Source organism: Protomyctophum bolini (assembly GCF_963924005.1).
Source record: "Protomyctophum bolini genome assembly, chromosome: 10".
In the NCBI taxonomy this organism is placed as follows: Eukaryota; Metazoa; Chordata; class Actinopteri; order Myctophiformes; family Myctophidae; genus Protomyctophum; species Protomyctophum bolini.
In genome coordinates, this window is record NC_137871.1 from 33,130,046 (window position 1) to 33,202,134 (window position 72,089).

The 72,089-nt window shown below is 41.7% G+C and overlaps 2 protein-coding genes across 2 annotated transcripts; one reads left to right on the top strand and one right to left on the bottom strand.

Annotated features, from left to right (window-relative positions):
- Positions 1 to 22,452: 22,452 nt before the first annotated feature.
- On the bottom strand, positions 22,453 to 50,549 carry ergic1 (endoplasmic reticulum-golgi intermediate compartment 1). The gene is made up of 10 exons (XM_080774827.1): positions 50,422 to 50,549; positions 41,943 to 42,004; positions 37,941 to 38,013; positions 37,038 to 37,132; positions 32,887 to 33,011; positions 30,746 to 30,850; positions 29,731 to 29,794; positions 27,826 to 27,926; positions 25,535 to 25,657; positions 22,453 to 24,005 (listed from the first exon to the last, which is right to left on the bottom strand). Exons 1-10 carry the CDS (start codon positions 50,439 to 50,441, stop codon positions 23,898 to 23,900), a joined length of 876 nt encoding a protein of 291 aa, XP_080630953.1. The 5' UTR covers positions 50,442 to 50,549; the 3' UTR covers positions 22,453 to 23,897.
- A 5,660-nt stretch (positions 50,550 to 56,209) lies between these two features.
- Positions 56,210 to 60,613, top strand: dusp1 (dual specificity phosphatase 1). The gene is made up of 4 exons (XM_080773910.1): positions 56,210 to 56,942; positions 57,728 to 57,867; positions 57,995 to 58,214; positions 59,252 to 60,613. The coding sequence occupies exons 1-4, from the start codon at positions 56,495 to 56,497 to the stop codon at positions 59,605 to 59,607; spliced, it is 1,164 nt and encodes a 387-aa protein (XP_080630036.1). The 5' UTR covers positions 56,210 to 56,494; the 3' UTR covers positions 59,608 to 60,613.
- The last annotated feature ends 11,476 nt before the right edge of the window (positions 60,614 to 72,089 follow it).

The following is a 72,089-nucleotide window of genomic DNA, read 5'->3' on the forward strand; positions in this document are numbered from 1 at the left end:
GCATCACCCAAAGAACAAAGAACTAACTCAACTAATGCCCAGATTTAGATCAACTAATGGAGGATGTCTACTACATCCCCCCCCCCCCCCCCCCCCAAGACACAGAGATTTGGTGCGTCCTCCACACAGACCAGCTCTTGGAAACCATTGGTCCGATCAAATTCCCCAGACACTGCACGCACCCTGCCCTGGGCCATCTGGGACACACATGCCTTTGTTTGAAGTCGTTTGGTTGGACGGTGCCTGGACGCACGCACGCACACACACACACACACACACACACACACACACACACACACACACACACACACACACACACACACACACACACACACACACACACACACACACACACACACACACACACACACACACACACACACACACACACACACACACACACACACACACACACACACACACTTTAGTGTGCTTATAACCACGCCCCGCTTCTGTGGCCAATGTGGAAGTGCCTCTCGCCTACAACAACTGCGGACTAGACCTTAAATATATTACTCTATGGACTAGACCGTGACGGAGGCCCGCCATCTCAAGAGAACTTGAGCCACGTGAGACACAATGTTGCGAAATTCGCTTAGCGCCGACTCAGGGCCGTTCGAGTTGCGATCCGAGCAGAGAATAGTCAATAATTTTCTGGTGAGAGCGTTTGGCCCGACTGCCACTCGAGGTGGCTAGTGGCCAATCACAGCACGTCCTTGCACAACCCATGTAGGCTTTCGAAGGACACGGCTGAGATGTCTCTATAGCAGTGGTTTTCAACCAGTGGTCCGGGGACCACCAGTGGTGGGTCCTTGAGCGGGTTCCCAAAATGACGGAGAGTAGGTAAACAAATGGATCAGTATAGGTCTTTAACTCTTGAGAGCGTAAAATGAAATGGGCCCATCATTTTACGCTCTCAAGAGTAAAATTATTGTTTAACATCTACATTACTTCATTTAAAAGAAGTCTACACAATTAGAGAACGTAGAAGATATGATATTTTGATCAACGTTTGCCTGTTATCTCTCCGTATGTTACCAACATCAATACAAAATATTCTTTAGTTTGGGGTCTGAGAGGCTAAATCTCATCAAATGGTGGTCCGGGGCTCAAATTCCCAATACATAATGTGCAGGGTTGAAAACCACTGCTCTATAGGGGCGAGGTGCATGCTGAGCACCACACACACATCCTCAGTAATCCCATAAGCAAGATGTGCGAGGGATATGTTCACGGCCGATGACAGGCATCCAGTTTGAACGACAATCTCTGCTGAGAGCTGCTGCCCCGCCATAGACAGTGGTGGATAAAGTACTCACATGTTTTACTTAAGTAAAAGTAGCAATACTGCAATATATAAATGCTCTGTTACAAGTAAAAGTTTTCAAATAAATGTAGTGGAGTAAAAGTACAATATTTGGATCCAAGATGGAAGTGGAGAGAAGTAAAAAAGTACTGGACATTGCAAATACTCAAGTAAAGCAGAAACCAGCCACACACCTGGACCCACTGGGTTCCAGCCTGAATCGCTGCATTCCATGATTCTGAATTGTCACTCGCTACAAAGTGACATTTTCAGCAAATCAGGCTGGAGGCTAATAGAACCCAGGGAGGTGTGACGGCCGTCTCCCTGGAGATCTGGAAGCTGCTCTCTGATTACCTACACCCCCGACTCTCCCAAATGAGCAGCAACAGGTACTGCATGGAGGCCGGGAGAGAGAGAGAGAGAGAGAGAGAGCCTCACACAATGTCTGTCAGCACAGGAACAAGCCCTTCTCTCTGTAATTGTCGATGGCACAGAGGTGAGCTCCTTTGTGCCAAAAGAAGCAGCACAGAGGCTACCTGGATGGAGGACAGTGGAGGAACAGCTGCCAAGGACATGATGGACGCATGGGAAGGAAGGGAGCGGTGTTGGAATACAACAGTGCTGCTGCTGCTGTTGGCACCATCCACTCACTGTGGTCAGAGGTAAAACCAACGGCCCCAAGCCCCCCCCCAAGAACCAAGGGAGATTGTTGAAGACACCACATGTGATACAGTATATTGTTGCAAGACTTCTGCACTTAGGACGCAACTGCCATTCTATTGTCTGAAACACTATGTCTGCTCCAGAGTGTACTTCCGGGTGCTTCATGCGATTGTATTAATTGTAATTGTGAGCAACTTTCATTGAAAGGACTAGTGGGGGGCGTGTCAATTCTTCTCGATTGTGTCCGAGAAAATTGGAAGGTTTAAGATTGGATCTTTGAACCCAGGCTAGAGGAACACAGGCTAGAGGATTTTTTCCCCCGGTAGGACGTAGCGTGTGGAAGGAACACGATATTCCAACCAGTTCCTTTCCCCTCCATCAGTCGCCCAGGCTGGCCAGGGGGAGGCAGTAGAGACCAGGATTACTGTATGTTTTTGTGAGGGTACCTACCCTAGTGGACACGGGGGAGAACATGCAAACTCCACACAGAAAGGCCCTTTCGCCAACCCCGCCTAGGGTATGGGCACTGATGATCGAACCCGGGACCTTCTACAGGAGCTGTGAGGCGAGAGCGCTACAGACACCGTGGCCCCAACATCAGGTATTCCTGTATGTGCATATTGTCGATCAGTCATATGGCAGTCGCTAACGCACCGGGTACTCTAGGTCCAGGAACGAGTACAACGGGTACTCTGAGTACAACTGGTGGGACATGCATTCCCAAATTGCATTGTTCCCGACTTGCGTGTTCCCCGAGTAGGCCGGTGCCCAACAGTCTCTTTCTAGAGACTTGAAACACACAATGTGTCTCTCAATGTTCTTGAATGTTGCAGCAGGTCAATGTGGACCGGCCAGTTTATTTTAAGGGCAATGCACAGCCTACAACACGTCTCGCATCTGCGTTTGCGCACCATTAAACTGGCTTTAACATGGTTCGTGAATATTTTACGAAGTCGTCCTATTATTGAATTCGCTCAAATTATACGCGGTCCCTCTGTCCACTTTTATGAGAGCTGTTCAAATATTAATTAGCCCAATAGCTGTTGGCTGCATGGGCCTCAACAACTCCCTGGGCACTGGCTGGGCTCTCCATGCACACTTTATGATCTTGTAAAACGTGAGAAAATACTCCTGCTCCTAATCTGGTCATCACAGCGCTGTCTGCCAGACGGACAGTATATCTGCAGACTAGTGAGGCGTTAAGATAAAACCATGAGGGATGTGAGGATAAGGGCTAAAGATAAAGACTGTATTGTCCATTAAACCTTGCACTGGCCGTCAGTATACAACAATAAAAGCAACATTACATAAAATACACAAATACATTCATAAAATGCATTCCAATAACGCAGCAACAGTGATCATGGGCTGAGGGGATTAGGTGTAGAACTATTTAAAGCTTTACTGCTAACTTACAGGCTGAACTGTGTGAGGAAGACTGGGGAAGAAGTAGGCTACTCCAATTTCTGCTCTTTTTTGAAGGGCACTAACTAGCAATGTGTGGCTTTTAAAATCACGTCATATGGCATCCAAGTCTATGCATTTTTTTATGTTCGTTTAGAACTAGTTAAAGTCTATGGACTTTTAATGTTTGTTCAGAGCTAGTTAAAGTAGCAATACCAGTTAAATACCACAATGCATAAAAACAAGTTAAAGTTCTGTATTCAAAATGTTTGAGTAAGCATTGGCTTCAAAATTTACTTTAGACAACATTTTCTTTTTTCTTAAAATATCTTTCAAAAATAGCCAACCTATAATGTCACAGGAAGCATAGACTACTGTAGATCGTCGGCTGTTTTTGAACAGTCAAAGTATATAATAATAGAGCCTATTTGGTTTATTACGTTTTGTAATAATAATCTAAATCCACGAGGTAAATTGCAACTAAAGTTTTCAAATAACTGTAGCTGAGTAAAAAGTGCAATATTTGCCTCTGAGATGTAGTGCAGTGGTTCCCAAACCTTTTCATGTCAAGGACCCCCAAATTGACACTAATCAGCCCGCAGACCCCCATTTGAAAAGGTAAGCCAGGGACCCCCATAGGAGAAGGTTTTTACGGCTCTAGCAGTGATTCTCAACCCGTTTAATTGCACGGACCCGTAGTTTGATATGCATTAGGCTACGGACCCCCATTTAATGGCATTGCTATCTCTGAGACCCCAATTTATAGTAAAATCAAAGTTAATTTATCTCCGAGTGTACACATTTATTTTTACAAATTTGTACACTCTCAGATAAGGGTCCATTTGGTTCCAAACTATCATTTAGCTGGGGACCCCTGGAACTCCCTCAAGGACCCCTGGGAGTCCCCGGACCCCACTTTGGGAACCACTGATGTAGTGGTGTAGAAATACCTGGCAAAAGGCACAATACTCAGGTAATATAAAACTACCTCAAAGTTGTACATAAGTACAGTACTGGAGTATTAATGTACTTAGTTACTGTCCAAGCACTGTGTGAGGAAGCAGAGATCTGTGTGCGAGCAGCAGCAGCGAGGCCGTAAGGCTACGCTCCCTCTGTTTTCCGATGATTCAAATCTGCTTGTTTTGGCTGCCCCACACCGAGCCCAATCCCAACATAAACATTAGTATGAAAGCCTTTTCTATTTAAAAAAAATAAAGCGCCAGAAAAGATTTCTTTCTTTTGTGTCTTTCTTAGGATGTGCCTGCTTATTGTTTTTTTCTTAATATAGGCTGGGGAGTTTTAAACTGCCCTCCTCGTGATGGAATGCTGGTCTCATGATGTCAGACCGGAATTGATCCGATACAGGACAAGGCCATATTAATAAACTGTTGAAGGGGATTATGCTACATTCACAGTGGCGTTCACAACCCTTTTCACATCAAGGTCCATTATTTATTCGGCATCTGAGCCGCAGACTACCATTTGACCCTAATTGTCAATTAACACAACCCATGCCAGTACACTACAATAGAAACGCAGACCAGTGGCCAGCGTTTCTATTGTAAAAAAAGAGTTACAAAAAAAAAGAAAAAAAGAACACACATCAAACACATGTAAAATCGGCCTCAGATCTTAATGTAATCGACATGGGGTCTCTCAGGGCTCTATACTAGGTCTGCTCCTTTTTCCCCCTCTCTACGTTGTAGCCCAGAGTCGGACGCCAGGGTTCATGTGATTACAAAAACAACTAAATGACAGCCACTGCTGTGTTCTGGCTACAGTTCCCTAAACATGGTCCCGTCCCAACGTGATGGATTTTGTTAACACGTTTAACTGGAGGGCTCTTTACGGGATGTGATGGTGATGAAGACTGTGGAATGTGGCGGATTGTATCGTTGCCGTCGGGCACAAAAACCTCGTATCTCCGTATGTAAATGTTTCCGTAAATGAATGCCCTACTTCGTCATACTACGACATGACACACAACAAAATGACGTGAAAGTGGTTAGAAAAGTAGTAACAAGAGCTTGTGACAAAAAAATATTTTTTTTTTCCATTTCCAGTTTTGGACATACAAGGTTTGGCCAGACAGCGACGGTATGTATGCACTGCAGTCCCCTATCTTACGTGTCTCTCTCTCTCTCTCTCTCTGCGTTGAGGTACTGCATACCAGACATCAAAGACAAACTGTCATGATGGGAAACGACACCAGGCAGTCGGAGGGGTGTAAGATGAGCTCATACTCGGGGGCGGGTGTGGTGGTGGTGGGGGGGAGGAGGGGGGGGGTAGACCTGGCGGATGTTACAATGTACACTATGCTCTTAACGACTTTACCCCCCTGGTTCACACATGTAAACAACAGGGTCCAAGATCTGGGCACGGCAATTATTCTACATAATCAATTGATTATTTAAAAAACATATATTATTAAAAAATATATATTATAAAAACAGATGAATTATCAATGATAACTGATCACTTAAAATAATAATCGATTAATAATCGATCCTTATTTGAGTTGTGTAGGTGAAACGTATAAATACATTTCACTGCGGGATCGGCAGTTTCCAGCTGCGTCAAAAGAAATCACGAAATCACGAAGACGTACAAAATAGGGCTTAAGTGGTCAATGGATTGGTTGAAAATGTTTTAAAATATAAAGTATTGGTAGAAAAATAATCAATGGAATAATCGCCAAGAACGAATCAATAAGTAAAGCCCTATTTCAAACGGATAAACACAACAGCGTCCAGGGTGAAAAGGTGACATCATGGAGAACGGTGTGTGACTCTAAACTTGACCACAGCTCGTCCTCCCGGACCCGTGGGGTCAGTGAACAGTTACATAACACACGAGGCCTTTGATTTGACTGGGCTGGGGAAACACCGCAGCCACCTTTAACACGGCTGACCCGCTGTGTGCTTCCGTCCATCTGTGAAGCGCTTCCGTCTGCCCGTCCGTCCGTCCGTCCTGCCTGTTTGTCCGTCCAGTCAAGACGACCTCTGTGATCTTCGTCTCAAATTAGAGCCTGTCACTAAACGGCACGCGCAAGCAAGAGCGTCTTCTTTGCTGGTTTAACAGCGGCTAAGAAGATGCTTGCCATGCGGTGGAAATCTCCTCATACTTTAACATTAAGAAAATGTTAACGTATGGTCTAACATTGCAGATAAACTTGAAGGAGTGCCTTGATTTTTAATTTTTGTACTTTTAGAGTTTTGTATGTGTCTATGACGTTAACATTACTCTAATAGACCGTCAGGCGTGGTTAAAATTATGTATATATTTTGGTTTCTTCCTGAAAGCCATAGAGTCAAAAGGCCCAATCGTAATATACCACGTTTTGTGGCATCATAACCCTAACCCCTCCCCAAACTCCTCCCCCGTTATCACACAACAGCTGTGGGCGAGGCTTAAGTTCTGCTGGGTGGTGCTAAGGTGAAAACCAACCAGGTGTACTTAATGAACTGGTGGGTGTGGCCACATCATTTTAACACTTTCTGTACACTTTTTTGAAGTTTAATAGTATAATCATAGACAGTACCTGATGACTGATGTTCATGTTTTAGGGGGGGGGGGGGGGGGGGGATCACGGCACTCTCGAAATTGTGACCGTTTTGGTTGCAAATGCGCCTGAATTTTAATCTGTGAAATCTAAAAATATAATTAGGAGCACCAGTGCCACTTCAACTCATTGCTACAGAGCGTCAAAAACGATCGCGACCGAAACGGTCGCGGGCCGGTTCCGTCCCACGAGATGATTTAATCTGACATGTAGAGCATACATTTCTGAGCAAAAAAAAGTAAGTTTCTAGTGCATTCCTGTCAGAAGTTATGATTTTTTAAATAAATATCTCTGTGTTCTGCTCTCCCTCTCCAAAATCTCCTGTGGACATTAATTGGCTGATTGGCCTGCAGCTGAGGTGATTGACCTCTCTCACCTCTCTTTTGTGAGAACAAAAAAGTTCCATTGAATGGAATGTCTGACGTGACACACGTTAGACATGCAAATGAATGATGTTATGAAAATAACTTGTCAGAAACTGGTCCCTGCATCTGGAAGCGGCAAGTGAAAACAAGACAGAGATGAAATTCCATGCTGCCCATGGCTACCCATTTAAAAACGCTCTCATATATATATATATATATATATATATATATATATATATATATATATATATATATAGAGAGAGAGAGAGAGAGAGAGAGAGAGAGAGAGAGAGAGAGAGAGACAGACAGTATTTAGAATTGAATTACCGTATTCTATTTTCAAATGGTTTATTGGCGCTTCTTAAACAAATATAGCATCTCTCATACCAACTGGCCCCTAAGGGTCCTTGAGGGAGTAACAGCGGGTCCTCAACTAAATGATAGTTAGGAACCAAATGGTGTACATATCATCATCGGCCAATCATTCATCTCAATCAACAGCTCGGACGTCCCGTCTCCGTCTAAGGTGGCCAAACGATCCCACGTTTGAAAGTTTTATCTAAACCAGTGGTTCCCAAACTTTTCAGGTCGAGAGACGTTTTCCCAAACCAGTGGAAATAGCAGATCTACAAGGGCACAGTGTGTCGCTTGTAAATGGGCTATATTTCACTTTCACTTAAATATTAGTTTTGTAATTAATGGCATTTCTTAGATTTTCCTTTGATTTATTCATGAAATGTATCAATAGTTTTTTTTATTCATGGAATATTTTGCTCTTTTCGGAAACCTTTAGTTTGAAAATGTTTTGAAATAATAATAATAATGAAAAACTAAACGTAGGAAACAAAAACAAATAAAGGGAGCCATACAAAATGTGTCCGCGAGCCACAAACGGGTCCCGACCCAGTGTTTGGGGAAACAGTGATCTAAACATCCTTCCTCTCTAACCTCTCGGTCCCCTGGCGGGCCCCAATCTTGCTCGTCCCTCCTCGCTCTCCCGCGGTGAGGCCACGGTGGCCTGTGACACGTGTGGGGGGCCCCCAGCTCCCCCCCCCCCCCCCCCCCGTCGGCCCCCGGGCCTGCTCGAGACGGGACGGGACACTGATACACTGAGAGAGTGCCGGGTGACACGCCGGCTATTTTTAGGAACGAGTCGTAAATATGGGAACTTCCTTTCCTGAAGTGTTTCTAATGTCTCAGAGGATCCTTTTACATTATTAACAACAACATCAGCTGCTCCACGGAGGAGGCAGCACTGGCATTAGGACTTTACTACAACAGCTTTATTCACAGTTCTCCCCCCTCCTTCTCTTTGTCTCTCTCCCTCTCCCTCTCCCTCTCTCTCTCTCTCTCTCCATGACATTTGACGAAGTGTTGCCAAAGCACAATTCGCCTTTAGCTAAGCCCCGCCCTCTCCCACTTAGACACTTTCCAGCTGGGCTCATTCATTCCAATGTAAATATCATGCATTAAATACTGGTTCCTTTTTGGAACCAGACCTTCAAAATCTCTTCCAAATCCATCAACAAGGCCTTCTGTATGCACTGGAAAAATATGTGCATGACATTTCTGTTTTAAAACAATCTTCTATCATATAGGAAAACTATTGGTGGAGAGGTTTGGCTAACGGTTCGACAAACCTCAACATATAACATGGGTTAGATTCTCTCTAACCTGTTATGCTCAGCTGTGATTGGACCATAGCAATTACAATTATGACATGAACAATAATCTGTCTCACTCTCTCTCGTAAATGGTGCATTTACATAGCACCTTATTCCAAAGCACTTGACGATGTGCATTACATTCACACACTGATGGCAGCGGGGGAGCCAATGCAAGGCACCAAACTGCTCATCAGGAGCTACAAGAAAGATACAGTCTAGTGAGACTACGATTCAATTTCAATGGCGTCAGAGACGTGAGGCTACAAAGAAAATCCGACGTTTGTAGCTTGTACAGTAGCTACGAAAGATACAAAATATACAAAGCTATGAATAAGCTGAACTGGCTTCAACTTCAGATACAAAGTGACAAATCTGCTGTGAATCTTTGTATCTTTGCATCTGCCCGTGTGAAGTTTGTGAACGCGGCTTCAGGGGTTCAGACTCAGAGCCTTGCTCAAGGGCACTTGGACAGGTCACTAACTGAGCAGGAGCCAGGGATTGAGCCGGGAGATCGAACCGGGAGCCATCCGTTTCTCAAGTGGCTGCTCTACTGCCGCTCTCTCTCGGTCTCCATTTAGATATCTCTGTGTTTGGATGAAAATAGAACATATGACATATGAAGCACCGTGCTTCAAGACAGCTGCTACACATCTCATAGAATAGGCTATATTTGGCCCGATTTGAAGGCTTACACACGGACGACGTTGCTTTTGTCCAAGCAGACTGGACGTGCAGGCCGGGAGGACGGGCCAGGGGTTGTGCATCTCGCTTACACACTTGGCAGACGTCCCCGACACCCACCAATTGTTCTCCTGTCTGTGATCACATTCTCAGGTGCTTCCATACACTACTAAAGGGCCAGCGGGACGTCCGCTCCACAATGAACCTTGTCAGTGGTGGAAAGTAACTAAGTACATTTACTTAGTTACTGTGCTTGAGTAAAATGTTGTACTTGACTTGAGTATTTCCAATACTTTTACTTCTACTCCACTACATCTCAGAGGCAAATATTGTACTTTTACGCCACTACAATTATTTGACAACTTAAGTTACTATATACGTTGTAGATTTTGATTATTATTACAAAACATACAGCAACCGCTTCAGCCCTATATACATTTCAGCCATTTGAAAATAGCTGATCTACAAGCTCACAATACGTCGTAATGTGACGCATTGTGAGCTTGTAGATCTTCCAAAAGATTTTTATACATTTGAAAACTTGAAATGGGACATTCTTCATAATGACCACTTTACTACTACTACTTTAAGTGCATTTTGATGCCAAACTTGCCAATACTTTTGTACTTCTAGTATTTCTATATTGCAGTATTGATACTTTTACTTAAGTAAAACATGCGAGTACTTTTTTCCACCACTGCACCTCGCATTGTGAATGTGATCTTGATCTTGGGCCCCGCTGCCCCCCTATAGCTCTGGGAGCCGTACAGAAAGCAGCATGCTGGAATGTGACAAGAGGAAGTTCACCTCAGGATGAGGTGGAAGCTGGATGGAAGGAGCTTCCTCGGACAGAGGCGCGGGGCGGCACGCCGTGCCGTGCGCGCAGGGATTTAATGAGTGCATACTGTACGCTGCCGTTTTCCACGTTAGACGGAAAAAGTGAAAAAAAAAGTGCTGTACTGTAATCCATTGGGCAGAATTTGCAGAAAGCTGCACTCTGTCTCTCTACGCAACTACGTGGACTATTAGATCCTTTGAGAATACTGAAGTAGTATATACAGTATTGTTATTGTGCTTTCACTAGAGCCGTTTTCTAAATCCTCAATAGGAGACACTCGCTCTCTCTCTCTCTCTCTTGCTCACACATGCATGCAGACAGGCACGCATACATTGCCAAACAGCTGCAGACTTCAATAATTCAGAAGGTGCTGAATGTTTTAACTGTATGCGCGTGCGCGCACGTGCGTGCGTGTGTGTGTGTGTGCGTGCCACTTCAAGAATTTCACATGTGACAGAGAACCAAGATGACACGAAACACACATGCACACACGCACACAGAGAAAGCGATGATGACACGAACCGCTCAAAGATCATGTTCTCGCTTCACGTTTAGAGACCCCCCCCCCCCCCCCTAAACTAAAGTAAAGTAACACTACTACGAAATGGGACATTTGGTACTTTAACTACATTTTGATACCAACCAGTATTTTACTCAATTTTGATTACCGTACTTGTAAGTTGTAACGGAGTAGTTTTACATTGCAGTATTGATACTTAATTAACAAATGTGAGTACTTTTTCCATCACTGACCTCAGAAACAAGACCAGAACTCACTTAAAAAACAACTTCAACAAGCCATGTCAGACCAAAACATAGCCCCTCTCGGGACCCCCGTAAAGGTTTCTGACATTTGGATGTTTACGTCTTTACGGAGGGTCCCTTCCCATCTCTCCCACGCTAAATGGTATACAGACATAAATGTCATCCAGTGGTGGACAGTACATTTACTCAATTACTCTAATTACAAATGTAAAGTACTTTTACTTTAATTGAGTCTTCTATTTTTCGATCATACTCCACTACATTTGAGAGGCAAATTTTTTTCACTAGTTGTCTAGTTACTTTGCAGATAGATCTGCTATTTTTGAAAGAGCTTGAAATGGGCCATTCGTAATTCCTACTTTTTACATTGGGAATGTGGGCAAGCTATAGAGCTTGTAGATCAGCTATATTTTCAAATGGCTAAAGTGGTTAATGTATTTTGTAACAGAGAGTGAGAGACAGTGCTGCACTGTTGCCTGCTAATGAGAGAGAGAGAGAGAGGGGGGGGGGGGGGGGCAGGGGGAGAGGGGAGTTTCACCACTCGGTTCACACGGGTGTGATTTTTTAAGATATTTTTAAGTGGTGCAACCACTTAATTAAGTGAAAATAGCATTTAGTTTTCAAAATCAAGTGTCACTGTTGTGCAGCCTAACATACACATACATATTAACTGTATATATGATTACAGGTGTACAGTACAGTACAGTACAGTACAGTACAGTACAGTGACCCCCTGGGGACCCCCACACGGTCATTTCTCAAACGTTTCGGATGCGGGGTGGCTCTCCGGAACCGGGCTGGCACCCTGGGCACGTTCTTGGGGGTCTGGAAGTTCAGGGGACCCCCCGGGGACCCCCACACGGAGTTGCACCACTTACTTCACGCGGGTGTGATTTTGGGGGCTTTTTATGCCTTTATTGATAGGTACACACTACAGTAGTCTGATGGGACATGGGGAGAGAGATGGGGAGAGACACGCATATTCTACTATACATACGTGAGGACATTTGGTTCTCAAAAGTAAAAATAATAAGTAACATACAAGCATGCACACGTGCGCGTGCACGTGCACACACACACACACACAGCTGTTGTAGCCTACTTAAGCAGTCGGATGTCATAATAACTACACTTTAGCAGCCAAGTGACCTTCCTGTACTGTTCAGATGGCAAATATAGACATGGACCTTAGTGGCCACTGGACACACACACACACACACACACACACACACACACACACACAGTTACACAACCACACCTGTTGCTAAAGTCAACAGCGCGTCCCTGTGCTTTCAACTACTAACCACTGAGTCCACATGTCTTAATAGCAACACGTTTACAGTAGCCCCCTACATGTTTACATTGGACCAGAGGTCTCCAACAGGGGGTCCGGGAAGCCCAGGGGGGTCCTCAGCTTAGCTAGAAATGGGCCACCAATTATTTAATGTTAATAAGAAAAGAACAGATTTTACTAGCGCACATCATTATCAAGAATGATGTGTAAACTAGTGGGTCTGGGGACACCCAGGGGTCCTTGGAGCAGGGGTATACTATACCAGGGGGTCCCCAGCTAAATGTGTTAATACAGCATCACAATCATTTTAACCACTTATTTTATACTTTTATACAAAATCTTGAATAAATTTGAATTTCTTTGAACACAAATCTTCTCTTCTGGGGGTCTCTCTGGCACAAAATATATATAAAAATGATGTACCAATTTGGGGGTCCACAACATGAAAGAGTGAATACTGGTATAAACAAACAAACGAAAATCATGTCAACACTGATGATAGTGATGTCAGAATGATCTACAGTATTTTAAGACATCACTTGGAGGCCACCCTGCCCGGGTCACTTCAAAGAAAAAACAGTGGAATACTTCCAGTCTCTTAAAAGGTCAACAGACATTGACGAGACAATCAGCTAAATGTGGTGAGCAGCTTTGAAAGCCTCTTATCAAGTTGCATGGAACGACGGAAGGCTTTCCAAAATAAAAAAGGGGGGGTGGGAGGGTCGGACTGTACTAACAGTCCGACAGACATTATAGTCCGGCACCCAACCCAAAACCAGACCCTAACCTCACAGTTTTAACCTGCCACACATGTTGAGAGCCACAGGTTAGTTTTAACCTGCCACTGGTTAGTTTTCATCTGCCACGGGTTAGTTTAAACCTGCCACACATGTCGGGAGCCACGGGTTAGTTTAAACCTGCCATGCATGTCAGGAGCCACGGGTGAGTTTTAACCCGGAAACAGGTTAGTTGTAACCGGCCACACATGTCGGGAGCAACGGTGCTGTCGTACTAATGCCTGGCGTTATATGTCTAAATAACGCATGCACCCCCCTGCTTCACCTAACTCCCAGCTAATGGGGTCCTTGGCCTGAAACATGTTGAAGACCCCTGCACTTGACCATAATATGGTGGTCGACTTATGAAGTTTTGATACCGCTAGGTGTGGTAGTCTAATGAAAAATACATGTAGTTAAGTATACTATACCTATATCACTCAGCATAGGGTCCTCATAAGCCTGTAACTCTGAGTGACATGACCTTGACATGAAAAAGGTTGAGAATCACTGCTGTATATTACTATTAACAGGACAGAGCACAACGTTTAATTTGCCTACTATAGGCTACTACTGACAGAAATCACATGAACAAGCATGCCATTGATGGCCAGTCCAGGTGTGCTTCAAATGTCATCTGACAAACAGTCAGATGACCCCCCCTCCCAACTGACTAGTGAGAGGTGCAAGAAAAGAACAGCAACAGTGCCATCTAGTGGTTAAAGTCATATTTAGAAAGCGGATGGCTTTTGGGAGTTAGATAACAACAGCAGGGTGTCATTTTGTCATCATGAAAAAAAGTGCTTGGACTGATTGTAAATTAGATATCATGGCTGTTATTCATAAGTGAATTTTACTTTCTTTAAATTTGTTTCTGCTCTTGTTTGGTGGACTGCATATCAGATTCTGAGTTGGTCAAATAAATATAAATAAAAAGTTTTCTTCAAATTTCTGCATCAGACAACCAAAGGACGCTAAGACGCTAAGATATTCTACCAATTTCACCAACTTCCTGGTGTTTTAAAACAGTGATTCTCAAACTTATACATTTAACAGACCCCCCCATCCCCCTTCTATTTGTACACTCTCAGAGTAAAAGACCTGGAAAGGTCCATTTGGTTCTTAAGTCTTAACAATGAATCACTCAGCTCCACCTCAAAGACCCCTGGGGGTCCCCGCCCACCTCCACGGTGTGTGTGTGTGTATATGTGTGTGTGTGTGTGTGTGTGTGTGTGTGGGGGGGGGGGGGGACTTTCCCACCAATCCCAGGGGGATATGAGAATTCTATGATGTCACCACCACCACCAGGCTCTTTTGACCACAGATCTGGCCAGTGGCGAATCAGGGAACAGGCATTTCCTGTCAATCTAAAAATATTTCATACACATACAACAAACTTTAATTACAATGGGCTGGATGGGTTTCTGAAACATTTTCCTCATCAAGGACCCCCAAATTATTTTGGCCGTGGACCCTCATTTGAAATTATTTTGTTCCAGGGACCCCCCCAAAGCCCCCATACAAGATTTGTATTGTTAAAATGTTTCAAAAATAAAATATTCAGACATAATTATTCATAATTATTATTCATGATTAGGCTATTGCCTGCGTGACATGCGCACAATCCGCACATATATAGGCTATATGCTTGCATGTGGTTAATGAATACAATTATTAGCTTTTTTTGTTTTGTTTTTTCAAAAACGTCAGCCGATCTACAAGCTTACAACGCATCGCATGCCATCCCATTGTGAGCTTGTAATTTGGTAAACATGTAAAATTGTTGTTAGTAGGAATAAACACAGAAGCACTGCCAGGAGGAAGTGGTGTTACATAAAACAGGCAGTGGAGATGTTTTTATAGAATGGGTTCCCACTTCCCAGATTGATGCTATCAATTCGATCAACCCCAGGAACCCCCACAAGGAACCCCACAAGGAACCCACAAGGAACCCCCCCCCAGGAACCCCCACAAGGAACCCTGGAACCCCCACATGGACCCCTGGGGAAACAATGGCACTGAGCTTTCTCATGCTATAGGGGAGGAATTCATAACAGAGATGCCCTTTATTTATTTCACAAACATAAGTGAAAATTCTTGAAATTAATCTATTTATTCACGTTAAAATCAAATAAACAGACGTGCTTTGGGGGGGGGGATTATGTGGTAAAAGTAGAAATACCACAGTGTCGAAATACTATAGTTAGCATACAAGTAGCCTAGTAGTTGTGTATTAGAATTGATAATATACTAGTATAGACTTAGTACTCTTTTCCATTTCACAAAATGTTTTGAAAATACCCAATCTACAAGCTATATTTTTGAATACAGTATACAATAGGGCTGTGATTAATTTGTGTTTTGTAATAGCCATACTAGTCTCAATCTACAAAGTAAATTAATAGTCAAATTGTCAAATGATTGTAGAGGGGTAAAAAGTAGCTACAATATTTGCCTCTGAGATATATGAACTGTCTCTACCCCAAAATGGTACTTAAGCACAGTAGCCTACTTGAGTAAATGTAGGCGTACTTGGTTGTACATTCACACTGCACAAAGTAGGCCTACAAGCCAGTTGTTCAATCATACACATTAAAAAGTTTTGAATGTGTATGACATAATGCAGCTAGTCTGATCTATTGATTATTATGAATCAGGCCAACTGTTTAATATTAGCATGACTGATAATAATAGCTCTAATGCCTTCATAGATATTGAGCTATGGACCAGAACTAATAATAATAATAAGCTTAAGAATATCTGAACCTAGCTGGTTTACAGTCCAGCCTGGCGAATACAAGCGGGGCAAAATTGTATATAGCCAGCCAAAGCCAAAATATAAAGTGTTTGGAAATACATCCTATGCCAAGAATCCAAGATAGTATACTAAGAAAAGAAGTGTTAAAGATAAACACATTGCCATCTAACTATTGAACTTAACAGGGTTAAACAGGACCAAAGATCATTTTGAACAGGAGCACCAGGAGCAGGTGTAATAATAAATTATATTAATGAGACTCACCTGCCCGGCATGTCTCTCTCTTGATGGAGGAAGCAGTCACATCATTGTCCAAAGTGAATGGGTTGAATAGACTGCTGGAAGACTCGCTGTTCCCCATCTTGTTAAACGTCTTTCTGAAGTGCTGAGCTGACCGTGTAGTGTAGTTCTGTGCTCCTGCAGTCCTATGCATGCGGGGTCTAGTAGTCTGCCTGTGTGCGTGTGTCTTCTATTGTGCTCCTGCTGCAATTTGAGACACTGTTTTGAAACAAAAACAAATAAAAGAATCCCGCCTGAAATTTGAAGGTAATGAAAACAAGAACTCGTGGATGTTTGTTATCTCCTCCGGTGGCCAATAGGAGCACAGCTGTGAAGGGCCGGTCTTGGCACATGGCACACGTGCGCTGTGCGCAGTGGCTGCCAACAAGCTGCCGCCATCCTTATCACCTTACACTTTGAACGCGGACATGACATTGGATAGCAACCACACAGCAACGGTCCCATAGCCCCAGTAGATAGCAACGGTCCCATATCCCAGTGGAATGTAGCAGCCTATACAGTCGGTTGAGGGACGGTTGAACTGATCTCGCATTGCAGACATTCTCATATGTCAGTTGACAGTTAAGTGACTAGAATGTCTGCATGCATTAGTTCAACCATGACTGTGACTCACAGACTAGGCCTATCTATTTTATTTAAAAATACTTATGTCATACAGACAGAATAGTCTGTTTGTTATGCCAAGGAGCTGAGACATGAGCAGGGACCCCCAGCCTACTGTAGCCGGCCTACGGCACCACACAATTTTGTCTTATAACTTGATAACACTTTCAAAGCTATAGCCCACTATATTTAACTGAATGTGTCATTAATGTCTGTTGAGCATTGAAAGATATAACACTATTGAAAGTAGGCATTTTTATAAGACTCTTGTCAAGTGATGTTGCCGCTTTGATGGCTTCATGATTCATTTAACAGCACTATCATCAGTGTTGTGTACATATAGTACAACACATGTGACACAACCCTATTAAGTTTACCCTATAGCTATAAGGAGTAAGGACCCCCTACTAGGGGCTCCCGACTACCTGTTGAAGACCCTTATTTAGGTCATTTGAAATACTTCATCAAAGCTCTGGTCAGGTGCTCCCTGTTGAGGACAGGCGTGGAAAATATAAGGGGGGAAAGGAAACAGAGAAAAAAGAAGAGAAAAAATGTTGATACTTATTTAGGCTATTTACTGTACCTCCCTCCCTTTACCATGTTTAGTCCATGAAAGAATTTGACCTGTATACAGAGAGCTGGAGAAAAAGTACCCTAGATGCATTATCCATCTTATTATGGGGTGGTATCAGTATGAGCTTTTATATTTAGGTAGGCCTTCCTTTAAGGTGGATTTGAATATATAGAAATACAATATTGCCATTATCCCATGTACAGTGCATACACAGGGCCTCCTCATTAATATGCTAGAACTATTGATGAAATGATTCTATCCATGACATGACATCAGAGTCAACAACTTAGATTGATGAGTGACAGAAACCTGTGACTTCAGTATAATGTATTTTTTTAAGTTAAGTTAACATGTTAATACCATGGCCCACAGCCATACAACCAGACTTTATAGCTGATCAACAAGTAGCCTATTGCAGATTAATGCCCCATATTTTACCGAGAGGTATTATTGACAGTATTGGACAATGGACACAGAGCCACATGGGAAGGAATGTTATAACGCATTACATCTTACTGCATGCATTTAAGTGAAAGGCCCTATATATTTTTATGTTGTTAAAATCAGTGTTAAATTGCTCTATATAGTCTGATAGAAATCATTGCAATTAAGAGTGTCTGTTCTGTAACAGCGAGGGATCTCCCAGTCTCTCCAGCTCTTTGGCAAACAGAAAGGGCATTTTCAGGTCAGGATACCAATTGCATCCAGTCAGGAGAGAGAGAGAGAGAGAGCTCATATACAAGATACAGGGTAAACAAGTGAAACTGGAAGTGATGCCAAAAGAAATGAGCTGAAACACTATAACACTGAAGCTGATAATGGGTATATGCGGGCAACTCGCTTGAAAAAAGCAATGATTACTATCACAATGGAGCTTTAACTTGCTTTATACAGAGAACGTCCTCTTTACTTGTAGACTAAATACTCAAACAATTGGGTTTTCCCCCCAATTCATTATAACCAAATCATTAAGCTAAATGGTTCGCATTCGACTCTAAATAAAGACGGGTTGTTCAACAGGCACATGATTGGACCAATTGGCATTAGTAAGCTGAAAGGCCTCCCAGACTGAGCTGCTCAGTAGTTTCTGTGTTTTGCATGCCCAGAACTTTTCAATATTTATATTGGATGAACTTGATCCACTTAGAATCAGTGGGACAGTAACGAATTATATTTAGTTGAGTAGGGGCCAACTCCTAAGTACAACATTTATATCTGTATATACATTTACATTTATCTGTAGCCTATTTGTAATTTTGGATGGACTTTCACTTCACTATATTTCAGAAAGACAGAAATTGCACTTTTAACTCCTTTTTTGAAAGGAAGAAAAGTACCCTACTACCTAAAAAGGCAACTAGTTATCTTTGTATCCTCCAGGGGGTGCTCACACACTATTGTAAAGGATGCATTCATACCTGGCCTGCTGAATAAGCTTGGCTTACAGTTTTTAACAAGAGCTTGTGACTAAATAACTTGGATCCATCAGAACACAGGTTCTGCTTCCTGAAAAGTAAGTAATGCCGTTTTGGACATACAAGGTTTCTGCTGAACAGAATAACAATGTTAAAGTTGAGTTTTAAGTTAAAATGAGTTTGGACGGGGGCGTGTTTGATCAAATTAAATATCAAAGATCTACATAATGAATCAAATGTCTGGGGTGCACACAAAAGTAGAGTTAAATGACCCCAGAGTGTTTTAAAGTGAAATACCCATTTAACTAACTATCCCCATGCCCAAACACATTCCCAACACAACAGAAAAATAGACTTGTGTGCGCACTGAGGCATATAAGCCTCTATGCTGTCCAGTGCACAAGCTGGGACACAATAGGCTATTTATACTAATTACTTACTATGAACTCTATTAACCAAATGTATTCACATATCTAATTCTAATATCTGCAATATATTATACATTTATTGATTTATTAAGATAGTCTGCTGTTCAGATACGTAGATTAGCTCATTAAATAATATGCACAATACAAATATTTCCTTCAGAATTTGAATTCTACTGGAAAAATGACCATGTGATCAACTGTGAAAGTTAACATGACCCCTAGTGTGCGTGTCCCTTTTCTGGGCAGCTCATATAGGCCCTACATCATGTTGTGAGCTTGCCTACATCTGCTATTTTGGTGTAGAGGTTTAGAGGAACTAAAGTAGGTGGCCACGTTTCAGTTAGTAGCAGTTAAAATTATTTAATTCAAACTAACTAAACCACCAAAATGTAACCAAACAAGCTGGAGTAGTAGAGTACTCCCAGTGGCCTGCATAGTGAGAGAGAGCATGACATTCCAGGTGGGCCAGATATGCACTGATGACACACTCCACCTACCCTCCCTCCCAATCACTCTGGTACAGTGGCCTGAAAAGACCTAAAAGAGAAGCTGCAGAAGCTGTGAGGGACCATGTTGGAGTTGGACAGCAGCATTGGGTTAGCTCGCTTTGGCAGCCAGGTCAGTACAACTAGAGCTGTTGCATAACATCTACTCAGCAGCGCCCCCCTGTGTACCTCTGTAACCTTTTCCAGATGCATAGTGAAGTCCATTCCCACCTAACCAGAGACAGCATAGCAGACCTGACCATGCTCACGTTCACCAATCACCACTGAAATTGGAAAACACTCATTTAAGATTTGGAGGAGCAGTAAGCTGGAACTCGCTACCCCTTTCCCAGGCTGAATTAAGAGGCCAAATCACAATCACCATTAATCGGTTAGTATTTGGGTCCGTGGCGCCATAGGGCAATTTATTTTCCCGGCACGTGGCGAAGAAGGGCCTCTCCAACTCCTGGAACCCAGGCCGAATTAGAGGCCCAGCAAGTCTCTGCTTGACGATTAACACGGCATTCGATAGGCTGATGACCAATCAATCCATTGGGTTCCATCTCAGATCAATGGCACTAAGGCAGTATACTTTTAAATTATTATTTATTGGTATGACTTTAAAATATTAAATTATATATTGTCAATAAAGTCTTTAGTGTTTTGCCAACTTTTTGGGGGCCCACTTATAATACTCTCGTGGCCCAACAGTGGGCCACTGAGAACCACTGCTCTCTCTACAAAATATAATGGCCTGTCGTGACAGTGGAATGAAGACATCCTCCTGGCTGGGTGACAACCAATGAATGAAACCACAACAGAATGAATCGTTAAGTAAAATGTCAAGATCGTGATTCGTGACTACGCCCTAACATCTACCTGGCTTGGCATTGCATGGTGCCAGCACTGCCCAGCAGGCAGCCTAGTGACCCCATTCCCACCCAGGGAGGTGGAGGAGGAACTGGGATACGCAGTGCTGTGCTGTGAGGGATGAGTACGTTGAAGGTAAACAAAAGGCTTGAAAAGGCAGGATGACAAAGTGTGAGTGAGTCACCCTGAAGCACCTCTTATCTGAGCCACAAGTACGCACGCCCTAGTGGCAGTTAATGACGGTTGAATGGCCCTGTGTGACACACTGCTGTCACACACTCTCACAACCTACTATGCACACATGACTGTATAGCTCAGGGAAACAACTATCTGACATGATCTAACACCACTTCATAGTAAGCCTTGCCAAATCCCATGAGGCCCAGGAGCCTATCTCCTGTTTCTGTAGCGTGAGGCAGCTTGATGTACAAGTACAGACCCAGGACATGATGTACAAGTACACCCCCTGGACACGACGCTAATATGTTGCAGGGACTTAACGTCGCCCTAATCCAACCCTTGCGGAGATGCGGAGTGCCAAGCAGGGAGGCACTGGGTCCCATTTTTCAGAGTCTTTGGTATGACCCGACCGGGGATCAATGGGGGCTTGGATTGCTCAGATTTAAGGAGGATGATGTCATCAGGCAAGAAAGGAAGTGAATGTGGGTCGAATCAGGCTGAAAAATATGGAACCATACATCACAGTAGATGTCATAATGAATCACATAACACAAAGTCTGACACCAACAAGAAGCCATGCTGTTATTTGACCCAGTCGGTGTCGTGCGCTTCTACACAAAGATTAGCGTAGCCAATAGAACCAAAGCACATTGATTTGTAAAGTACCTTTACTCGAGTAACAGGATATGGCAGTACAAAGTAACTTGAGATGCAAAAAAAACTGGAAGAGCAAAATGACCTCAAAATGCCCGAAAGACCAGTTATGGATATTGTTTATCACTGTCCTAGATCTGGATTGCTATGGTAACCAGCGTAAAAAAAAGACAATGAAGAAATTGAAAACTGTTATAAAGCTCACCGTTTCTCAACGTTGGGTCCAAGGACCACCAAGGGTCCGAGTGGATCCTTAAGGGGTCTGTAACTTGAGTGTAACAAAATGGAACCAAATGGACCACTCTCAGAGTTACAGACCAGCAAAGGTCCATTGGGACCCCTAGTGGGCCCGCACCAGACGTTGTGAAACAGTCTTATAGCCGACACGTCACCTCTTTTACAAAGCCCACACTTCATTACAACCTCATGGAATTTCATATTCACACCTGTCTAAAATAAAAATTACAACTGACAGTCTGACAATCAACACAAAATAAAAAACAAAACTGTCTTCTCACGGAAATAAAAAATGATATTTCCAACTTTCACTAGGAAATTAAAAGAAATAAGGACATTCGACATCTACAGTAAGATCATACATACGCTATTAAGGTTGATTGAGAGATAACTATGTTCACGGTTTCAATTGTCCAGTTCGTCTGACTGCAAAGAGTAGACAATACACATACTGTTGTTGTAAAAGACGTACAGTATTTAGAATCTGTGTAAATACTGGATTTACAGACATGTCAAAGAGAAAGTCAATCCAGCGGGACATGATAAATGATTAAAAGGACGGCAGTGATTCTTTTTGGCACCCCAATCTACAATGTCAAAATGTCAGTATTTATTTAACTCTGAAACGGCTCCATTTTGTAAACTACAGACCAGAGTCCATTTGGACTCCTGGTGGTCCAAGGACCCGATGTTGAGGAACAGTGCGCCTACGGGACGTAAAATGAATCCAGGATAGAAATCAAAGGCACGCAGTTTACAAAGTAAACAAAAAAATGATTATTCCCTTTGCACAAGTCAAATCTCGTAGAGTATGGCACTTTTATGATTAGGACAGCATCTGTGTGCTTTTTGCCAGGTGCCAACGACTGTAAAGACGACCGTAGCTGCCTCTAGGCTACCTCTAAGCCCATAAAACCCATAGTCTGAACGGAATAAAAACCCATACTCTGAATGCCGCAACACGGAGCGAGTCGCAACAGAAGCTAATGTTATGAGCCAACTGGAGCTAGAGGAAAGCCATAACAAAACACAGCGAGTGAAACAAAGAAATACGTCGGAAATGAACGAAAACAACGCTACAAGAGCTTGTTGCACCTGGAAGTCATGACTGAGTCATTCTTGTTCCTTCAACAACTGTGGAAAGTAATTGTAACAATGGGATCATTTAAAGTTCAGTCCTTAAAGCACAGGCTTAAACGATACACGAACATCAGCCAAAGATATCCTTCAATCGACCCTTGTGTGGTCGCGTGCACACACACACACACACACACACCCCCACACACACACACACACACACACACGCACAGGCTTTCTGGTTCATTTCTTACACTAATTTTGACAGAGGAGAAACACCTTGTTGCTGTCGGGTAGAAACCATATCGCTGCTGTCAGGCAGAAACCTCTCATCTCCATATTTAAACTTTTGGGGTTTTTTCGTCAATGAATACCCTACTTGCTCATACTACACTGTAGTCTGATCAAGTACGATATGTGACGCTGTAGTAACTACAGCGTCACAAAAAAGCATACGAGCTTGTGGACATGCTACTTTTTAATTGAATTTAAATCCTGAAAAGTTAAGTAGTGCTGTACAAAAGTGGCGAAATATACAAACTACAAAATCACAATGCTTTGGACGTCAATCATGCGATAAAAGATCGGATTTATCAAACCTTTTGAAAATGAAAGTAGTTAACTTAAGACTGGATTTCATAAATATTTAATTTATGAACAGTATTAACAGGAGCATGTAACTAAATTTCCTAAAAAGTAACGTTTTTTTAAGAAAACATCTGCCCGACAGCGACGATATTTGATGTACCCCAACGAGTCAGTGGGCCAGATGTTATGACGAACTAGATTAATTGAGAAGGTTTCGCACATTGAGATGTAGCCTATAAGCCATGTCGCCTCACAGCTATTGCTATCACTTAAAACTAATACTAATTTGTGGTCCAATCTCAACAAATTGCATGGTCTTCTGAGCAGTATCCGATTCCACTAATCAGGTTGGCACCCTTTACAGTTATAAATACGTTGTGGGGGTTTGGGGGAGCACGAAACCGCACTCAGGACATTTTGCCAATCTGGATCTTCTTCCAGGCCTCAGAGGCAGTGAATATGCAGGAGTCAATGATGCCGGCCACTGTGAACGTTCCTCCGATGATGGCACAGATCTGAAAAAAAATCAATGGATAAATCCATACAAAATAATGTATTTGGCTGCGGATCCGCATCTGAAAATATGTTAGCCAGTATAGAAGGGCTCGTCGGTGCTCAACAGGGACAACTTGAATCAGAGAATAATACCTAGGGCACTTCAGGAGAGACTAAACTACCCAAATAAAATATACTGGAGCACTTGACTGGTCTGGTATTTTCGAAATGTCAGTCACCCCTTTAAAACAATAAATACATGCAGCAGACCAGTCGACTGCTAGCTCCAGTGTATAGATAAATGGAGAGCCCAGGTATAGATAAATGGGTCTGGCTGATCCGTGTTTGTTTCACAATCCGCCCGTTTCCACCTCATTCCACCATTACACGACCACATAAGTATGAGTTTGGACTACGACACGTGGCCTTGTCAAGGCTCGACTCGGCAATCTTGAGCACTGAGTCATAAACTCGCTATAAGTTAGTCATCTGCCTTTGCTTTCCTCATGCTGAAGTCATGATAAAATAACACACGGAGCAAACAAGAGCGTGGCTCATCGCTCAGGCAGCCACAGCATTTTGTCATGATTCCCCTGAATTCTTGATGAGGTCCTGATGACCTGACGAGGACCAGCTGAGCAACACTTTTATTGCTCAACACGGATCAGGTGAGGGGATCGTGCCCGAGGCCAGAGGGAAAACATTTCGAGAGCTTATTTCTTAATGCTCGTTAGACAGAAAGACCCCATAAATAAACGATTTGGTGAACATGTGGTGAGTGACCGCCTCAACAGAGGTCTGTTGAGTCAGACCACTCGTGTGTACAAAAATGCACTATTTGCTGAGCCATTTATAAGGCTTCTGGACTGGAAATATAGTTTATTGTGGCTGTGTCTGGCAGAAACCTATATCTCTTTATTTCAACTTTTGATGTTTTTTGGTAAATGAATGCCCAGCATGAATGTCATACACACAAGTGAGCTTGTAGACCTGTTTCGCCGTTTTGTTTAGCAATTTTTTTAAGGTAAAGGGGTTAACTCTGTCAAAACAACGTTTATTTTTTATTTTTAAGTAATGGTTTTGGATGGACAGCAACAATATCTAAGCTCTGTATTCAAGAGAGCTTAAGAGCACTGGTTCCCAAACACTGGGTCGGGACCCATGGTTGGATCATGGACCAACTTTTATGGGTCCCTTTATTTTTTGTTTCCTTTCCTTTTTTTTCTTTTTAATTATTACCATTTCAAAACATCTCCTAAAAACATTCCAAAAAAGCTAAATGAATAAAAAAAACATTCATTTTTCCCCCCAGTAATTTCATGAAGAAATACGGTAAAAGAAAAATCAAAGAAATGCCATGAATTAGTAAACAAATGATGAAGTAGTAGTGAAAATAGCTGATCTACAGGCTCACAACGTGGCACGGAGTAACACATTGACACTGTTGGGTCCAGGGGAGACTTTTGCGTCACGGCACAGGCTAAAAAGTTTGGGAACAACAGTTCTAGAGAAGTTTAGAATAAACTAAGTCATGGAGTCGTTAACTTACGGTGGTAATGAAGCGGTACAGAGGCGGTCTTTTCTCTGTGTATTTGACTGTGATGGGACTAAGGTCGTATCTGAACCAGATAGCTGGGATGATCCGTCCCGTGTGACTGTAAGCCACGTATTCCTGTAGAGGGAACACACACACACACACACACACAAACATACACAAGACATTTAAAGGCTTCACGACATTAATTTTCATTTTGTTTTTCTTTCAGGTTTTATGACCTCAATTACACCCAAACAACCTGAACTTTGAACATTCAGTGGGTTTTCTGTGGTCTGGGATTTTCTCTGTGTTCTGAAGCCTTTTGAGCTACAATTTGCCAGCAGATGTCACTGTTGAGGTATTTTGCTTGTCAATCATCGCCTCTGCTCCGCTCCCCCCAGGGAGGATGGAGGGAGAAGAGGGGGCGGCATTTGTCATTTTAATGTAAATATCAAGGATTTTACACATTAGATAAGGCCTGCCATATGCATGACATTTCTTTTTTTAAACAATGTTTAATCATAATAGTAAAACTATTGGTGGAGAGGTTTGTCTAACCGATGTTATGCTTAGCTGTGATTGGATTAGCTATAGGTGAATTATACAGTACGTACATTATGCATGCTCCAGTGAGTTGTGATATGTTATTTCCATGTCATTGACCTGAAGATACAGTGGACTCATTGTAAGTCCGAGACATCACTCAAGTTAGAACTTAAGAAAAGATTCAAGGCAAAGAAAAAACGATAAAAAATACCTTTAGCGTTAAAGGCCTTGTCCACAGGCGGCTTTTAGACTATAAACATGTAGCAGCAACACATTTTTGGTATGTAGCCTTCGTCACACCCCGACAGAGGCTACAAGCCAAAACGCATTGCAGTGCTCAAATGCCGGAACAATAAAGTTGAAAGGTATAACGACGTACAGTTTCAACAGGTCTAAATTGGTCAAATGAACCAATTTCACTGAGCATCTTCAATAGCAAACTCACCACAAGTCAAGTCACATACGTTCTTATTATAATTTTGTATTTGTATAGATGCTCAGCCAATGTGAACTCTATGTCTATTAACAGACTCATGACAACATGAATCAGAATTATTTAACAGGATAAAAATGTGATTGTGTGATGACTCAGCGTTCTGTCATGATTGCCACGTGCTAACAATGAGTAACTGTATGTACATTGTATGTCCTGATTATGAATTGAATACCTCAATGGAAACAAGACCTCAGGGCTTTTGACTATTGGTCCGATTGTCATTAGACCGACAACCTACCTCAAACCCTAAACTAAACCTAAACGCAAGCACGGGAGTATTGCATGTTCGACCGCTGTTTCCATGTCGGTCCGTTGGTGTGTCTAATGTGCGTGTGCATCCCCTGAAAAATGCTTTTCAAATTATTATTTGGTCTTTGATGTACAGTATTTTGGGTTTATTTGCGCCCACTGTAGCTAGCTGACAACATAGTGAGGAGGACACTCTCTCTGTCTTGTGACTTGTAGGCGGGGCATTAAGTCATTATTTGTTCTACATATTGGATATATTTTGACATGAACGTATAGTGAGGAGGACACCCTCCCTGTCCTGGCCCCGTTGGCGGACACGGGCATTCTGGGAATTAGAGTTATTTATTTGTGTTGACATCTAATGAAGCTTTTCCAAGTAGTTAAAAGGTGAGCAATCACTTCCGGTTGAGTGGACGAGTTAAGAGGGAGGCATAGTAACGTGTGGAGGCCATATGTTGCAGGCTGACTCCATAAACACCATCACTGTAATGAGCCACCCACCACCACAGCTTCTCAAACTATGGGTCAAGATCCCAAGTGGGGCCGTGGGAAGGGGAGGGTGGTTTCACAAAGACAAATATTATTTATTATATCATATATCATATATTTTCTTTTTAAGCATAGCTGGGAATGCATTTTCTTTTGTGTTTTTTGGTGATTTATCAGGGTTATGTGTTATCAAGGATATAGCATATCCTTGATAACACATTTACCAATGGTTCAAAATCTACTTTTCCGTAGCTTTTGAACTTCTTTGTAAAGACACAATATAAACAGGAATCAGTGTTGTATTGAATGTTCTTATAATTATTTCTATTCCAGTCTACCATGTATGCTTTATTTTTTAAATGTGCTTATTTAAGTGCGTGTCATCACAAAAAACAATGGGGTCCTGGTATAAGTTTGAGAGACGTGTGCGCTCATGCACACACACACACACACACACACACACACACACACACACACACACACACACACACACACAAACACGTAGTGGGAAATGAAACACTACCTTATTGGCTACTGTATACTGGTATGAGAATCTCTGTTTGCCTCCCAGATGTTCATAAACCGTTGGAACAATCTTCAATATGTAGTCATGTGAGGCTAGAGCTGCAATGACAAACAAACAAAAAAGACATTTTATAAAGAGTGTTCCTTTTTTTACGTGACCTAAAAATGGATGCTTGATTCAGCAAATGATGCAACCTAATGAAATCCACTTTAGTCATTTCCTTAAGGCACATTATGTGAGCTGTTACGATTCACACTTTCCATTTCAGTGGAAGCTCTATTCCACGACCGGCCACTAGGTGTCTCCTGATCCCATCATGCAGTGTGGGCCAGCAGACATGCTCAGGTGACACAACTGCATTGTTGTTGTTGTGGTTCTCAACAGTGGTGAAAAGTAACCGAGTACATTTACTCAAGTACTGTACTTAAGTACAATTTTGAGGTATTTGTACTTTACAATTTCCAATACGTTTACTTCTACTCCACTACATCTCGGATCCAAATATTGTACTTTTACTCCACTACTACAATTATTTGAGATCTTCAGTTACTAGTTGCTTTGTGGATTTAAATTATTATTATTACAAAACATACATTAACCACTTCAGCCCTATATACATTTCGGCCTCACGATGCAACGCATTGTGAGCTTGTAGATCGGCTATTTTCAAAATATAACTTTTCAGGATTCAGATTCATATCAAAAGTAGCAGATCAAAAAGTAGCACATCACAGTGATGGTGTTTATGGCGTCAGCCTGCAACATATGGCTTCCACACGTTACTATGCCTCCCTCCTAACTCGTCCACTCAACCGGAAGTGATTGCTCACCTTTTAACTACTTGGAAAAGCTTCATTAGATGTCAACACACAATAAAGGACTCTTCTTCCCAGAATTCCCATGTGCGCCAACTGGGCCGGGACAGGGACGGTGTCCTGTCCTCCTCACTACGTTCAGTGGAACGCTGGGCAAATCAACCCAAAATATATCCAATATCCAATATGTAGAACAAATAACTGACTTAATGTTGCTCATGAACGTTAATCAAATAATTAAGAAGCAATTATCCACCCCCCGACAAGTCACAAGACTTTGTAATTGGTGCTAAAAGGAGAACACAAAAATCCCTGAGGGCTTGTTTCCATTGAGGTCCTATGTATTCAATTAATAAATCAGGACACACAAGGCGTGCAAGTACATACAGTTACTCATTGTTAGCACGTGAATCATGAAGAATCATGACGGAACAGCGACTCAAACCACTGATGCTCCGGAGAAGGCTGGAACCCCTACATGATTTTCCGTTGTGATGTTTCAATTTATTTCGGATATTGTCTCTGCTAAATACCGCTAGCTATTTTCAAATGGCCGAAATATGTATAGGGTTGAAGTGGTTAACCCATTCTGAACGGGAACCCATTTTGGTGTTAGCATCATGTTATGCTTTAGCTATTGAAAAATAGCAGATCTACAAGCTCATAGCGCGCCACCGAGTGGCGCGCTACGAGCTTGTAGGTCTGCTATTTTTTGAAAAATCGAAGAGCGACTGACATTTTTTAGAATCTGATCTCAGGTCAGAATGGGTTAATCAGACCCAGTGTGTGTCCAGTGGAAACCTCGTATGAATCTGATCTCAGGTCAGAATGGGTTAATGTCCGTTTTGTAATAATAATAATCAAAATCTACAAAGTAACTAGAGTTTTCAAATAAATGCAGTGGAGTAAAAGTACAATATTTGGAATCCGAGATGTAGTGGAGTGGAAGTAAAAGTATTGGAAATTGGAATACCTCAAATGTACAAGTAAAAAGTACAGTACTTATTTGTACCACTGTATTAAAGAAAGTCCTGAATTACTGGTATAAACATGCACAGATATATAATAATAAAGCATGCAGACATACGGTTTGATGCCATCCTGTCAGCTCCTCCCAACGCGTTGAATGCACCTTGAACATTATGTACCTCCTGTGAGACAAGGGAGAGCACAGAGATATTTATATAACCCACACTGATTGTGTCAATCAATTGTATCAATCTATCACTGTGCGTGTGTGAGTGCGTGCGTGCGTGCGTGCAACCAAATTGACACTTTGCCGTGTGATGGTGTTGCGTGCTAAAAATAACATGTACAAGTAGCTCGTAGCTGGGATATTTTAGGGGCTGATAGAGAGCAAGATAAGACAGGAAGTGAGATAGGCTCAAACAGGAAACAAACGGTACAGGAAGTGACATTTCAGACCTGGAGCCAGTAATTTAAAAAATGCATACGGTAGATATGACAAATAATTACTGATATATTCATTATTTCGTACTTTACAAAAATATTGTCACAAAGTGATATACAGTAGCTGAAGCTTGTAGATCAGCTATTTCAGCTTTTTTTTTATGAACATTTATTTGTCTGCAACGATTATGACGAAACAATTGCAATTATCTGAAATTTACAATTTAGCAGACACTCTTAATCCAGAGCGAATAACAGTAAGCAAGAACAAATAACATGGTAATACATCAAATACATAAATAGTCATCATGAATCATATGCAAGCTAAGAAGCTAACAGTGGAATATCTATAATGAGCCTATGCATATACACTATAGAGTGCTATGTCTACATCAAATTATATCTAAGTTACTTAAGTTGAGCCTATGCATACGCATGTAAGGTTGTCGAGGCTAGGGCAAGTGCTACGGTAAGTGCTACGGGCTAAGATGGAGTCTGAAGAGGTGGGTTTTCAGACTACGGCGGAAGATTGGGAGCGAGTCTGCAGTTCTGATTGCAATAGGAAGTGCATTCCATCATTTTGGAGCCAGAAGTGAGAAGAGCCTGGGACGTGTGGAGCGTTGTCCCGGCGCTTATAACGAAGGTAAATTATTGCGATGAAGACGATTATGTAATGATTGTGCCAGGCCTACCCCTAGCTTCTCTCCAAAGGTCAGCCGGTGGATTGTGTGTGTCATGTCAGGACTCTGAGGCTGCGCTGTGGCGCTGTGTGTCGACACGTGAAAGTTCCCTGGGACCTGCAGCACAGGTGAGCACAGTACAGAAACATGTTACGCCAGGACAGGTGAGTACAGTATAGCAATACACGTTACGGTCAGGACAGCCTTTTGATTTTAAGGTCCGCCCCTAGCGTGATAAGCATTAAGCCACGGACCTTCAATTGATACCATTTTGAATCCTGAAAAGTAACGGAATTGGACAGATGAGGTTTCACCCCGACAGAGAAGATGTGTGTGTAAAATGCCCTGGTGGTGCCCATATGTGACGTTAAAGGGGAATAACACTCATTTTCAACATTGAACTATGTCATTAATATACCTTAGAGTTGTGTGGAAAAACTAATAAAAAAAGTAGCGTAGAACTGGAGGACTAGAACTTGGTGTCATGTGATGTCACTGATCACATGACTCCAAGTTCGAGACCAGTTCTAGGCTAAAGAACTAAAGGAGGGGACTTTTTATTATTTCCATATTAATGACATAATTCAATGTTGAAAATGAGTGGTATTCCCCTTTAAGGACCAGTGCAATAGAGGTGTATCCATCCATTAATAAACTAACATTATATACTATAGCAGAAAACAACAGTAATAGTAATAATAGTGGATCTCCAATCTCAGCTATTTTTGTGGAGTGTTCACCTCCACAATAAGGACCCTAGGGTTCATGTGGTGTAATCTTACTGTCGATTAAAAAGTTTAATCTTGGTGACTTTTGCAGGTTAGAAAACTCAAGCTGGTGTAAAGCAGGTGCCATTCAAGTAAATATTTTTGTGACACCCCAAATACACACACACACACACACACACACACACACACACACACACACACACACACACACACACACACACACAGAGAGAGAGAGACGTGGGTCGATGACGTGGGACGGTGACTCGACTCGTGCCATTTCGCGCATCGACACCGTGGTCAGAATACAAAACTCGGTGGGAAATCAGAATGTCCCTTGCTTTCCGCATGGATAAACATCTAACTACCTGGCATGTTCCACTACAACGGCCCCATTATTCACAAAGCAACTCTCCCACTTGCTCCGCCAGCACCTTTAACAAAGTTAAGCACGTTAACGTGTACAACTGTCGGGTTAATCATTTTCGAGGCGCTGGAAAAACGGTGACGCAAAACGTGGGGCAATGTTGTTGGAGAGGCCACGTTTTGGAGAGGTCCCAGGACCAAGAGCGTGATGTGTTCCATTTAAACAGAACCCTTTGGAGAGGTCCCAGGACCCAGAGCGTGATGTGTTCCATTTAAACAGAACACTTTGGAGAGGTCCCAGGACCCAGAGCGTGATGTGTTCCATTTAAACAGAACCCTTTGGAGAGGTCCCAGGACCCAGAGCGTGATGTGTTCCATTTAAACAGAACCCAATTTGAGATTGAATATGTGCAGGCACTAGGCAGGCTGCCCTCAATCCCCTGACGCAAGCAATCCTTTTATTATTAAATGTCCAAGTAGACAGTCACAGCACATAATCTAACAGGCTCAGTTCTACATTAATCCTAAACTTGTACTAGGCAGGCTACTTAATGTAAGCCAGCTAATGCAATTGCGTGTGACACTGTGTGTGTGTGTGTGTGTGTGTGTGTGTGTGTGTGTGTGTGTGTGTTACATTGAAGGGCCAAATTTCCTAACAATGGGGAGTATATTGCCACTCTGTGAGGGGACCGTGGATGTGAAAAGGTGGCCCTGCGTTATGCCATCCTGACGGAGCTCAAAGGCACGACGGGAATCCTGCGACACGTGTGTCGTTTACGATGTCACGTCACGATGCGTTGTGATGCAACACATTGTGAGCTTGTAGATCTGCTATTTTCAAAAGCTGTATACTTGAAACAGGAAATTCCACATAATGAGTACTTCTACTTTTGGTACTTTAAGTACATTTTGATGCCCAACCGATACTTTGGTACTTCTACCCAAGTACATTTTGAATCCCAGACTTTCACTTTTTCACTTGTAACGGAGCATTTGTATAATTGCAGCATTGATACTTTTACTCGAGTACGTTTTCCCACCACTGGTAGCGGTGGCGCTTACCTTGTTGATGGTGAACTCGCCCTCGAAGCGGCAGCCGTAGCCGTCGTTGAGCGCCACCTTCATGGAGTTGTCTATGTGGCCCACTTCGTGACGACCCATCTCATCCTGGATGTCCAGACCCACCACTGACCAGCACCACATCGTGACATCATGCAGGGGAGAGACGGATGGGCAGAGAGAGACAGACAGGCAGGCAGAGAAAGAGAGAGAGAGAGGGGCAGAGACAGGCAGAGACAGACAGAGAGAGAGAGAGATCGAGACAGAGAGAGAGTGAGAGATGAGAAAATAATGTGTACAACTTTTTTCACAGGAAGTCAATAAACAAATACAAAATAAGCACTTTGTTGGTTGAGCTGAGAGAAAGCGAAGAGAAAGTGTGTGTGTGTGTGTGTGTGTGTGTGTGTGTGTGTGTGTGTGTGTGTGTGTGTGTGTGTGTGTGTGTGTGTGTGTGTGTGTGTGAGAGAGAGAGAGAACCAGCACAGTGTAGTATCGTTGCTGTCGGACAGAAATCTTGTTGAAAGATATGGATATGAACTACGTTTTCTCAATACCCTACTTCATGTAGGGTCATTCACACAGTGTTTCACAAAGCAGCGAAAATAGCCGATCTACAAGCTCTGAAGCTCATTGTGAGGCTGTAGATTGGCTACCTTCACACAAAATAAGTTACGCTGGAAGTGAAAGTGCTTTCATAAATACTGACTGAGCCAATGTAAAGTATTATTAACCACAACTCTATGGGACTAAATAATAACTACATTGGATCCATCGGAAGTAACACAGGTTTTTTTTTTTTTTTTCTCCAAACCGTAACAGTTATGGACGTACAAGGCTTCCACCCGACAGCAATACGATAGCTCCATCCCTCCGACATGCTCTGGCTGTTTTTTTCCATTCACCCCTCCTGCCCCTCAACCCCCCCCCCCCCCCCCCCCCCCAACCCCAGGCTTCCCCTCCCCCGTTCTCTCATCCCTACACCGTCTTGGCATGCTGGACCTGCCAGGGGCTTATTTTCAGATACCCCGTCTACGTATTGGCTGGCTGGCTGGCCCCCAACCAACGTCTGCTAGATCACTGCTTCACAAACACTGGGTCGAAACCCATTTGTGGGTCACGGACACATTTTTATGGGTCCCTTTATTTTCTTTCCTACATTTTGTTTCTAATTATTATTTCAAGACAGTTTAAAAAAAACATTCCCCCCAAAAAGCTACATTTTGTAAATTTCTTGAAGAATTCCATAAATTAGAAAACAAACAAAAACAACACGGCGCGAAGAGACACGTTGTGAGCTTGAAGATCAGCTATTTTCACTAGTTTGGGTCGCGGGCAAACATCTAATTTCTCCTTTGGGTCACGGGCTATAAAGGTTTGGGAACCACTGTGCTAGATGAAGCTGTCAAGTGGCCAACCAAGAAGAGTCACCGTTTGGTATTTGAGACGCCGTCTAATCCAAAGCGGCACTTTCTCCATATACAGAGCATTAATAGAAGCTCTAGCTTGGCTCTCTGAGCCTTAAAAGCCTTTCCACATAGAGCGGATGTGTGGGCGTGTGTGATTATTATTATTAAAAGGTTACTGCTGCACATTTTTTCTGCTTTTCCATCAAGTCACAAATCATATTCTGGCAACGTGCAAAGGTCAGTGGCGCACTGCAGCGAGTGTGTGCCTGAAAGTTGGCTGTAACTGTGGAAGTGTTGCGCATAGAGAAAACGGATACACGGTGGAGACGGATGGAAATAGCAGCTTTCCGTGATGAAACAATGTCTCCGTTCTTGCTGTATATACACATTGAACTTGAGGTGATGATGTTTGATAAGGTTAAATATCTCTGCTGTCAGAATGAAACCATCTAAATCCACACAAAAAATGTATAATCAGGAAATGACAAATTCACATTTTTCAGGAAATTAAGAAATCCTTATATTTTTAAAACGAAGCAATACTGCCTCATCAAAGTTGGTGTTGTGAATTTATATATTGTCAATTACTTCCGTGAGAGGGGGAGAGGTGGTGGAGTTAGTTGCTTTAGCACAGTTTTTTAGGGTTAAGAGGTTTTGTCTGAAGCGCTTTTTACTACTTTTCATTGGTTCAATATTTTCGAAACAGTGTTGAGTGTTCACTGATAAAAAAAACTAAACCTTCAAAAATGTAGTTGTTGTCGGACACCTTGTATATCCCAGGAAATGGAAGAAATAACCTGTGTTCCAAAGGATCCAATTCTAGATAGGCTATTATTCCGTCACAAGCTCTTGTTAATAGGTAGACTTAAATACCAATATTTTTTATAACCATGGGAAAATTCCCATTCTACTACTCTGCCACCAAAATGTGGAATACCCTGACAAGTGAAGGTAACCACAAGGGGGGGTAAGTGCATATTCCCATAGAAAGGAGGCATCATACACTCCCGCCATTTCCCCCCCTTTTTTCTCTTTTGTACATAGTGTTCTGAATACGATTTAATTGAATACATTGAATAAGTTTACATTTTTGACAAATAATCCGCTAAATTGCAAAACTGGCTGATCTACAAGCTTGATGCTTTTTGTCAAACTACAAAGTACGGTAATCATTTCGCAATAAACAAGATTCAAGCTTTCTGCCTGACAGTTAACGATTAACTCAAAGACGAAAGCAGAGCGGCAGAGCAAAATACGGCTTTAAATGCATTCCAGTGAAGTTGGACAGCTACAGCAGTGGTTCCCCAACTTTTCAGGTCGAGACCCAAAAGAGACATTAGACATTTTAAATCATTCATCTCAAACATTTGCACGTCCCGTCTCCCATCTATGGTGGCTCAACCATCCCACGTTTTAAATCTAAACCAGTGGTTCCCAAACTGTTCACGCCGAGACCCAAGGGAGAGATTAGACTTTGCCTGGAAACCAAACTAGTGAAAATAGCCGACCTACAAGGTCACTCGCATGGAATTTCTTAGATTTGTTTGTTTTAAAATGTATGTAAATCAGTTTCTTTTTTATGTTTTTAATGTATTAAAAGAAAATGGGATTTGTACTCTAGTTGTGACCCATAAAAATTGGTCCGTGACCCACAAATGGGTCACGACCCACTGTTTGGATAACAGTGAGCTATGATGCACGTATGAAATGAAGTAAAGCTTATAAAACTACATTCAGATAGCATTAGTAATCAAACATTCAAATAGCATTAGTGATTATATTACAGTCAGATAGCATTAGTAATTGAATTACATTCACATCATATTAGTAATAGCTGGAACACAAAGAATGAGACCTTTACAAACACATGTTCCACAGCTGTGTGACTGCAAGCCAACATAACACACTCTTACTCACACACGCATTAAATGCACAAGTTTACCCACAATGTAATTCTTTACACAGGCATTGTTCTCTTTGCTATTTCATTTCTTTCCTCCTCGTTCTCCCTGTCCCTCAGTTTATATTTCCTTGCACAAAAATTACTTATTTACACCTGTACCCCTGATGACGCACTTGATTCAAAAATATGTTTATGTCGAGCACCCCCACAACTCTGAAAGTGTACAAAATAGAACCAAATGTACCCCCGAAATTGCCCATTTGGTTCGATTTGTGCACTCTGAGCTACAGACCTCTAAGGGTCTATTTGGAACCCCCTCATTGAGGCCAGAGGATCCGTGGACTCCACTTTGACACTTACACTATCAGAAGTCTACATTATCAGTAGTCGCTTTGAAAAACCTCTCTCTGTGTCAAGTGTTTTTCTTGGCCGTTCTACATGTGAGTGTTCTAATTTTAAAATCTTTATCGGATGTTTTTTTGTTGTGGTCCGTTTGCCGTTTGCTTTGTTTTGAAAAGCAATAGAAAGATACATGAATTATCATTATCCAGTAAAACAAAAAAAAAACACCACCACCCGTCTACACAACAGGGCCTGGTAAACAAACCATTTTCTGGTTTAACAAGCCGTGTTCCTTATCTGCATTCTCATTTGTCCCCCATGGACATGTGACACGAAACGATAACGAGGAAACATAATGAGTCCGTCCGATAAGATCGGCAGTTAACACGGGTCATAACTTGTCATAACAGGACACTCATAACATACATTCAGAAAAGTAAATACAATGAAGAGAAGAGATGAAGAAGATGAAGATATATTTTAATATGTGTTTATATACTCACAATCACAGTGTAAGTTTGGCAAACTGACGTTTAAACTCACATCTATCTTCCCGCCACTGTTTTTATCGGGATCATCTACATACAGCTCATTTACGCTGTCAACACAAACCATAAAACAACACAGAGAGACAGACAGACAGATACACAGACAAACAGAAGCAAAAAGACAGGGGATAGTTGTTAAACGAGGTTGAATAAAATAATTTAAACCCCAGATAAATCTAACTCGACTGAAGAGCTATTTCAATAAGACTATAATATTTCCCTGCATGTATTTTTATCTTCAACCTAACTGCAAGGAGAATAACTTGTCATAGTCAGTGTAATTTCCATCCTGTCGCTCCTCTGCCCAAATTGTCGCCTCTTAACCAAGCACTGAGAAGCTGACGCATGCTCAAGGCCAATTTCCTGTGAGAAACTGTCTCCGTTTTGTCGGGCCAGAAGAAAACATCATCGTCGTCATCATTATAACCACAGCAGTGACATTATTAAAGATCAGTCAGTGGATTGCACATATTGCAGCAACAGACTTATCCTGGGTGGCGACAAAGAAACCATTACAGTATTTCATCGCTGTGGGGAGAACTTGTATCTCCATATTTCAACTTTAAATGTAAATGAATGCCCTACAAGTTCACAAGTGAGTGAACATGAAAGTCATTAGTCTGTCTGTGGGTTTGATAAAAATGTAACCAATAAAAAGTATTAACAAGAGCTTGTGAGTAAAATATTAAGTACATTGGATCCATTTGAGCATACTGAAAAGGAATGGTTTGGACGTACAGTACAATGTTTCCACCTTGAGAATGATGAAGGTGTGTGTGTGTGTGTGTGTGTGTGTGTGTGTGTGTGTGTGTGTGTGTGTGTGTGTGTGTGTGTGTGTGTGTGTGTGTGTGTACCTACATTTCAGTGGCTATGAATCCCGTCAGCTCTGACAGGAACAGGAACAACATGAACACACAGCACAGGATGGATACTGTGGACACAGGAGGACAAGGACTGGAGTTAAGACAATTATAAGTGTGTGACATTAAAGTATTCGGGGGACAAATACTTTAATGTCTTTTCAGATGGGGGGCCGTGGCCAATCACAGATTAATTTGGGGGTCCTTGTCATGAAAATGTTTTGGAATCACTGCTCTGGGTAAGCTTAAGTCGCTGTGGGCTAAACATGTTGTTTTGGACTTAAAATAATAATCCAATTTCAGGGCACAGGCCAAAAGCAAATGAGTCACACAGTGCATGGCCATTTGTGGAAGACTGATCTAAGCCATTGACCTCAATTAAAATCACAGCAGTCATAAAAATGTTCTGTAAATAGCTCTGTTTTACAGGCGGCGTTAAGCATGCCATTACACTGCTTTTTAAAGAGCCTCCTTTGGTGAATACTGTTGGATGCCAATGCACCGGGCGGCCATTACGACAGATCTCTTTTGAGAAGGGTGATCTCATGCCAACGTAAGCCTTCGGAAACCGGTCAATTCGGGTTTCCTGGGGACCAAACTCACAAGCTGACAACCACCCCTAGACCAAACATGGCTCACTGCACAGCCTGCAGGGCATTGGACTACGATGAAGGAAGAGACCAAATTAAGAAGTTGAAACAAACAATAATGAGCAGTTAACCAGTGGTGGAAGAAGTACCGGTACTCGATTATTTACTCAAGTAAAATTAGCAATACCACAATATAAGAATACTGTGGTAGCCTATTAGTAACAGTCCTCCATTAAAATATTGTCTAGAGTAAAAATACAAAAGTATTGGCATCAAAATATAAATAGTACAGTACCAAAGAAATAGTACAGCAACATTTGTCAAATGTTTTTGAAAATAGCAAAATAAGTATAAAATAGGGCTGAAGCAATGTTTTATAATGTTAAAACTATATATCTGCATTGCAACTATTAACAATAGCTGTCAAATAAGTGTAGTGCAATAAGTAAAAAGTACAATATTTGCCTCTGAAAGTAAGTTGGAAGTATTTCAGTACTTTCCACCACTGCTTTGAACCGAGGGAAAGGGAGAATGTGTATAATTGTATAATTGACAACAGCTCAGGCTGTCTATTAAATGTAATCTAATAATGCATCAAAAAAAGAAAACAAATCTGCCATATAAAACGTCATACGTTTCCTAGGTTATATATAGGAGTAAGAGATCCAAGCTTGCGTAACTGTGGTTAATCTGGCACGAGATACATACACACTGTTACACACACACACACACGTATTATACTATATTCTAGTTATTAGAAGCTCCACACACACACACACAGCAGGTGTGAACTGTGAAGCCTGTTTACGTGGCAACAGTATCCTAGCTAGACCTCACGAGACCTGGCCTTGTGGTCGACAGAGCGTCACACAGGACAACCTGCTGAGGACTTCTTTAAAGTAAAAGTGGTGGAAATACTCAAGTTAAAAGTTAAAAACCCTGTGTTCAAAGTTTTTTTACTTGATTGAAAGTACAAAAGTATTGTCACAAATCTTGTCACAAATTGTCACAAATCTAAAAGCTCACAGCGCGTCGCATCGGCTATGTTCAAATAGACAAAGCATAAAATAGGGCTTAAGTGGTTAATGAATGTGATGTTTTGCATTAATAATCTAAACCTGTAAAGTAACTGTAGAGGAGTCGAAAGGACAATTTGACCTCTGAAATGTAGTTTAATAAGTAGTAAGTGTCGCTAAATAGGGAAATATTCAAGTTGAGCGAATGCATCTCAAAATTGTACTTGAAGTACTAACAGTACTTGAGCAAACGTACTTGAGTTTATTTTCCAGCTCAACCTGCGGCAGAAGGTAATGTTTAACTGAGACACAAACAATAGGGAGTGTCGCCATGACACATCGGCCACCGATCCGGCTCCATCAAAGGACACGTATAATTGTCCACAGGCCTCTGGGCTCTGGGTGAGTAAGGGGATTACATGCAGATCACAGAGTAATGAGTTACTGAGCCTAAACCTAGAGCTGCTCCACAATGGAAATATTGACGAGACAACAAAAAAATTAAATAATCACTTACAGTAAAAAGAAAAGATCTCACACAATGTGGGTTTGAAGACGACAAAAAAACTCATCCTTCCATGTGGTTGTGTTTTAAATGGATTCATAAAACACAGGCTGGTTACCAAACACGGGGTCGGGACCCATTTATGGGTCGCGGGCCCTTTATTTTTAGTTAGTTTATTATAATAAAGCAAAAAAAAACATTGCATAAAAAGCTAACATTTTCATGAATTAAAAAAAATCAATGAATTTGATTTCAAGCCCTGTTAGGGCAATCACGCTAAATACTATTAAAATCTGGTCAATCATTGGCCAAATTGTCAAATAATATAAGAAAGAGGCTCACAACATGAGCCGTTGTGAGCTTGTAGATCTGCTATTTACACAATATTTATCTGTGGAACCAAGTCAAACTAAATGCAATGCCCCAACTCCTACATTCCAAGTGCTTATCAGGGTGGGGGTCTCCAGTTCAAATATGATACATTTTTTTGGGGGGGGGGTCACGACCTGAAAAGGTTGATAATCACTGCTGTATACAGTAATAAGTGTTGTCCTGCAGAGTGCACACAAGCAGTAACTCCATACCTCAACTCAACACAGTGCTCTCAGACTCAGCCTGAGGCGGTGGACATGATGTAAACCAGGCAGGAAGGGAGTTCCTTGATAACATTAACGCCCAATTTGGGTTGTATTTATTCAACTAGTACTGCTGCTGATAAGTCAATGGAAAGTGGAAACATCTCCAGCACATTTACACATTGTTGATCAAGATCAAAATACCTATTTTTTGTCAGAGGAAATCTTCCCTGACATCGTGACAGCTGAGTAAACAAACCACTTTGTCACCTGGGCTTGGCCGATGAATAATCAAAAATAAAAAAAATGATTGTGAAACTGAAAGTCTGATCATTCAATAGTCAGTCAGTAGTCAGTATCCTGCCAAGCAGCTTATAATCAATACGATGAGTATACAAATACGATGACAAAACAAATTGACTCTCCTGAAAAAACAAAGTTTTGATTTCCTGTGACAACAAGCCATAATTTCCTGCAGCGACGGTGAAAGAGGCTGTCATTAACATTCCTCGCATAGTAGTTGTACTACGACAGGCCCCACCCTCCTCTCTCTGTGACAAGTACCTCAAATATTAAGCTCCTGGAGCAATCTAACCTGTTCCAGTAAGCGTTTAATCACTCCATCTACTTTACCTGGGGCTAATGTTTTGTACCATTTACATACAGACATACTGGCTTTCTTACCAACAGTGTTTGAAGTCTTTCTTTATGGCTGTGTGCCAGTGTGTGGGCGACGCAACGTTTTTAAGTCTTAACAATAAAATAAAGTGAACCATTTGGGAAAGTAGAGCAGAAGAGGCCAATTTTGTAAAACGAGACAAAACGTCATGACAAGCAATGAAAAATGTTTTGACTTATGTTTGTACTTTAGCTAGCTTATTAATCAGTCTATTACATTATGATGTATGGTGTCCACAGCCCTCTCATGAGACACAGACCAAGTAGAAAAAAGGTTTGCTATTTTATCATGAACATTAGTGAGGACCAATTATATTTGTGCTTGGTTGAAAATTGGTGAAGCATACCAAAAGCGTATAGCAGAAAACACCCACCTACGTAGGGTTTTGCATACCTCTGAAAAAATTAAAGGACGCAGAGGCTTCATAAAATGTTGCGGAATCTTGATTGGTTGGGAAGACAACGTCTGGGTGCATTTCAAACTACGGTTTCAAGTGCAACAACACGTTTTTTGTTTTGGAATTAAAAACTTTTGAATTAAATCACTGTGTTTTTACGACTATCTGAGGCCTGGAAATTAGAAAACACAACATAAAGAGTTTAGTTTTAGTGACGTTTAGTGTTGGCACTACTCACTGAATGCTCCTGTATACGTGGGCTGTGTGAGATCTTTTGGCACTTTCCTGTAGATATCCAATCTGAGGAAAAATACGAGAGAGAGAGAGAGAGAGAGAGAGAGAGAGAGAGAGAGAGAGAGAGAGAGAGAGAGAGAGAGAGAGAGAGAGAGAAAGAGCGAGAGAGAGAGAGAGAGTATAAATATTAGAAACGCTATGTAAACACCATGTGCTCAGCTTTGGCTGAGAAAAAGAGCACATTCTGTACTCAATAGACGGTGATATTACGGCACAGTAGTGGAATGTTATGTCTGGAACAAGGCCATTATATACACACATGCAAGCATGCACGCACGCATGCATGCACACACACACACACTTCAAAATGTACAACAGTATTGGCATCAAAACGTACCAAAAGTAAAATAATGTCCCATTTCAACAATACAAATGATGGAATGCAAAAATGGAAGCCATCGTTCTCACAATAATACAAATCTAAACATTTTTGTAAAGAAATCTTGTTTCAAAAGAAATCTGCACGTCTGGGCGGGTTTCTGAACTGCCCACAGCCCTCAATATGAGACACAGACTGAGTAGAAAATAATTGTGACATTTTATCATGATTATTAGTGAGGACCTATTATATAAAGATAGGTTGAAAAGTGGTGAAGTGGTCCTTTAACCGTTTAATTCAATCGAGGGATGCATTGGACGTGTGTACACGTCCTAGCACATCCTCAATGATACCAGGCGAGAGAAAATAATTTTTAATTTTTTTAATTTTTCAGTCCGACTCTCGGCCACCACCCTTCGCGCTCTACGCCATATTAGCTTCCCGTTGACTTAGCCGTTAGTGCGGCAGAAAGAATGCCTCGTATCTGCTAAAATCTAGGGCGCTCTCCGTGGTTTTGATCTGATGGATATACTAGCGCTTCATTTCTGCTCCTCATCCGCCTCTCGTTCAAAATATGGACGCTTTTTGGATCATATATCGTGTAAATGAAAACGATAGCAATGTAAGCTATATTGTGTTAATATTGAACAAAACCAGAGCAGGAGTCCCACCACGGAACTCGGGCAATCAATTAATACAGTTGCAACCACTATATGGCAAGTATTTCATACAGCGTAAGTAAAAAGAATCTGAACTATCCCTTTAAGACTCAGTATTAGTAAGTTACAGTATTATGTATTATTAATAGTATGAAGTATTTATAAAACTGTGGTTGCACTGCGTCAGTGCTCTTTGGTTTTCAAGATTATGTGACGAGAGTATAAATTAAATTCCTAGAGTAATGATTTCATTGTACAGCGACCAGCCCTAGCTCCATGTATAGCATAAGGGCAATATATTTTTGTCAAGTGAATATTACGAGCTTGTAAATGGAACTGTGAATCAGAAACTGCCATGGTCGGTCACCGTCCAACTCCACGCTGCTCCACAGCAAAACTATTTCTGCTCACAGGCTGTGATGTGAGCCGTCGTGCACATGCCCTTTTTGGGAAATGAAAGGTTTTCAACAGACACACAGGTTCGTACCACTATACTTGTGAGGAGATCAACATTTTATGAAGGCTATATTTTATGAATGCCATTTCTTACAATTTTGTCTAATTTCTCTGTAGTGCAACTAACTATAAATCGGACATAACTCCATCTCCAACCCTACTCTAGTAAACATAACTTCTAAATGCCTAATCCCAACTTGAATATTTACCTAATTAACTCTAAAAAATAAAATAAAATAATCATCAAATTAATCAGCACTACAGACTGTGCTGCGTGCCCCCCGACTCCAAGGATATTTAACCATAAAAAACAAAGCTTTTTCAGGACTAGGAAAATGTGTCCTCACGTTGTGTATTTCTCAATTTCTACTATACGTGCAGAGACGTGTGGCCCTCAAGTATAGTAATACAAGCATGCACACACTCACACATACTCTCCCCTCATCTCCTTCCAAAACACTCACATCTGTGCACATTTCTTCCAGCGAGAGCTGCCATGCATGCGGCGAAATAATCGGAAGTAGTGAGGGTGGGAGTGTTTCCTGTTGAGGCCCACACCCTGCCGCTTTGGCTCGTGTGGCCCCCCCACCTGCCCCCTCCCTGCTTCACAAGACCCCTGGATCCCTGCCACACCCCGGCCCCCCCACCTGCCCCCTCCCTGCTTCACAAGAACCCTGGATCCCTGCCACACCCTGGTCCACCCTTCATTCTCTATAGACCACTGTGGGTCGGGACCCATTTGTGGGACATGGGACACATTTTTATGGGTCCCTTTTTTGGGAGTTTCCTACATTTTGGTTTTTAAATTATTATTTCAAAAACAAAATTAAATTAAAGAAATGTCAGTGATTTGATGAAGAAATCAAAGAAAATAATTAAAGAAATTCCATGAATTAGAAAAACAGCGAAAATAGCTGATCCACAAGCTCAGAATGCAGCGTGAAGCGACGCGTTGTGAGCTTGTAGATCTGCTTTCACACATTTTCACTAATTTGGGTCCCGCACTAATGTCTAATTTCTCTTCTGGGTCATCACATGCTAAAAAGTTTGGAAAGCACCGCTCTAGTCTACACACCACTGGTTCTCAAAGTGGGGTCAAGGGATGCCCAGATTGGTGGTTCCAGAGTGTTTCTTTTAGAAAGAAATTGGGCCCGTTTGACCTGATGAAGGTCTAAAGCCCTAACCACACCAAAGGTTTTTGTGTTGTCCCTGCGGTGTGATATGTCCTGTTGCACGTTGACCCACGTTGACCCTAGTGATTCAACGCATGGAATTCAATGGCCCAAACCACACCAAAGGGTGTAGACGGTTTTAGCGTTAACTCCTTGCAACTGTTTAGACCCAAGGAGTTGCATGGTTAGGGCTTCACGACCGAAAGGTCGACTTAAAGATTATTTCATACGTTTGAAAGAAATGGGCAAATCTTCTCTTATGGGTGTTTCTGGACAACATCCTCCCCCCCATTATTCGATTAATCTGGGCCACAAAGTGATGGTAAAATAAGGTTGCAAAGCACAAACATCATGGTTGGTAAATATTAAATAAATGCTCAGTTAAGTTATCTGAACCCGAGCAGCAGAAAATACTTTGTTATTGTATACCGCAAAGGCAAGTATTCACATTTCGATTAAGTTGTAACTAACGCTTATTAATATAAACATTTAGATAGATCACTGAAGCAATTACTTGATTAGAGATAGTGACATTGTTTGTATTCAATGATTTTTCTGTCGATCGATTAATCAATTCATCGTTTCATCTATAACCTATAACAACTATTCTTTCCATACACACACATAACCCTGTGCCTGTCGGTGGCATTTAAAGGAGCATTAGCCTGGCAGGATATGGAGGGCATTACTACAGAGTACAGACCTCCCTGCTTGTGGTTTACGTTTACGGGACGAGCTGTTGATGAAGAGGACTGCACCGCCTCACATCCTGACTGTGGAACACTAGTGTTTACACACACACACACACACACAAGTCTCCTTCTTTCATCCACTGATCCGAGACAATCGGCCAAGTGATGACGACAAGAAGCCAGGAAGACATTTTCTGTTTTATAAAGCAGTACATGGCATGACCTGTGTGTGCACGGCACTGTTTTCAGTCACAGTTAATGAGCTTCTTGTGTTTTCTTGGTTCAAGAACATTGTGTTTATGAATCTTAATATGGACCCTGGAGAGCTCTCATCTCTTGGCCCACTTTACTACCGGTTGCGTTTTGCAATTTCCTGAATTACCAACACCTCCCTCTTTCCACCACCTACTGTACAAACCAGCTTATTTTTCCCTTGGTGCTTCATTATGAGGGGGGGGCAGTCTTTCATTAATGGTGGGGACAGTGTGTTCCTGCATCTCTTTAGCAACACCAAGAGACATGAAGGCACATGATTGCTTTCCAAAGAAAATGAGCAAATTGAAAAGAATGAACAAATGACTCACAGCGGAGTGACTGAGTGATAGATCTGGACACTGATGGGTCAGCAAAACCTCGTTATGGTACAAGGTCAGCCCACAGCGATTTACAGCATGCGACCGTTTAAGCAACAACGATTACCAGAATCATCGTCGTTAATGACATAATCGGCCCGTTATGTTTTTAATCCACTCATCTCCTGAAAGGACAGAGTGCTATCTAGGTAATAAATCAAACGCTTGTCATGGTGGGGCTCAGCCTGTCAAGCATAAACGGTAAATCAATGCTGTCGGGCAGAAACCTTGTATATCCACATTTCAACGTTTTCGTAAATTAATAGGCTACCTCGTCATACTAGTGTCACCCAAAATTAGTAAAATAATAATAATAATAAAAAGATTAAACATTGAAGTGAAAGTGGTAAAGTGCTTCTGTGGGTTTTATAAATATTTGAAAATGATAAGTATTAACGGTGCCGGAGATTAGCTGTACACAGACTGACGGACACACGGACGGAGTGAAAAACACTCTCTTCCCCATGCCTTCGGCGGGGAGCATACTTTGGTCCGACATATCATTGGTTCGACTCTGGGTTAGGTTTAGGTGTGCTGCCCCGTGCTCGCGGTTATGGTTAGGGTGAGGGTTTGGGGTAGGTAGTCGATCGGACCAATGGTATGATAATGTTGGACCAAAGTATAGTAACCGCCTTCGGCCTGGTGGGAAGTACAAAAAGTAAATGGCCTACTAGAGCGCAAGCAGAGCGCGCAAGTACTGTCGACCGCTACAAACTGTCAAATCTCAGCTTCTCTGTGAAGGAACGTTTGAAATGTTGAATTATTAGGTTTAGCTATTTTCTACCTACCTACTTTATGCATGTAAAAAAGTAGTACTATGAAGTATGGTACAAGTTTCTATCTATAAAAGAAATACAGTTTTATCGATTTAGAATTATTCTGGATCCCTTTTTAGTTTCTCAAACAAAAATAAATCATCGATAATCGATGAAAAGAAATATAAACTGAAATAAAATATGTTATCACGTATACAGTATAATTATTTATTTTAAATTGTCAATTGCTTTAAATTTACTTAATATTGGACTATAGTGATATTAATACTAAATGCCTCTGTGTATATGTATGTATATGTAATTTTTGAAGTTGATTAGCGGTATACTGTGGACTGTGGTTACTTTGCGACACTTTTGATGCGTATGCACCTTCCCAGCAAATTACGTAATGACTACTTGTGCCTGATACGGCAGTGGTGCCAGATTACATACATGTATACACAGGAGCATTACCTTTAATTCTCCCGACACTAAAACATATCGTCATTACGTCACCATCGAAAACCAATTACACTCTGGCATTGGGTCCTTTAATCCACATCTTTATTACATCATCATTGAGAGCTAGTTATACCAGTTATACCCTGACGTCATATCCTTTTAGCAGTGGTTTAACCCATTTAGATCTGAGGCCAATTAAGGTATAGGTATAACAACATATAGATTTGTTGCGGGGGAGGGGGGGTTGTGAATTAAATACAATTACCCAAATCATCGTCAATAATGACATCATCAGCCTCTATGTTTTTTTTTTTTTCATTTCGTTTGAGTTGTCATTAAGTAATAATATCTTGAATTTATATAGCGCCTTTCAGGAAACCCAAGGACGCTTTACAATACAGAAAAAACTAAAACGAACTAATTGCCAAAAGCCTAAGTGAACAAATGTCTCTTCAGTGCAGACTTGAAAGAGTAATACATCAATTACATCATACATTAAAGGAATATAGTCTTGTCTTTTCAGCCTCATCATGTATTTGTCAGTAGAAGTAATGATTCACACATGGTGATCAGCTCTCTGGCTGGTCTCAAAATCAATTAGTCAACAATTTCCTATGGCTTTTAGTCGAGTAAGAATGTCTTAATTGACAACAACCCTGCCAATAAATATCTCATCATGGTGTGTAGAGATTGTGGGTAGAGATTGGCTGTCTGGTCATCAAAAGGTCTTCACGACCTGGTCTATGTGATGAAATGTCCCTGGGCAAGACTCGTTATCTGCTTGTCTGTTCACTGTGGACTAACTCACTGTTTCCCAAACAGTGGGTCGGACCCATTTGTGGGACACATCCCATTTTCTTTTCCATTTAGAAAATATATATAATATATAATATAATATATATATATTTGAAAATAGCCAATCTACAAGCTTGCAATTGCAACGTGTTGTGCGTTTATAGATCTGCTATTTTCACCAGTTTGGGTCCCAGGCAAACGTCTAATCTCTCTTTTGGGTCTCGACCCGAAAGGTTTGGGAACCACTCTAGTCTGGACTAACTGACAGTTATATCTGCTTTAGTTGTCTGTTAGCTGTGTACTAAGTGACAGTTATCTGGGTTAACTTAGGTAACTTGTTAACCCTCGGCTATCTGACAGTTATCAGGGTTAATTTAGGTAACTTGTTAACCCTCGGCTATCTGACAGTTATCTGGGTTAACTTAGGTAACTTGTTAGCCCTCGACTATCTGACAGTTATCAGGGTTAATTTGGGTAACTTGTTAGCCCTCGACTATCTGACAGTTATCAGGGTTAATTTGGGTAACTTGTTAGCCCTCGACTATCTGACAGTTATCAGGGTTAATTTGGGTAACTTGTTAACCCTCGACTATCTGACAGTTATCTGGGTTAACTTATAGGTAACTTGTTAACTCTTGACTATCTGACAGTTATGAAGTGTCTGTTGACTCCCTTGGGTGCAACCAACGTTCATCTTCACAGTGTTTGTGGAGGACATTCATGCACCGTTTCCCTGGCCTGTTCAATTAGTTTGAGGTGACCAATAAGCAAATGTTAGTCGTGTGCCAATATCCTGCCTGTGGGTTACTTTAGGGTGTGTGTGCACTAGTATTGACAGACTGTGTTTCAAGACCTGTACATGCTGTAAATCCTGTCCTGGTTTGTCCGGCACTGTCCCAGTTTCAGGATGGGTGTCCCAAGTCCTGGACACATTCTGCACAACTCTAAGATGTCCCGTTACAACTAAATTATCCCCGTTTCACCACATGGCCAAACCTACATATTTTAGTCCATTAATTATATTATATTTAGATAATACAATATTTAGAAAGAAAAGACTCTTTGTCAGAACTTAGACTTGAGCCTAGGCTAGGCTAGATGCTAGGTTTACCTGGTATTCAAGTAGTACATTGTTTTTGCATGCTATTTACATGACCTTGACCTTGTCGTTTGTTGACTAGGGCTCATGACAGGGCGACTGATAAATGGATGCCTAACTTAATGTAAATAATTGTTATGTAAAGTGAGGGTTGCTGTCCATTATCTAAATACAGTACACACTGTATGTGTAGTAGATTACACTTACTATTGTTGTTAGCCTATTGTCCTCTCTCTCTCTCTCTCTCTCTCTCTCTCTCTCAGCCCCCTTCCCATTAAGAGGGGGGGGGGGTTCATTATTGCTCCCATTATGTAAAGTGTTGTGAGACGACTTGTCGTGATTTGGTACTATAACAAAAACTGAAGACAAGTGAATTGAGGGATGCACCATCGTAAAAATAACAATTTTGGCCAACAGCCGATGCCATTGTTTTTTGCCAATTGAATCCTCTTGTGCTAGCGAAACAAATAAATCTTCATGATATATCACACACCATGTTTCAATGAGCACAAATTCTATCATATACAACAGATAAACATTGGCCCCTGGCATCTATGAAAGTAATCATATTTCCTAATACCTATTACATGAATTCTGTGCAAGAGGATGCTACGCACACCAAATCCTTATAGTGGTGCCAGTCCACAGCAGAATAATCTAAAAAGTAGTAGTAGACGATACCCATGTACGGGTCATTAATCAGTGCATTCCCTAATTGACATACAGTGACAGTCACAGAATGAGTGAGAGAGCAGCCAATACACAGAAATGTGTGTATTGTGTACTGACTGTGAGTGGACAAAGCATTACACTTGTTTACAATAGGGCCCACCATTTTCAATTAATCTAAATTTAGAGACGTAAGAATATACACAATAGTCAAAACAGGAAATCATCATATCATAGAGGTAAAAAGGGGTAAAAGGCCAGGGATAGATTATCAGATAGATAGATAGATAGATAGATAGATAGATAGATAGATAGATAGATAGATAGATAGATAGATAGATAGATAGATAGATAGATAGATAGATTTCTATTTGAGCAAATCACTGACTTATGCAAAACACGTAACATTTGATGAAACACAGTTACCAAGGGAACAGTGATTCAACATTAGCTGGCTGAAACAATGTACGAATGTAGCTACAATTTAGCAACAATGTCGCAACAATGTAGCCATGTGTGAACTGTTTGAATCGATACCGATCGATACTGCTAGAAGAAGTTGTTCTTGACTTGCGCTGCCTGCGAACAGGCAGTCTCCGGCCACCGTTGATTCATCCATGCACAACCCACACACACACACGCACGCACGCACACAATCACATCAAAATGTCCGTGCACACCGATAATGAGATGAACTAAAGCCCCCTACTCACCTCCTCATATCGAAAGGCATGGTGTTTGATAATGTAAAGCTATTGTTTAATCAGAATGAGCGCTGTGCTGTGTTTCTGTTGTTCTTTCATCCACCGGGTGTTCATCAGTACCGGGTTGACGTCAGCTTAGGACGCTTTGCACACGCTGATTGGCTGGAGTTGGTTTCCTGTCGAACGTGATTCTATTTCCTCTCCTCACCACCACGACACACAAACACACTAGCCTCGTTCCCAGCTGAGAGACACACACACACACACACACACACACACACACACACACACACACACATTCTCTCACTCACACACACACACACACACACACAGTCTCACACACACACACACACACGCGTCTTGTATTTTGTTGTTTATGCATGTTACGTATACACAAATATATAAACAATGATTACTTGCTCATTGGCGTTCGCAATAACATTCCGAAAGAAGAAAGAAAAATAAAAGACGAAAATACAGAAATAAAAAGAAAAGCCTTTCTGACTTGACGTGACTTGCCATTGTCAATAGGCTAATAACACAAGTAGGCTACACAGGAGTATAAATAATCACCTTGCAATATGATTGAACTATTAGATTATAGATATAATATTTGTCGTGTCGATTTGAACGACTGTAGATATACTGGTTAAAGGTTGACGCCCAGAAACGTCCAGAAATAAATAGAAGATGCAGCCAGATATATTAAGACCTCTGGAAGAGTGTGTACAACTGTACACCCACACTCTTCTAGTCGGTGGTGAAAGAGTTTTACTGATACTTTTACTAATTAATCACAATAAACCACAATATAAAATACTAGCTAGCCTACTCTGTTGTATGTCCTGTGTTCAAAATTGTACTTGAGTACAGGTACAAAAGTAGCCTTGGCATCAAAATATACTTTAATTCAGTACCAAAGGTATAAGTATATTCATATGCAGAATGAAATGTCCAATTTCACATGTTTTCTTGTGTCAGATACACACAAAGGTGGGAGTCCTTGAGGGGGTTCCAGCCTGGGGGTCCCCACCTAGTATACCATGGGGATTGGGAACCCTGCAGGGTTTGATGAAAATAGCAGGTATTGCGCTATTATAGATCTGCTATAAGCTATTTCGAGAAATGAGGGGGAGGAAAGATCAGACCACGTTTAAGTGGTTAAATGATTGATAGTTACAGTAGGAACCACATGAACCCTGGTCTGTAACTCAAAGAGAAAAGGAACCAAACTAGATTGAGCTCCAAAAGATAAAAAAATATTAAAAGATTAGGCTATCAAATGGGGGATCCAGGGCGTAATGCATTATCAAAATGTGGGTCCTTGAAATTAAAAAGGTTTTGTCGGGCATATTTGAGCATATTGTATTTTTAGGAAAATCCTTATCGTTATAGTTTTGTATATAATTGTTAGTCATATGTTCAGTTTAGAAATAGTGTACCGACCATAGAGAGAGCAGTAAATAGATTATAGGGATATTTGAGAATCACTAATCATCTGACTGCATGCCCAATTGACCATGTAACCTAATGGCTTCCTTCTGGGACATAATGAAGATTCCTTTCTATCAAATACCACCATGATGAGGCTGACCATGTGTGTGTGTGTGTGTGTGTGTGTGTGTGTGTGTGTGTGTGTGTGTGTGTGTGTGTGTGTGTGTGTGTGTGTGCTTCGTGCATGCGTTTCATTTAAGTGTGATGATGAAGCATTAACAGCCTCTGCATTACTGCAACTTCCTGTTGCAACACAGAAACACCAACATGCTGTATTTTCCCCTCAAAATGTCTCATTTTAAAATGTCAATTTAATGACCCTATTTATACAACAAGCTACACTGTAGAATAATAGGTTTCGCTCATTGTGCCATCTACCTGTGAAAAAGTGTCTAAAATGGTAACTTGTTCCGTGGGTGTAGCCTCTGTGAACTAAACTAACAAATGAGACGCATAAACCACATCACAATGAAATATGGCTCGTGGTGACTCTATGGTGAGTGACAATATCAAGCAGTTGCAACCCCCACCTTTATCAAATTACAGATATGTAATATGTAAATGGCTATACCATGGTAATTATCTGGACAAAGTTTTGTTGCAGGCGTGAGGACATACTGTACAAAATCAGCTGTGTGGTTTCCCGTATTCAGGGGTTGTCAACGGTGATGATGGTGACAGTAAACAGACACAAATGACAGAGACATGGCTCAGGAAATACCTCAATGTTGTCAACCATATCGTTTCACTTCCCTTTCTGGACGAGAGAGCCACTGTTAATTACACTCTAAAATTATGTGAATCAAAAACAGTAGTTATACAGAAGTTTTATTTGCAGGCATAAACATGTTCACGCTGGAACAACAGAATTAGTCTTGTGAGGACATGGCAAATCATAAATCTGAAGAGAAATTGCTGTTTCCCAAGAAGGATGTTTAACAGGCTGATATAAGTTCATAAATAAATCTGACATTAGTTCACTATAGGCCAGTCTTATGTTTTAGTACAGTACATCGTGCTTATGATACAGATCCACAAAAGCTTCAGACTCTTTAAAAATAACTTACTGTACATGGTGGCATGCTATAAGTAAAAATTATCATGAGAGGTTGTATGCCGCTATGTTATAATGTTAAATTTAATCCTGTTTTATATCCTGGATCAATGTTGTGTTTAAACTCTTAAATTTGTTTAAATTAAAAACTATAATCTTGCATCTAAAAACATAATATAGCCTACTCTGAGAGTTGATTTCTAACACTAAACCTCAGTATTGAGATACAGACTGGTGTAAATATTTAACAATTTAAAGAGTCTGTATCAAGTCTCCGAGAGTGTTAAAACCACAACACCTTAAAACGTGTTAAAACAACTTAACACAGTGACGAAAACAATTAGTGGGGGGAGTCAGTGAGAGCTCATCCAGTACTGCTGGTTCTGTTCTGCCTTTGGGTGTAAACGGTTTTAGTTTCACTTGGCCCACTTCTGGACAGGAAGATTACTAAACTCAATTTGCATCTTTTACACTGTCCTTAACCTGGTGACCTTGTTGTAAGTCATTCATCGCCTTCGGTAGGGGGAAACACAGCATTACAGTGTGAGGACATAATGTTTGGGTACACAATGTTTTCAGAGCCTCCCCAAATTTGTTTGGACCCCCGTTCTGTTCTGTCTTTCTCTCTTGCAGTGTGTAACATTCCAGCCATCATGACGTGTCTCAGTTGACTCATCGTACGAGAGTGTGAGCTTTAGAGCAGCTAGAGAGTTTTTGCATGCTGCTGAGATAACTTTAGTTCCTTCCTTGGTTCCCATGCACTGTACCTCCCTCCCTATGTCTCACGCTCTCTTTCTCTTTCACCATCCCTCCCTCTTTCTCAAGCGCAAGAATGAAAACATTGTACAACTCCAGATAGAACTGTTTTGACGTCATGTCCTCTGCGCTGTACAGTACACCATGGCCATACAGATCACCTTCACGCAGTAGTGGAAAGTCACTAAGTACTGCTCAAGTACAATTTTAAGGCTCTTTACTTACTTCTATTTCCTTAATACTTCAGAGGCAAACATTGTATTTTTTATTCCATTACAATTTTTTGACAGATTCAGTTAGTAGTTACTCTGTAGATTTAAAACACACATTAACCACTTGAGACCCTATTTTTATACAGTGGCAAATATGGCATTTATTTTTTTATTTTTACTAGAAGATATTTTATATCCCTGTGATAATTTGAGAGATGACGTTGCATTGCTCACTGTGTGGCAACAGTTGAAAAGGTTTGAACATGGACATATTGCAACATGCTTACAATAATCTCACATTTCAAAACAAAAACCTTTCTGACTGGCATGTCCTTGCGTTGTGGTTTTGAGAAACACTCATCTTCTCGTCAGCAAGCAGTGTTGTCCCCTATAGAATGACTGCATTGCTTCCTAATAGTGACACAGCAGTACGGCGCCTGTTGTGAGTCAGCAAGCTAACCAACCACACACACACACCAAAGTGACAGTAATCGTGTTTACCTATTGACAGCTTATTGATTTGGAGGTGAACCGCGGTAGACAGACAGATAATAGTTAAGGGGAAGACAACAGATCACATGTTTTCTGGTGAGATCCCCATCTGCTGCCGGTCTTCCTGTAAAGCTGCTGTTTTGGTTCCAGAGTGTGGAAATTTACTGGACTTCAGATTTTTATACAGTGATTAACTTTTATGGTCAGCTTGTGCTCTCGGGGCATTGAACACTATGTACCTCCGACTAATAAAAACAAAGAATAAACGTTTATGGTCCCCGGGACAGATATTGACTTATTATCTTGTTATTTGTCAACTCTCATCTGAAGAGGCCAACATATAAATCTAATTAACAACAATAACATCATGGAAAATTTGCCAAATTCCTTATCTGTTGACACTGGTATTTTTCACATAAACAGTGTAGAATGATAAGTCTACACACAGGCTAGTCATAATAATGGACTTGGTGAAGAACAAGGACTTCAAATAAAAAAATAAATCAAGAGTCAAAAATCAAGTATCAATGTAGATATTAATACTACGATTAAAATATTAATAAATCTGGTGTGCATCTTCTTGTAGTTGTTTCATATTATTGTTGAGGTGAACTAAAGCCCCATACTCACAAACTCACCTCCTCACATCCATTTTACATTTAGGCACATTTACATTAGCCTATACTGTTATTACATTACATTTCTAGTTGTTATCTGTAGGCCACAGTAGGCTATACAACATGGTTCCCAAACTGGGGGAAAAAAGATTTTGGGGGTCCCCAGATGATGATGTGCAACATTGTATTCTCACTCAATTAACAGTTAAAGGACCACTTTACCACTTTTCAACCTATCTTCATATAATAGGTACTCACTAATAATAATCATGAACAAATGTTCTACTCAGTCTGTGTCTCATATAGGAGGGTGTGGGCAGTTCAGAAACCGTCTTCCAGTGACATCATCAATGGGTAATACAAGCTAATAAAAACTGCAGGCTTTCTAGTCCTGAAAAGTTGCAATGCGAAAATGGAAGCCACCGTTCTCACAATAATGAAAATCTAAATATTTTTGTAAAATAAATCTGCCTAATGATGATGTCACTGGAAGACGGTTTCTAAACTGCCCACAGCCGTCCTATGAGACACAGACTGAGTAGAAGAAAATCGTGCCATTTTTTCATGATTATTACTGAGGAGTGAGGACCTATTATACGAAGATTGAGAAGGTTGAAAAGTGGTGAAGTGGTCCTTTAACAAACCAACATACAGTATGAGTGTATACAGCCGCCAGGGTACATTTCTAAAGTGCCAATTTGAGGACTTTTAATATATTTTAATACCTCTAAAATGAAAATAAATAAAAAGTACTAATAATAATACCATTACTATGTAAAAAAAAAAGTAAACAGGAACCCTTTTTGCTATAAATTCAGAACTTTCTTTGGGCGTTAAATAAAAATAACAATACACACGTGATTTTTTATGTGTATTGACAAGATTAGGCTTTTTTTTGCAGCCTGCCTGGCCCTGGATCCATTGGGATTATGTCGACTCGATAGGCTAGAAACCAATCTGGATCTCAAACGGCTGTCTGTCAGGTCTACTCTCGGCCGGGAGTACTTGGCTCAACGGTACACAACACAACACGGCACACACGATCACGATGACGTAGGCACTGGCAAGGTGCCAGGGGGCGGGGCTATGACGCCTTGTCCTCTCATTCACAAGGAGAGGCTGCCTGTATAAAAGGCTTTACAAAGAGCTGTGTGGTTAGGAAAAGCAACGATCTCTAGTTTGAAAAACTCAATAGGCTAGACAACCCAAGTAAATATTATTATTAAAAGATCAATAATCGTAAACAAGATAGGAGGAGGATCAATTTGGGATTTTGGGACACATTTTAAGCTACTGACTTTTTAGGATTTTATTTTTATTTTTAATTTCCTCAAACTAGAGGTTTGAGTTTTATTTGGGATCTATACAAATTACAAGTTTACCAGAACAATATAATCTACTTTCGCGAAACATTTATTATAAGAAGGGGGAAAAGGGGGGAAAAAGCTCGGCTGTATATGCATTTGGATCTACCGGTAATACTGCCATCACCACCCCGCCGTCCTACCACTTCTACTATGGTCATAATGGAGGTGATCCCCGCCATCGACTGCGCGTCCCTCCGCGGCTTCCTCCTGGAGGACAAGGAGCCGGGCTGCTGCTCCTGCCTGGTGCTGGACTGCCGCTCGTTTTTCAGCTTCAACTCGTCGCACATCCCCGGGTCGGCCAACGTGCGCTTCAGCACCATCGTGCGCCGCAGGGCCAGGGGCGGCCTGGGACTCGAGCACATCGTGCCCAACGAGGACACGCGCAGCCGGCTTCTGTCCGGGGAGTACCGCTCCGTGGTGTTCCTGGACGACCGCAGCTCAGACTTTGGCCAGGTGAAGAAGGACGCCACCCTGATGCTGGCCGTCACGGCCCTGCGGAGAGACGCGAGAGGCGCCACGACCGCGTTCTTCCTCAAAGGTAATTAGATTTATAGACCAGAAGTTGTTGACTGATTGATTGCATACGTACTGTATTAGCCAGGAATGTATAAAACAGGCAGCACGTGGCGGTAGGCTACGTGGTAGTAAAGACACAAAAAAGTTCTGGGGACTTCAAGTGTTCACATTGTGGTCCTATCATGTATTAAATTAATCAACATTGCATAGCATAACAAATGAACACATATCACAGAGAGAGAAAGAGAGAGGTCCCATATTATTACATCACAGTCAGTACTCAAACAACAAATATGTTTATTTATTTCCACTTTGTTAGTAGTAGGCAGTGGTTTTAAAAAAGGCCCTCGATAGTAACTCTCAGAGTTACAGGCCCAATTTGGAACGCCCTCAAGGAACCCAGAGAGTCCCTGGACCCCACTTTGAGAACCACTGCATTTGGCCATGCGTACCCCCTTAACTCCCAAGAGTTACATAAGGGTCAATTTTTATTCCATTTGTAAGCTCTCAGATTTACAGCCCCACTTTGAGAACCAATGCCATATATTAATATTCCGTAGGTCTAGTTAGTTTATAGTTGGACTTGTCTGGTGTGTGTCTGTATCCTAACAACCGAAGCACAACAAATGGGGCTTACAGCTGTCACCACACACCAGCTGTGATGCCAAACCCCAGAGTAAACACTGCCAAAATAGACGCACATGATCAACACTTGTCACTTTTTTTAGGCTGAGGTATTTATTCGACTGCAATATAGTGCAACTGTCCGTTTTCTAATCTTTCCGTGACGCCTGTTTCTTCGTTTAGGTGGCTTCGAAACCTTCTCGTCTGAGTATCCTGAGCTGTGCACCAAACCGTCACCCCCACAAGGGCTGAACTTACCCCTGAGTGCCAGCCACCCTGACACCGCCGGCTGTAGTCCGTGCAACACGCCTCTATACGATCAGGTATGTTATTTACCCCCAATTGATACCTACATTGTTAAATGAGAGCAGAGTAATTGTTTCTTTGCTTTTGTGGGAAAAACGTAGCTCGTGTGACTGATCAGTATTTGATTCGTTTTGTGTTTTCTAGGGAGGCCCGGTGGAGATTTTACCCTTCCTGTACCTCGGCAGCGCGTACCACGCCTCCAGAAAGGACATGCTGGACATGCTGGGCATCACAGCCCTGATCAACGTCTCCGCCAACTGTCCCAACCACTTCGAAGATGCCTTCGTCTACAAGAGCATCCCGGTGGAGGACAACTACAAAGCCGACATCAGCTCCTGGTTCAACGAGGCCATCGAGTTTATCGGTGAGTGTCACTGTCAAGTCCCCCCTCACGCCTCCACAGCTCTTACAACTTAGACTAGAGTATAACCAGTCGTCCCGGTTTGCCTGGGATCGTGCAAGCTTGTAGATCGTCTATTTTTTATATTTGTGAAATCGAATGAAAGTGATTAGGGTACCAGTTTGGGCTTTAGATAATATGGTCTCCCTAGTCAAGTCCCTGCACGCCTCCACAGCTCTCAACGGCCAAAATGCAATTTCTGACCACAGCTGTTGCAAACTGTGGTTGTTGAATAAGATAACCCCCCTTCCTTCACTCCATGATGCAGTGACTTGCATTTACAATTTAAAAGTTCCCTCCAAAAATTGACCAGCTGGCTATCTGATCCCCGACAATAGCAGTTACATCATCGCTCCCCCCCTTAATGTTGAATCGAAAGCCTGTTTCCCCCAATCTACTGGGGGGGGGGGGGGGCAGTGGCTGGCGGTGCCTTGAATGGCCCCCTCTGTGCCAGTCTTTGTTCTCGAGGGGAACAAAAGGCAGCTTCTCCACACTCCCTGGCGGCCTTCCTCCCAGATCAATAGCCCCAGTGGGGGGACTGTCCCCCTACCTTTGTCCATTCAGCTTGTCTCCTTGGGGAACAGAGCTCCCACGAGCCCCCACCGTGTCGCCCCTATTAAACTGCTCTTCCTGTGGCTTAATGAGACAGAGCCGCTAGCTAGTATAGTATCACCGCTGAATTTGTATAGCAACTGAGAAGTCTGGGGGGTGTTATTGCTTGCCTGTTACTTCCTCCCGGCGTTGACAGCTGTCTGCAGCTAAACATAATTACTATTCTGATACGAGGGCCGGGCGATATCACTTCATCTCGACTTCATATCTTCATCATGAGTGTTCCAATTTTTTTGCCTCTATTAATATTAATAAACGATTTTTCACCTATTTCCGCAAGCGAAAGTGCTCAATTGTTGCCCAGCCCAAGTATGTTCTGATACATTGTGTCACCTAATGAAACATTTGATTTTGTACTAACCATGTCTTTCCTTCCTCCCTCCCTGCAGACTCGATACGGAACAAAGGCGGCCGCGTGTTCGTGCACTGCCAGGCGGGCATCTCCCGCTCGGCCACCATTTGCCTGGCCTACCTCATGCGCACCAACCGCGTGAAGCTGGACGAGGCCTTCGAGTTCGTCAAGCAGCGGCGGAGCATCATCTCGCCCAACTTCAGCTTCATGGGCCAGCTGCTGCAGTTCGAGTCCCAGGTGCTGGCCTCCTCCACCTGCTCCTCGGAGGCGGGAAGCCCCGCCATCGGCAACAGCAGCACGGTCTTCAACTTCCCCGTGTCCATCCCGGTGCACTCGTCCACCGGTCAGCTGTCCTTCCTGCACAGCCCCATCACCACCTCCCCCAGCTGCTGAACGGACTCTAAAGAGACTCTTAACTGACTAGTAGTGCCACCCTACTTCCCCCCACACACACACACACACACGCACTTGATGTGGTGATGCTGGTATCACTGGACTTAAAAATGGGGGACGAGGGGAGGCATTGCCCAGGGACACACCCAAGGTGCCAAGTTTGTGGTCCGTCTATGCCAGTGGTTCTCAAAGTCGGGTCCGTGAGGGGGTTCCAGGGGGTGTGCGAATGGAACCTGGAGCGAGGAGTTTTGTTGCTACCGTTAAGCAGTATTGTTTGTTGACGCCGCTTCCTTTGTGGATGTTGAATGACTGACACCCAGCCTAGAGGGCGTTATAGCTGTGGTTAAAGTCATTCATGAATCAGGAAGTTAAAAAGTATTTAAGTAGTCTTTATTCAACGATCTTTTTCCCTTTTTTGTATGGATGACATAATGAAGGTATCTGCTTTAGATAATCATAATCAAGACTTACAATTACATTGTGGAAGAGGCCTTAGAGTTTGATTCACTTTCGTCTCAGGAATTGTGACTGATATTTTCAAATTTGCTTTCCGAGCTGGCCAAAGGAAGCATAACAGACTCTTTATTTATTTATTTTATTTTTTGCCAAAACTTAGCAGCAGAAATAACCCATCAAACTTCTCCATTTGATGAACAATGAATGTACCCAACTCTTTCACTTGTGTCTGCCTGACAGACTTGTTTTGTTTTTACAATTCAAATGCCGTAAACTGCCTTTCAAAGCAACTTAATGAACTCCTTGACGATCCTGACGCATTGGGGAAAGCAACCATCAAATACCTCATGTTTCTGTACTGTGTAGCGCAGTCCTGGGATGAAGACAGCACCCCCGAAAGCACTAAAAATGGGGGCCACAGAATCCTCAGAGACTGTTTTCTGACATATTTATTGAACTAAATTAATATATTTCATTATCATATCTATTTTTTGATATGTACGTTTAATGCTGTTTTTGATACCACTGAATAAATTCCCTGACTTTTGTACACGCTTGTCTTCCGTTTCGTGTGTTGCTCAAATGCTATCCCTTTATGTAGTATATTCAGTACATCATGCTCAAAAAATGAATCAACCTCACGATTACAGATGCAAATAGTGTGAAATTATTTGTGTGTGAGCTCTCAACATTGTTAAAAGTCTAGACCAAGAGACTTCAACAGTAACATAGTATAAAGCTACTATATAATTGGTCTGAGTGCAAATAGTCACAAATAACAAGTTGGTTAACAGAAAATAAATTGTTCTGGCTGAGTAAAATAAAATACAATAAACACAATTTGCCTGAAAATAGATTACCCAGCTATGACCTTTTTCATGAAAAAAAATGAGTAGTGATATGGCTGACTGAGTAAAATAAAACAATCTACCTGAAAATAGATAGCTATAAGTGAAGAGCAATTACCATTTCCGCAATTTCCTCAATTTCCATTTCCACAATTTCGGCAATTTCCATTTCAACCATTTCCGCAATTTCCATTTCCGCATTTCCGCAATTTCCGCAATTTCCGCAATTTCCGCAATTACAATTTCCGCAATTTCCATTTCCATTTCCAACTATTAATGGCAGCTGGGTTTCATCATTCAAATAAAATAGAATTCTGTCCGTTTAGCTATAAAATTATGTCAGGGAATAGGGATACACAGTATTTGTCTTTCATTTGCATTGCATCCCCCCCCCCCCCCCCCCCCCCCCCAAGCTTTTATTTTCGTTCGAGTAATAGTACAACTCTAATAGTATTACTTATAATAATGTAATTAAAGATAACTTCATTCAGATTTATTTATTTTTATTTCATTTTCCAGATTTCTTTTTCTTCTTTTTTTTAGATTTTCATTTGTGGGCCAGTCATAATGGTCCCGCGGGCCTGATGTGGCCCGCGGGCCTGAGGTTGAGTATCACTGCTTTATTAGGTAGAAATTCAAATAGCACAAGACGATTACAGTTCGTCTAAATTAAAGGATAACCCCAAATAGTCCTGAGGACTTGTTTCCATTGAGGTTCTATGTATTCAATTCATCAACATAGCATAAAAAATAACACCAAAATACAATATCATAAACAAATATAAAACACTGTACAGAGTAGGGGGAAAGGGGATAAAGGCAGTTAACACCATCACCTTTCTGTGAGAAAGTGATATTTACCTCCCTCCTTGGCCTCCTGAAAGGTGGATTTTGATCAGCCAGGTGTTTTAATACAGGTGAAAAGACATCACAAACATAAACCAACATAATGCGACACTAAACTATGACAAGGACTGATTGGGGAACAAGACTAATATACACAAGGGCTGGGGAAGAACATGGAACTATGAAAACTAGCATGAAGATAGCACATAGAAATACAAGACAAACAAAACAGGCAAACGTCTGTGACTGTGACTGACAATAAAGATCAGCAGAATAACGATACTGAACTGGACATGACCAACATTTGAATTGAATTGGCTAGTAACTAATTGATTGATTGAAGTATTTATTAACAGTTTGGAGAATTACAATAGATTTCAAGTACAACTCAATACAAAAACTGTTAACTGGAGGACACTTGTTTACAATAGGGTCCACCCTTTTCAATTCAATTCGACTAAAGCTTTCAAATAATTGTAATGGAGTAAAAAGTAGAATATTTGAGATGTAGTAGAGTAGAAGTTTAAATAAAAGAAATACAGGCCTATACTTACATTTCCACGACTGAGTAAGGGCGGTATTTATATTATAAACACTGATTTGAGTTTAGTTTTCTTCTATGACACTCTCTTGCAAGGACCCAAACCTGTAAACCCAGTTACTTTGAATATTTGGATCATTAAACCTAACCTACAGTAATCTTAAATTTATACTTGGTGATTAAAAAATAGCCGATCTACAAGCTTGCAATGCGCTGCGTTGTGAACTTGTTCTCGTTGATAATTGCTATTTTTGTGAAACATTTCCCAAATTTTGTGTGAAATGTGAATACTTTTTCTCTGAACTGCAAGTATATTTCATATTTCAACACTTTTACTCACGGGAAATACTTTTACTTTTGAATAGGGTATTGTTTTTATATTGTGTTGTTATTTGTTATTGATACAAGTGCTTAAGTAAAAGACATCTGGTGTACTCCTTCTCCCACCACTGCATCTACATACTGAAGTTGCATTTAGGGCTAAAAGGGAAGACAATTGCTGGATTTGCATGTGAACAAACGGCCAAGGAGCTCGCCTTGTTGTCAGAGAGGTTCCTTTTTGTGAGAGCATCTTTGGCTCCGCATGCGATGGAATCCCATCCCGGCCTCCTCTCCATATGAGAATGTGACCGGGGATTGTTGTTTTTGTCGGAGCCATGATGTCATTACGTCTGCCATTGTCAGGACCACACTCCCTCCTTCTGTGTGCGAACTCACACAGAGCGCGAGGCCAGGGCAACAGCAGGAGGAGAGGTAAAGAAATGGGCGAGGGAGGAGAGCCCTCCCTGGCTCCCTCCCCGGGTGACAATGGAGGGGCAGCTGCAAGGCGTTTGGGAAAAAAGTGTGACAGTCTAAAGAGAGCATTCAACCTTCAGCGCTCCGTCAAAACGCCAGCCTGTTTGTGACCGTGCGTCCAATGGGAGGTGGGAGGACGTTTAAGAAGGAGACAGACCTTGAAAGGGAAAATAAATAATGTTTGGGGGTTGCAAATTAGCCAAACATTGGCTGTGACCCTCGACGATGTGTGAGAAACTGGTGCCCTGATGTCACATGGCTATGGGTTTTCAACGTCGGGTCCGTCCAGGGGAACACAAGGGTTTACATATGGACCATTACGTGTCTGTAAACTCTGAGAGTGTACAGACACGTACCCTTACGGGTCCATTTGGTTCCATTCGTCCACTCTCAAACACCGCAGAGTTATGGTGTAGATTGGGTGCCCCAGTCAGAGATAAATGGTATCAATTGGTTAAGAAGAAGAATATCCATGCTTAAGAAGAGGATATACCCAAATAAAATCCTGGAGCACTCGACTGGGTTAGGGCCTATTCATACTCCAGTTTTAGGTGATAAGGTGACGACCGAAAACTACAACATGTCAACCGTCACTCCGCGGTGGAAAGCGAGTCACCGCTCACCCAAACACATCTCTCTGTTTTTACTAACCATTTCGGTGGTCACCGTTATCACCTAAAACTGGAGTATGAATAGGCCTATACACAGCATATGTTTGACTCTGACTGAGACCCCTTTTCCACCGGGGTTGGTTATTTTTTTCCCGCCTAATATTGAACCAGTTCAGAGTGTTTCCACTGAAAATGAATTGGTTCAGAACCGTAAAAGTTGGTTCGGAACTGGAACCAAAGAATGGCAGCTGGTTCAGTGAAAGCACCAAGGATAGAATGGAACCAGTTCTAGAACCAAAGTTATTTTGGTGGAAAAGGGGCCTGAGTAAGAGGAAGATGCAAAATAGAAAGAGTTCAGAATAGACAACGTCGACTCCAGTATTTTATTTGGGTAGTCTCGTTTGAAGTGCCCATGGTGTTTTTCTTCTTATTCAATTTGTCCCTGTTGAACATCAAGCCTTTCTACCTTTAACTGGACTGTCTTTGTTTTGGTATCAAATCGGCTTCAGTTTGATGACAATTTTAATGTATTTCGTCTCTGTCGGGTGTCTAAAACTGTTACTTTTCAGGATAAAAAAAAAGAAGCATACAGGTACCGGTATATACATTTCAGCCATTGAAAATAACTAGCATTGATAATCTAGCATTGTGTGTGAGCTATTTTCAAAAGGTTTTGAATGCATGGGACATTCTCCATAATGATATAGGCTACTTTTACTTTTAGTACTCTATGTATCTTGATCATTTTGTACTTGTACTCAAGTACTTTTAGAATTTCTGGCTTTTATATACTAATATATGTGAGTACTTTTCCCCACCACTGCCAAGCAGAGCCAGTCACATGATGGGCCATGGGTCCATTCATCTCTCTCAGGCAAGCTGGGAGTTTGGTGACATATGCGCGCACACGCACGCACACGCACGAACGCACAACCCAACACACTCCCCTTTGTGTCTTGAGACACATCCTGTTAGGATTTACGATGACAGCACTATGTTGTGCGTTTGCATGCATGCGCGTGCAAGCCGTGCATGTGTGTATGGGGGGGGGGGTTGTGTGTGTGTGTGTGCGTGCATGCGTGCGTGTCTGAGAGAGAGTAGTTTAGTGGTCTTTTATGATCCGACACGGGTAGACTCTAGACTGGAGTCTAGAAGGGGAGAAAAAAAGAAACCCCTCAGTGAATTGCCAGGTCAGGGACACAGGGGCACTGCGATTTCAAGTGTGTGTGTGACAATCTGCGTGAGTGTGAGACAATGTCAAGACTATCAGGACGAGACTGTAGTGTGTGTTAAGATGAGAGACTGATAGCCTTGGCTCACGGGAACCAACCAACCAGCGACCGCAATGAGGTCATTCCTTTCTATAGACAGGACAGCCAGTACTGGGTCAACCTAAACCGACCTACTTTTAAAGGACGTTTAATTGTATGTGGTAAAAATGCATCCGATATGCTGATGTTGTATTGTTTTTCCCTCAATGCCCTGTATTGTGCATCTAGATTACAGTGTTCCCAAACAATGGATCGGGACCCATTTGTGTAAGAAATTACAATTTTATTTCTTCAACTGATTTTCATACATATAAACAAATAAATACATTATAGACAGATGATGTACTTTTTATATATATAAACTTGTTAGTAAGTAGTGAAAATGCTAATCTAAAAGCTTGTAGATCTGCTATTTCTATTGCCACTTAAGTTTGGGTCCTGCAGATTGACATATTATTTCTTGACTTTGTATCTGGAGCTAAAAGGTTTGAGTACCATGTGCTCTCAAAGGAGTGTCCGGAAGAGGCATACAGTATAATAAATAAACAAATAAACCCTTCTTAGGCCACAGACACAGGTCATGATACTCATAGACCGTCCATTTGGAGCCGTACGTACACTGACCCGTTGGGGGTCCGTTTTTATCTATGCTAGGCCAAAGGGAAGGTTATGTTCTTGGCGCGCGTGTGTGTGTGTGTGTGTGTGTGTGTGTGTGTGTGTGTGTGTGTGTGTGTGTGTGTGTGTGTGTGTGTGTGTGTGTGTGTGTGTGTGTGTGTGTGTGTGTGCGTGCGTGCGTTTAATAGAAGTTGTCAGAGGTGACAGCTGTCAGTATCACAGTTGTCGTCACCTCTCAGTAATCTGACAGACAGGAAAGTCGTGACAATCAACATTTGGTCTCCAGTGACCGCACTGTGTGCACATCCCGTTCCAATACACACACACAGACACACTATAGCCTAATTAAACTGCAGTGTTAATTTTGTTGACTAAGCTAAAAGACTACGATTTTGTATTTTGTCGTCTAAGACTAGACTAAGACTAAACAATTTCAGATGACTAAATAGGACTGAAACTAAATGCTGTGTTAAATGGTGTGTTATTCAAAAGACTAAATCAGAATTTGCTGTCAGAATGAACACTGTTACACCGTTGACACTGGCTGGATTGATTTAAAAGAGTGATTCTCAACCTCTCTTCCAAGCCTCAATTTCAAGGACCCGCAGTTTGATATGCAAATTAGGACATGGACAACCCCCCCCCCCCCCATGCTGAGAACCCCTCTTTTAAAATAACACCAATCTCTCAGTCTCAATCCACCCAATTATCCCCAGTGTAATTAGTGTGTGTATTGGAATGGGATGTGCACACAGTGAGGTCTCCCTGAAGGCAAGTGTTGATTGTCGCGATTTACCCGTCTGTCAGATTACTGACAGATACCTGTCAGATTACAGTCAGGGAGTTGAAAACTGTGACACAGACGGCTGTCACCTCTGACCTGTCTTAAACCTGCTCTCTCTCTCTCTCTCTCACACACACACACACACACACACACACACACACACACACACACACACACACACACACACACAAAGAGGAGAAGAAAACAACAACATTAAGTGTTATCTGCTACAACATGACATCACATTTTAAAGCTACAATATACTGATTAAATTAAGTCATAAATGAGGTCAGTGAACGGAGAGAACACACACACACACACACACACACACACACACACACACACACACACACACACACACACACACACACACACACACACACACACACACACACACACACACACACACACACACACACACACACACACACACACACACACACACACACACACACACACACACCAGATCGGCCCCATCGTCGCCCCGTGCACGCCATCCTGACATCATCGCTTCACAACACGTCCTCTGTGAACCCAGCCACGTGGTGCACGGGGAATAACATAATATTTGGACCCGTGTTAATTTTGGCAGCAAATCTTGATTTAGTTTTGTTGTTGTCAACAGTCTGTTGATTAAAATTCCATTACGTTTTAGTCATATTTTAGCCATCTGAAATGTTTTGGTTTTAGTCTACCTTTAGCTGATTTATTAATATGATAAGATTTTAGACAACTAAAAATCTACAGTTGATTTAGTCAACTAAAATGTAACAGGTTTAGTTAAAATACCAATGAATTGTTTTAAATAATGATTCTCAAACATGCATTCATATTTTTTGTACCTATATTTTTGATTACATTTTAAGACAACCTTTTTTTTTAACAAGCTAAGATAAGCAACTCAGGGTCATTCGCTTATCTAATCAGTACAGGTTAGCGTTGTATTCATCGTAAACACAACAGCAGCTGAGAAAATAACTTCTAGCTTAATTGTTTGCTTACCTTTGAATGTCTTAGTTCTACGGGATCTCTTCGCTTTTTTTCGTCTAGTTTTTATTTCTTGACATAGTTTTTGGCATCAAAGCTTCATTTAGTTTAGTGAGTGAAAAAAAGTTTGTCATAGTTTTAGTCGACGGAATTAACAGTTGTGCTGAAGAAGGTTTGTTGTATAATACCAGTGAGATTATATATATATATATAAACTATATTTGTTTTTAAGATATTTTCACCGGAAAATAAATACTTTTATAGTTAATCCCTCTACCGATATTGCAGAGAGGAAAATCTTTCCATAGGAAAGATTCTTTTCTGTCCGGTGAAAACAATCCCTTTCTGGCCAAAAAGTGCATTTATACGTGTGGTGGGGGGCTCAGAGTGCGTCCACTAAGGAAGGTAGGCTTACTGTAATTACACAACCCGTCTTTGTATTGGTGAGTAGGTAAAACGTTCTTTATATTCCCGCTACAGAAGAGAGGCTGCGGTCTGCATTTAATGCGAGGGCAGAATTAACATTAGGGCTATATGGACCAGAGCTAGTGTAGGCCCAAGAATATCTGCCAAATGTTTCAACTTGGCCTCATGGTGGCAACACAGCCCTGGGTAGGCAAGCCGGCCTGGCGGGGATTTGGATTGCACTTTTCTTGTTAGCCTTGCCAGGAGACAGAGGATTATGGTTTCACTGTGTGAATAGCTAATCTGTGTGAATAGCTAATCTCCGACACCGTTGGATCAATAGGTGTGAAACTGCAGCACGCACACTCTCAGTCAGTCTGGCGGTGCTATAAATGGCCAATTTGCTAAAAAAAAATGGCTCAAAAAAACCTGCCATGTAGGCCAGATTCACAGCCATTTTGCATTTGATTAAAACCACACTTTGTGTTACAAATAGTAATACAGATTTTGTTCAAAACTCACACACATGGCTACATATTATCTTATCTGTGGAGTGATGTGATCAAGATGTATCAGTCTGATTTTACAGGTTACATTCCAAGTGGCTATGACTATGACTGCCACCCATCGGTGTGCAAACTTTGCGGGCCCTGGGTATAGACACCCAGTGGTGTAAAGTAAGTATACATTTAAGTAATTTTAAGTATTTGTACTTTATTTGCGTATTTCCAATTTACAATACTTTTACTTCTACTGCACTACATCTCAGAGCCAAATCTTTACCTTTACTCCACTACAATTATTTTAAAACATTAGTTACTATTACTGTACTGTACCCTACATACATTTTAAAATAGCAGATCTATGAGGTCACAATGCGTCGCGAGACTCGCGATGGGACACATTGTGAGCTTGTAGATCGGCTATTTACAAAAGATTTTGTACGCAATTTGAACTTGGGACATTTGGGACTTGGGACATTCAGCAATATGAGTACTTTTAGTATTTTGATGCCGATACATTTGTACGTTTACTTGATTACATTTTGAATACGGGACTAATACTTGCAATAAAGGAGTACATCTATACATTGCCATATTGATACTTTTACGTTTGATTGATTGATTGAAATCTTTATTAACAGTTTGCAGAATTACAGTACATTTCAAGCACAAACTCAATACAAAGACTGTTAACTGTGAGTGGACGACCCAATTAAGCCTTACACTTGTTTACAACAGGGTCCACATTGTTCAATTCATCAAAACATTTAGAGACAAACAAATAGACACTTCTATGTAGTTAAAGAACAGAACAGGAATTCATCATATAGGAAGCGAAAAGGGAAAAAAAGTATATATACAGTGAGGGGAACAGGGGGATAAAAGAAAAGAAAACGAAAGACAGAGTGTAGGGCGCCTGCACACAACACCATGCGTTGATGCCATGTGTGCATATGTGCAGGCACCCAACACCACGTCCATACAAAAACATAGTACAATCCATAGTACAAAGACAGAGTGTAGGGCGCCTGCACACAACACCATGCGTTGATGCCATGTGTGCATATGTGCAGGCACCCAACACTACGTCCATACAAAAACATAGTACAATCCAGATACAAATTCAGCTTTTACAGAGGCCAGTTTCGAATTGCAGCCATCCGTAGGTGCCCTTTGAGAGCAGTTTTGAAGGAGCCAAGGGATTCACATGTCTTAATGACTGTTGGTAGGGCGTTCCACATTTTGGTCGCATAGGAGCGAAAAGAATTTAGTCCCTTGTTTGTGCCGAATCTGGGTTGTACATGGTTTGTTGCACTCCCTCTGGTGTTGTGGGTGTGGACTTCGTTTACATTAAGGAAGTACAATATTTGAGTACTTTTTCCATATGCACCTGGCCTGACGAGGATCTGCGCTCCTCAGCCTCGATCGTTTGTTCTTATTTTGTTGCCTGGTATTTGTGTTGTGTGTTGCTATAGAACGTTTTGTAATAATAGTCCAAATTTAGTACTAGTAACTAAAGTTTTCAAATAATTGTAGTGGAGTAAAAGTAAAAGTTTTCCTCTGAGATGTAATGGAGTAGACGGTAAAGGTCCCTGCACACTGGAAAGATGAAATTACCTACCTAGGTTCCATCTTGGAGGCCAATCTTTCCGGTGATAAAATGGCCACCAACGTAATCAAAAAAGTCAATCAAAGAACAAGATTCCTTTACAGGATCTCCTCACTGGTCAACAAAAACACCTTGAAGACCTTAACAGGAGTCCTCGTACAAGGTTTCTTTGACTATGCATCCACCTCTTGGTACCACAGCACCTCAAAGGCCCTTAAAACAAGGCTCCAGACCTCCCAAAACAAACTGGTCAGGCTCCTACTTGGCCTCACCCCCCCGAACCCACCTCACCCCTGCCCACTTTGACAGGCTGGGATGGCTTAGGGTCGACGACAGAGTACAGCATCTTGCAATGGGTCTGGTCCACAAGATTCGATACACCACTAAGGTACCCATGTAGGCCTACCTGTCTAAATACTTCCTTAATGTAAACGAAGTCCACACCCACAACACCAGAGGGAGTGCAACAAACCATATACAACCCAGATTCGGCACAAACAAGGGACTAAATTCTTTTCGCTCCTATGCCACCAAAATGTGGAACGCCCTACCAACAGTCATTAAGACATGTGAATCCCTTGACTCCTTCAAAACCGCTCTCAAAGGGCACCTACGGATGGCTGCAATTCGAAACTGGCCTCTGTAAAATCTGAATCCCCCCCCACCCCCTTTCCCCTCACTGTATATGTATCTTTTCCCTTTTTGCTTCCTATATGATGAATTCCTGTTCTGTTCTATATTTGTATGTCTCTAAATGTTTTGAAGAATTGTAAACAAGTGTAACGCTTAATTGGGTCGTCCACTCACAGTTAACAGTCTTTGTATTGAGTTTGTGCTTGAAATGTAGGCTACTGTAATTCTACAAACTGTTAAAGGGACACTTCACCCTTTTTGCAAAAAAATATATTTTAATGACGTTTAGAAGCTTTAGATCACTTTCCTGGGGGTATTTATGTGTGTAATATGTGGTTTTAGATATTTTAGATTGTAGCAGTGAGCCTGTTGTCTCTGATGTCATGGACACTGGTCTCACTACCTTCCTGGACTACAATTCCCATAATTCTTTTGTGCACTGCTCCTCCTTGTGGATAGGGGGGAGAGCTGTCTTACTGAGACAACATGTAGTCCAGGAAGGAAGTGAGCCCAGTGTCCATGACATCAGAGACAACAGGCTCACTGATACAATCTAAAATATCTAAAACCACATATTACACACATAAAGACCCCCAGGAAAGTGTTCTAAAGCTTCTAAACGTCATTAACATATATTTTTTTGCAAAAAGGGTGAAGTGTCCCTTTAATAAATATTTCAATCAATCAATCAATGGACGCGTTTTCGGATTTCTAGTGGTGTTTTTCCGTTGGTTTTCCGGACAAACGCGTCCAGTGTGCAACCACCTTGAAGTAAAAGTACCTCAAAATTGTACCTAAGTAAATAAATTAGTTAGATACTTTCCACCACTGCGTGACAGGATGCTGATATGAGCGCAGGGCGCAGGCAGAGATGTGTGCTGTGATAACACAGTCTCCCATGCAGGGCTCCTGTATGGCTCCGTTGGAATGTCAGGACGTTACGTATGAGCCGCTACAAGTGTGCCTTCCTTCCCTAGCGACCCTGTCTGGAATGTAAAGCCCTGAGGGAAGTGAGCGCAAAATCTAGCCTACCACTTGAACTCAAGCAGTGTCCAGTAAGTGAGCAGTGTCCAGTTGTGAGATCGTTGATCGCCTGTTTTTGGTTTAAGAGATTTTAGTGTAGAGGGGGAAACCAAGTAGGCCTACAGAGCACCGGGGGACACAAGACATGAAGTGTTTTGGGGTTTGTGTGTGCCACTTTCAATCAGCATGCCTATATTTTCGGAGAATACGCTAAAATTGCCGATCTACAAGCTCACAACACGTTGCGACACGACACGTTGGAAGCTTGTAGATATAGGCTATTTTTGACACCATAATTTTCTGTGACACCATCATAAAGCAAATAGACCTATACTGTATACACACAAGACATTGAAAAAACTTTTGAAAGACATTTCAAGGATGATGATGGGATCCTCGTTGATGAGGACTGAAACATCCACGTTGTATTTTCATTTTAGTGTGACTTTTTGCACTTTTGTAAGTAAATACTTTTTTTTTTGGCATCCAAGAGCCTCAGTTTGAATCTTTCAGTGTGCAAGCCCTTTCTTTTTGTTGATGGACTTCCATGCAGCA

Bases quoted from the DNA above. Each gene is read 5' to 3' on its own strand.
- ergic1 (XM_080774827.1), bottom strand. From the start codon at position 50,441: ATGCCTTTCGATATGAGGAG. The intron at 38,014-41,942 runs GTGAGTAGTGCC...CTGTGTCCACAG, and splicing joins CACGTATACAGGAGCATTCA to TATCCATCCTGTGCTGTGTG. The intron at 25,658-27,825 runs GTAGTGTTTCAT...TTCCCTCTACAG, and splicing joins AGTATACAGTAGCCAATAAG to GAATACGTGGCTTACAGTCA.
- dusp1 (XM_080773910.1), top strand. From the start codon at position 56,495: ATGCATTTGGATCTACCGGTAATACTGCCATCACCACCCCGCCGTCCT. The intron at 56,943-57,727 runs GTAATTAGATTT...TTCTTCGTTTAG, and splicing joins GACCGCGTTCTTCCTCAAAG to GTGGCTTCGAAACCTTCTCG. The intron at 57,868-57,994 runs GTATGTTATTTA...TGTGTTTTCTAG, and splicing joins ACACGCCTCTATACGATCAG to GGAGGCCCGGTGGAGATTTT.